The sequence below is a fragment of the Photinus pyralis genome, unplaced genomic scaffold (genome assembly GCF_008802855.1).
Source record: "Photinus pyralis isolate 1611_PpyrPB1 unplaced genomic scaffold, Ppyr1.3 Ppyr1.4_LG3a, whole genome shotgun sequence".
Taxonomy (NCBI): Eukaryota; Metazoa; Arthropoda; class Insecta; order Coleoptera; family Lampyridae; genus Photinus; species Photinus pyralis.
In genome coordinates, this window is record NW_022170509.1 from 2876154 (window position 1) to 2948242 (window position 72089).

The window sequence follows — 72089 nt, forward strand, 5'->3', positions numbered from 1 at the left end:
CTACATAACCGTTTATTTCATCTAAAACTAAAAACTGTCCCTATTTTATATTTTAGAATCCATTGTCCAGGAAATATCTTCATAAACAAGGAAGTTGACTACGCATGCGCACATATTATCTTTACAATATGAGATATGTTTGTCTTTAACAGAAGCATTTGTGATTAAAATTTTAAAAAGATATCTCGATAAATAAGAAATGTCTATAAATAAGAAAGTTGATATTGCGCTAATTAATCGTCAAGATCAGGTGCCGGAGTTATAAGCTATCGAATTAAAAAAGAACGAACTAAATATATTGAAAACTGGACCTCAGAGAGACAGACGGACAGAGAAAGTGGCTGCCCACCCAACAACTTCGTGCGCGCTAAAAATAACTCGAACACCCAGAAAACACCCACCAATTTGACTTTAGGGAAGGCCATTCAACAGTTCAACAGACACATAGCCATGAAATAAATAAAGCGATAGAAGCGAAGAAGTACTGCACAACCGCCTTTCTAGATCCCAAGCTTTCAATAAAGTCTGACATTCAGGATTTCTCTTAAAAATCTTCCTATAACATACCTGAGACTACTAAAGTCAGATCAACAGAGGATTTAGAGTCAGATTTAATAATTTAAACAGTATTCCGCAGGGCAGCGTGCTGGGCTCACTACTATATGTCCTCTAGACTAGGGCTGGGCGATTACGGGTTTGAATAATCGATAATCGATTATGAAAAATAATCGATTACACTGATTAATCGATTAATCAAATAATCGTTTAATCAAATAATCGATTAGTCAAATAATCGATTAATCAAATCATCGATTAATCAAATAATCGATTAATCACCTAATCGTTTAATCCAAAGTCGATTGTCACATACAAGGAGTGATAAATATCTGTTTGTATGCATTAATACGTTAATTATTTAATAATAAAAATAAAAAATAATTCCATTACTCTTTTCATCAAATCGTTCATTACTAGGCAGATCGATTAATCAATAATCAACAAAGTGTCCCTGGTTCGAATCCGGGTTCGGGGCATGGATATTTGCAAATGCATAGTGGGTTGGTTGGTAGAACAGCCTTGGCTGAAACCCTGCCCATTTGAAAATGAAGGTCAAAAATAAAAATAAATGATTAGGCAGCTTACTCTCCGATGAGGTGTGCTTTAGTTTTGATGATACAATCTTAATTCATTTTAGCTGCTTAAAGTGACGTTTTAACATCCGCTATAAAATAAAATAATACTTGTGAGCTGTGAGTGCTCCTTTTTGCGTAAACTGATGATCCAGCTAATAATAATTAATTAAAATTTACTTAATAATTGATTAATCAAATAACCGATTAATCAAATAATCGATTAATCAAATAATCGATTAATCAAACAACCGATTCATCAAATAACCGATTAATCAAATAATCGATTAATCAAATAACCGATTAATCAAATAATCGATTCATTTAATAGAATAATCAAACCCGATTATCGATTGATTATAATCGATTAATCGATTTTTTTGCCCAACGCTACTCTAGACAACAGATATGCTGAAAAAAGAATTCACTGTGATAGGTACGTTTGCTGACGACACAGTGATCATGACAGTACATAGCAAACAAACATCATGAACCGTCCTTCAAAAGCACCTTAATCAAATTAAAGTCTGGACAATGAAATGGAAAATCAAAATTAGTGAAACAAAGTCGATCTGTACAAGTAAACTTCACCCTATGTAAGTGGCAGTGTCCAAATCAACAGCTTTTAATAGGCTGGATGACAGAAATGACTTGCAAAGTACATGTAAGCAAAAAACGAAAACAGAAGATCTAAGAGTCAAAGAAAATCTATAAGTTATCATTGGAAAATATACAAATCTATCATAAATCAATTTGGGCTGAATTACGATAGGAGTGTCCTTCCAGACGAGAGTTGCTCAACGTCATTCAAGCTATCCCATACGTGAGATGAACCCAAGAATGCTGTAGGAGGGTCCAGAGCCAGGATACCCCCAGCATGGATCGTCTCTGGTGGATGAGAGTGGGACATTCACAGAGTATGTGGTGTCTATATCATACAAAAAAGCATTAACCTTCACAATTAACTGACTAACCACACCAATAATCTGCTTCACATAGTTCATCCTCAGAAAGAAGATGTGATCAGCTGACCTTAACAGGGACTAGGCGTACCTTTTCAGTGGAGAAATTTCCATCATGTCATATAGAGTTGTATTAACCCATAAGTTTTCAAATTAGCCCATAGAATGTTATTCTGATTGCTAATTAAATAAATTGTTTAAAAAAAGGTTGTTTTTTTCTGTAATTTTAGTTTGAGGTAAACTAGCTTAAGTATCTCAAACAGGTACCTAAAGAAGATTTTCATTATAGAAATTGCGAACCCTTTCTGAATTTTATCAAAAAAGTGTTTTATTATGCCATAGCTCAAAAATACAATAGTTAATAAATGTACACGAAACATCAAAGAAAGAAATTCGGAGGGACGTTTCGTGCGTATCCAATTTTTTGGAGGCCTTCCACAATGTCTTTGAAGGCGAGAGGATTTTCCACACTTGGAGATATCTACAAAAACATCAGTTAGATGGGAATCGGAATGGTAAGTGTTACCTTTAATAGTTTGTCATTTGCTAAATCGGAAATTTGTTTCCTACATGTTTTCCCGGATCTTGTGCGAGGTAACTGTTCAACAGCAACGCTTAAATGAAAAGCGGCAATTGGCCCTATTGTATCGCGAACCATAGTCACTAGCTCATTGTGAATACAATTTGGAGTTTTCAAAGTGTCTAAAAATGTGCATTTAGCAAGATGTGGTGGTGGTTAATCTTCGCTACCTTTTCTTAAAATGAATAGGCAAAGTGGTATTTCGCCTTTAGTTGATTCGTGCACTCCGACTACTGCAGTATCGGTTACATCTGGATGGGCCATGATCACATCTTCAATAGCTGCTGTTGAAATTCTATGTCCTGCCACATTAATAATGTCGTCATCACGCGCTGTTACGTAAACGTATCCAAAATCGTCAATATACCCGGCATCCATTGTGTCATAGTAGCCCTGTAAATCTATATTGTTACGGAAAGACCACATTTTGTCAATTTCTTACAGGATATTCGGTGAAGTAGATCTTGCAAAACTGTTCGGGTGCCTGATACAAGGTGCTCATGGTACCAGGTGGCAATGGTAATTTGATAACTAGTCTTCCGAGTTCGTTCGGTTTTGCTTCTTTACCTCTGCTTGTTAAAACACGGACTGCAACTTAGGAGTTAGCTTCATTTACATTTTTATTTATCAAACCAACCGTCATATCCTGGAAACGGCATACCGGTAGAAAACTTAGGGGGATCTAGGTGCTGGTCTAATCCCACACAAGTAGCAGTAATAGCGTGCCCAGTTTCAGTTTGCCACCAATGGTTTAGAACAGGCACTTCAAATGTATGTTGCGCCCACCTCTTGGTTTCATAATCTAAATGCTCTCCCGCAACAAATATCGATCTAAGGGTTTTAGTGTCGTAATTACGTCCAAAACGAATGGTGGGGTCCTCTCTTTTTATAACTCGAAAGGAGGTCGGCACCGTAAACAAAGCATTTACTCCATGCTGCTCTATAATACTATTATAACGTTATTTTTGCAAATTGGATAAGACACATGGAGTTACCGGAAGTATTGACCAGGGTCGGGAGTTCTATCAGGTTTCCCCTCGTACATCACGCTCGTTATACCATAGAGAAGCGGACCATAACAAATGTACGAATGTCCAACAACCCATCCTAAATCACTGGCCGCCCACCAAACATCTTCAGGACCCATTCCGTACACATTCCACATAGTCCAAGCTAGCGTAGCTAAGTGCCCACCAACTGGCCGTTGTACTCCCTTCGGCTTATCTAATGTTACGTTTATATTTAAGAGCTACATACAAACTGTTTACGTACTGGTAGTTCCCGAAGTGTATAAAATATACAGTGGATCATTTGCTTCGACTGGAACACAAGGATGTGGACCGGCCAAACTTAAAGCATCTTCCCACAAAATGTCCATATCTTTATCCAAAGCAGCTGTCTCTATATTCCGCCTTTGAAAAATGACGCATTTTGCTGGTTTGAACGAACACCATGCAATCGCTTTATTCAGAATATCCTTATATCTGCAAGTGCGCCGTCATAAACAAAATACCTATCTTGCATTAAAGTCATACTTGATGATTTTATTTGGTTCAAGTCCACAGTTAGCGGCAATGATGACTTTCGGTCGTGCGTGTTCAATACGATGAGCAAGTTCAGGGGCGGCAAATCCTATTCATGGAAAATCATGTAGGTAAATATCCATATAGCAAACCACTATTCCTTACCTCCAAAAACAACAGAATGAACAGCACCAAGGCGAACTACAGCCAACATGGCCATGACAGTTTCCGGTATCAACGGCATGTAGATGATGACTCGGTCGCCTTTGGTTACTCCAAATTTCGCGAGAGCGCCCGCTAAGTGAGAAACCTAAATAATGGCGTTAGGTGATTTATTTGCTTAGATTCCTTTACCTTGTTTAGAAGTTCGCCATATGTAACTTTGCGCACGGCATTCGTCATGGGACTATCATGAATGAGGGCGATTTTATGTCCCTTTCCCGATTCGACATGACGATCGATGGCATTATAGCAAGCATTTAGCTCTCCCCCAACAAACCTGTAGGCAATGATAATTTACCCTAGGCGTTTAGAGCCTCCACTTTACCATTTTGTAAACGGTTGGTTAGAATTATCCAAAACTTTTTTCCACGGTTTAGACCAAGTTAACTGTTGTCCTACTTGCGCCCAGAATTCTTCGGGATGCTCCATGGATTTTTTGTAAATTTCGTTATATTTATAACTGTAGTAAGGATTTCTGACGAATCCATTATCTATAGGTACATGCGGAAAAATGGTTAATACGCAATTTAGTTAGGTTGCCGCATATATAATCTGCTAGATGTAATGACAAAACAAAAGGTTAATATTCATAAATTGGTACTTGCCATTTCTGTGCAGATCTTTTATGTCAAAATTAATGTTAGTCTTCGGTATCATCTCTCCGGTATCTTCTAGATCTGTTCCATTAAAAGACGTGATCATTTTAGCACACGTAGGTATACCTAGTTCTCGAATTGGACTTTAAATTACCTGCGAGTACTACTTTGAACGATATGATGATGATTGTTTAAAATTTTCATTGTCTTCAATATACCGACAGATTACATTTAAATAAATTAATGGCTTCCTTTTCCATAAGCTAGATACTACGTACACTTATGAAATGTATCAGAGAAAAATTATCGTTGGATACTCTTTCCTGATTTCCGAATTATAACTGCAAATTGCATTTTGGACAGTTGTTTTTTTTTATTAGCGGGCTATTGTTTATTTTGATAGGTACTATGACAAATAATGTAAATTATTATTTAGAAAAGTGGTTTGGCATTCTAATATCTACGTTTTGTATGTAGGTACATTTCCATAAAGTGACTTAGCAAGCCCATATGTATACTGATGTGATTTTAGGATAATTAACATTATTTTATACGTTTTACGGGAATAAAAACCAATTTAATATACGCAGTACATTTAGTCACGACTATAATTAACTTCATAGAAATTGAATTTACTGATTAGGTACATACATCTATGAGAAATTCTTATTAAAATAATTAGTAGATTATTTCTTATTGTAATTTAATTTTATTCTCGTCCAATATCCCTTTCTTTTTTGCTATCTTTAGGTCCTTGTTGCTTACTTTCTGACACCGATTGATTCTGATTCCACTTCTGGATCTTTTATTATGACCAATATTCGAGAGGGTATGTGTCGACACTCGACAAAGAAGGCATAATGGGTTGGGTTTAAGAACTTGTTGAACTTTGTGTTCGGTAGTATTTGCTTTATTGGTGTTTCTACAGGTTCAGACGTAGTGCCTGATGCCTGGGTGTTTTATATTGATTTCAGCAAGTCTGCAATGGATCTTGTTTTGGGGAGTGTTAGGTTTTTGTGGATAGTTGTGATTCCATCATTTCTTGGGGAAGGGGTTGCACCTCCATGGTCTTCCCCAATATGTGGAATCCCGTAAGTCTGTACTGCGACTTCTACTTTCTATAGTAGTCCTATACCTACACATTTTTTTTATTTCTACTTGGTCACCCATGTATCTATTCAATTATTAAATCTCTTCAATAACCTTTCTGGTGTTCGGAATTGAAATTAACCCTTATCCCCCCCCTCAATCTATGGAACAGCTGCCTGCAGGGATTGCATGCTCATAACCGTCCTTCGATCTATCCATTTTTGCAATTTAAAGCTATCGTCCACAAAAAAGAACGCCCGCCTCTAACCTGCAGACGCTACTGGTAGAAGTCACGGGGTCGTTAACTCGTCATTCCAAACGGGAATGTTCTTCTAGGCATTCTCAATGTATAGTTGTATAGCAAGTTGATATTTTCCAGTGGCATGACTACTGACATTGCGTCCCAGTATCTGCTACGCCACTGGTTTTGCTAGGCGATAAATACCTACTACATTTTTAAAGATAGATCAAATTACTCGTAATCTACAAATATCGAAATCAGAGTATGTCTTCAATGTCAGCTTGCACAATGTCCTTTCGTTTCAGTACAAAAGCAAAATGTCCATTGTTAGGTACGTAATACAAACAGTTGGCAGCACTGAGTGACCACTCTTGTTTTGCTTGTCACAACAAAAGTTGTTACTGTAATGTCTTGTTGAAAAATAAAAATTGCTTATATTTGTGTAGATTTTTTTTCCATATTTTCTTTCAATGCACTAAATTTATATTGGTACGTATGGCTATCGTAAATATTAATTTGTTCCTACATTAATCGTCTTATTTTTAGAATTCACTGTTACACAATATTGACACACTTGTCTACTTTTGCAGTACAGTGCTTATGATAAAATGACTGTAACTAAAGGAAGACGCCCGAGTTACATTTTTCCCAAGTCCAATCAAACTTCTGGCTCAGAATCCTTACAGTGAGTAGTATATTTTACGTAGCTCTAAGTCAATTACCCTTTTACAGTATAGCAACTCCTTCTACGACTGACGTAGATTCCGATACAGAAGCAGCCCCTCGTCGGTTTCCGTTGAAGAATGGTGCATGCACAATATTCGAAACCATATACGTTGATCGAAAAAATGTCGGTCGCAGGAAACAAAGAATGTTGTTCAATCGTAGGTATGCTTATGAAATGCAGTTGTGAACATTTCTGTTCGTTATCAGATCTACGAATTGTTGACGAAGAAGTCGAGGACAGTGATTACTTCCAATTGATGGAAGATTATAAAACTCCGTTCGCTAGAGTTTTAGGAGATGCAGATGCATTGAGGCAGTGGAACGAGTTTATTGAACTGCCTGAAGAAGAGCAGCGACAGTTGACAGAGCTTGTGCCTAACATTCAACCTATACAATCAGGCAAACGAGACAATCTTCGACCAAAATTATCATCGAGAATTAAACGTGCCATAAAGATTAAGAAAGACCTTTCGTTGGACATGGTGCAAACTATAGAAAATGGGTTAGTTGATTATTTTTTATGCTCCCCAGAAGGGATTTTCGTCTCTACCCCACCGACAAGTTTTGAACGTTTATTGCTGCACGCCATTGCAAACTATCATCATTTGAAGTCGATAAGTAAAGTTTTTGTGTCATTTTATATGGTTCTATGCGGAAGTGTTTTGTAGGTATTATTGAGATTGAAATTCGTACTGTTCAAGTGACGTGTAATGAGGAGGTATGGAAACCGATGGATGTCTCATTTTGTAACTTTGCAAAACAACTGAGTCAGTAATGTGTGTAAGTGCCCGAGCACCTGCCAAGTTCAAATCATTGTTAATCGTAACCTAGATTTAAGATCATTGCTTGTTCATTATTAATGTAAGCTTTGAAACATTTGAGCAATTAAAGTTTTCAACATTTGTGTAAATTTTGTTATTGTTATTGTGTCTTGAAGTTCTTGTCGAGAATTCAAGCTGGACAAACGCTCAGTGGTCCATAAAAAACTCTGCGAGTGATTTCCAAAAACAATATTAATCCTATGACCAACTTGACTAGGGCACAGAGCGTCCTCCCTCATCATGATTGAAACGGCAACCCTCCCTCATTCCAAATGTAAAAGGCGACCGCTACGAAATGGAATTTTCAGTGTCCAGGTAAGATAATGTGAGGTGATCTACTATGAAAATAGTGCTATGTTAATAACGGTGCCCCCCCCCCCCCAATCGCTGAGGGATTAAAAGGTACTGTGAGCCCAAATAATGGGTTTGCTTTCCCTTCGACCGTTGTGTTCCGCCACTGACCGTACTGTTCAGGACGCAAACCTGGTGATCCTATCTTTATTAGAGCGGGCACTTGCTGCAGTAACATAATTAATTATTGGTTTCAGCTTATAAATTCGTAATTAATTTAATGCCTAATTATCTATTTTTTCTCCCGAAATTCGATACATTATTTCTCACCGTTAGTATATGTCGCCATCTAACGGCGCAATTTCGTACGAAACCGCGATTCCAGCTCCTATCATAATACAATACCGTTAACTGAAGTTCACCCAATATATCGTCCTTTGTAAGGCCCAATCTCTGTCCAAAAATGAAAAAATCGCGAAATTTGTGAAAGAAGATACAGTTGAAAAGTTACGAAGGATACGTGCACGTTAAATTGTGATACGGTAATATACAAAGAATAAGCTATTCGGGCATTAATAGACGGTTTCAAAATGGAGTAGTTCAATCATCGGATTTGTTGTTATTCGGCAATAATAAAAGAAGTTAACAATTTTTTCTCGATAAACCGATACGGTGACGTTAATCTGCATGAATTCGTGGTTATTGTCGGTATTATTGTGGTTTACTAATGTTTGTGTATTGTATAAACTTCGTCCTGCAAAATCGTTGAATGTATGACCTCTATGCTCATATTTTACGATTTTAAACCTATTTTGGATTAATGTAAGGTGAGTGCTATTTCAAATTGATATTTTACGGTTTGCAGCGACCAAACCCCTTTTCTATCCGTGTACTTATCGCAAAAGCTTTCCGTATATTTATAAATATTGCTTAAAACAATATTCCCCGAAGTGTTTTTTTATGTATCATTGCGGTATTGTTTTGATAGCGTTGCATTTCTGATATTCCCGAATGAAAATAATTATCTTTTGTTTGCTATAAGGAAGTATCATCTGTTTCATAAGGGGTTTGCATTTTGTTTGTATTAATCTTCTCTATCAGTCGCTGTATAGGGGTGATTGAGGATAGTTTCAACATCGTTTATGTTTGTTGATACATAATAGTCTTTTTACTAATTATTTATAAACAAACTTTATCGTGTAGATAACTAATACAAAAACCTGAAAGGCACTATTGTTGTCTAGATGAGTTTCAAGTCCACTTTCATCTCAATGAGATTTCTAAGAACAGCATTCAGAAGGTTAAGTTTTTTTCAGACTTTTTCTACCTGCAAAAAAGAAATGTATTTGATGACTTATTACTTGGTAATATATTTGTAGGAATAGCAATTTGGTAATTACATCTACAGTAGATCCAGGAAAAGTCTTTGATTAGGGTCATCATGATCTTATTACCTCGCTTATTACGGCCTGTAATGATCAACCTTTGTGGTTACAAGACCATTACCAGGATGGGAGCCTAGTTCTCCTTATCACAGAACAGTGTAACACATGATACTAGTTAAGTTGTAGTATCATGAGTTAAATATATACAGTAAGTATGATACATTGTATGTGTCTGCGTATTTGATCATTAACTTCATCCAGTTTTTCTTGGTTGGTAGGGTTTAACCTCGGTTTTAACAAATGCAACTGAAGGAAAAGAACGAACATTTTCGAAAAAGTCTCTGTCTTCTGAGGAGTTTCTCACTCGGTTCAAGTAATGCATTTTTTCAAGGACTGATTGAGTTATGGACTTCTGGAGAATGTGAAGGAATTCTATGGATTGCGTAAGAATTTTATGAGTGTCTTAAACCACTTACCGTATAGTACACACCACAGTTTTATTTTTTAGGTATTTTCAAAACGTAATTTTGAACGTACTGGAAAGCCGAGTGGAAAGCTCTCCTAACTACAATTTGTCGAAATATCAATTTGACAAATGGAAAATTCATCGAGCTTAAATCGACCAATTGGTAAATTCACCAAAATTTATGGTAAAAATCTTATTAAAAGGAGTAATGGCAGGAAGATTGTCCAACTTTCTCTCTTCACTGTGCTCAAAATGTCTTGAATTATTTATTATTTATCCATAAATAATGTTGGTAATTAGGTATTGGCCCCCTCACTAATATACTCTAGGAAGGAGATGATGCACAATGTGTAGAAGCGTCCAATATAATAGAGAATATTCGTCAATTCACAGTAAATACTCAAGATGCCGCCCCATGCTATTATATTAAACGTGGCTGCTAGAGCACATGAAGCTGTATGACCATTAGAAGTGTAAGGATTAGACAAGAGGCAGCTCCAGCTTTACTACAACGACGGCTTGACATCGTATTGTACGAACAATCAGGAAACAATCCTTTATGTATGCAGTGCAGGGGTTGGTTCCTTACTGGCATGGATCGCCTTATTTACCATGGATGCAATTAACAAAACAAAATCTTCATGAATCCATTGCCTACTATTTAAAAACACTAAAATCTGATACATCAATGTAATCAGGAAAAAGAATGAAAAAAATTGACGTTGAGATATACAGGGTGTTGCATTTAAAAAATATCAACCTGGGGTCAAATCGCAGAATCAGTGGTCCAAAGTCCAAAGTAAGATAGAATTGAGGATATAATAACATCCCAAAATGTCAAACTTTTCGTTTTCGCCCTGTATCTCAGACACAAACGTAGCAAGATTGATTTTGTTTGTGGTACCAACCAAAATAGGAGACACTGTCCAGGTATTGACAGCAGTGGATGGCCCATCGTCGAAACTTGATAACTGGAAATCTTCAGTATCTCGAATTATTTTCAACCCCATTAGAAAAATATAAAATAATTTTACGGCTTATAAGTCGAAGAGACAAAAATTACTTCTATACCTAACTTGAATTTATAGGTGGAAATCAATTTGCACTTCACCTCTCTAAGTGCTATCCAAGAAAACATTGACTGATAGGTGGTATGAAGGTCGCTGGGCGCGCGAAGTGAGGCGGCGCAGTCACAGTCCAAGAAAATGTTTGTGGTCGCACTCCTCCAAAACGTCTCGACTGATTTTTATGAATGTATATTTAGTAGGTATGAGGTCGTAACGTATATTTCATACCACTAGGTGATTATATAGTTTACCGGGTGTGCGAGGTGAGGCAGTGCAGTTGCCGAAACCGAGGTTGTGTCCCATTCAAGGAAATGAGATTTCCCAAAAGTGGGTACGAAGTTGGCGGGGTTTGTTAGTATAAGTCGAGGGTATATAATCAATGGTTTCGATGACGAAGAACTGATCAGTATATTGTGAGCTTTAATTTAGATGCCTGAGAGCGCTAGGGCATCAATTTCCTTGAAAAAACGTGGAACGCATGTTCACGCTAACTGGCCACGTTTATCCAATTTCCGATGTTATTCCGTACACCAATAGTCTAGGCGATAGAGACTGTAAAATTGGCAAACTGGACATTTTGAGGTGGAAAAGAAAAAAATGGTGGAATATGTTCAGTTAGGTGTCAAAAACAACATATTAAAAATCCCACCCTCCAGACCCTGTGCTAAAGGCTCCAGCCACCCCACCATCCCCCAAAAACCGCGTTTTCGCTCTTTTTGGCTGATATCTCGCGATCTATGAGGTCTATATGAAATATTTTTACCTGAAAATATTTCTCGGGGAAATTTCATACAAGGTAGATACTCAGAAGTTAGCCTAGGCTGAAAATGCTCCTCGTGAAATTTTTTACAAGGTAGATACTCAGAAGTTAGCCTAGGTGTGCCTCTTAGCCTAGAAAATTCATAAAAGGAGGCGAAAATCATTATTTTTTTACGGTTTTTTTGCAAAAATATCGCGACCGTCAGGGCTAGATGAAATATGTTTAGCTGAAAATGCTCTTCGTGCAATTTCATACGAGATAGGTAGGTAACTGAAGAGTTGGCGTAAAGTCACCTTTCACCTTCAACTTTCATGTGTGAGGAAATATTCATTGTAAAACAAAGTATTTCTATGTACCATTTATTCACGTAAAAACAGTATTTTCATATTAAAATATTCACACATTCATTTATACCTCAACGTAATCATTACCCTTATACTTATCCAAATCAATTCGTACTTTTTCGATCAGACTTCTCAATCAAAAGTTATAGACTAGAAACCAATTTGAAAAAAATTCAAAGGGCTGTAACTTTTGAACTAGTAGCCCAATCTTGGAACTGTTTGAAATTATGGATTCTACAGGCCACATTCTATAAGAAAAATTTTTTCCCGGGTCGATCTGACACAATTTTTTTTTCGGGGCTCAAAAAAAGGCAATGTATAACCTTCCTTTTTTTTCCAAAAATCGACTACACCAAAATTTCTCGGGAAAACACTTTCTTATTAATTTGGGTGCGTAGAATCCAAAACAATTCGTACTTTTTCGATTAGACTTCTCAATCAAAAGTTATAGACTAGAAACCAATTTCGAAAGAAAATTCAAAGGGCTGTAACTTTTGAACTAGTAGCCCAATCTTGGAACTGTTTGAAATTAAGGATTCTACAGGCCACATTCTATAAGAAAATTTTTTTCCGGGTCGATCTGAGACAATTTTTTTTTCGGGGCTCAAAAAAAGGCACCAAAATTTCTCGGAAAACACTTTTTCTTATTAATTTGGGTGCGTAGAATCCAAATCAATTCGTACTTTTTCGATCAGACTTCTCAATCAAAAGTTATTAGACTAGAAACCAATTTGAAAAAAAATTCAAAGGGCTGTAACTTCTGAGTATCTACCTTGTAAGAAATTGCACGAGGAGCATTTTCAGCTAAAAATATTTCATCTAGCCCTAAAGGTCGCGATATATTTGCAAAAAGTCACGAAAATTGATGATTTTCGCCTCTTTTATGAATTTCCTAGGCTAAGAGGTACACCTAGGCTAACTTCTGAGTATCTACTTTGTATAAAATTTCCCGAGAAATATTTTCAGCTAAAAATATTTCATATAGACCTCATAGATCGCGAGATATCAGCCAAAAAGAGCGAAAACACGGTTTTTGGGGGATGGTGGGGTGGCTGGAGCCTTTAGCACAGGGTCTGGGGGGTGGGATTTTTAATATGTTGTTTCTGACACCTAACTGAACATATTCCACTATTTTTTTCTTTTCCACCTCAAAATGTCCAGTTAGATGTCTTTATCGCCTAGACTACAATGGCTAAATGACTAAAATATATTTTTTATGAGATTTCTGTATTTATTCTATGGGGAAATAATTACACTTACCACAAAATGATTAATAAGTCATATTTTCTTTATTAGGAGCGGAAGTATTTCCAACGTGAATCAGTTTCCCGCACCCGCAGTTATTTAATATGCGATACGTACACGTGCGACAGATAGTTTTGTCCTTGTTGATAAAATAAGTATACCAGACTACGATTAAAATAGTTGAAGTGCGAATTAAAAGCTTCAAGTGAAGTTCTTAGTAAAACGACGGCGCTTAAGTGTTTTTCTTGTGTCTAAAAAGATCGTTTTGTTTCAGTTATGCAGGAGAAGACAAAGATAGCGCGGGCCTGGGGCATGCTCTGGGTTAATTCTTCATGGTGGTAAGGGCCGCTCGCACTGGAGCGGTGGCTGGAGGCAGAGCCCTGGCGGGCCTGTGGATATTGCTGCTGGCGGGTCTGTGGAGCCGCGCCTTTGGAGGGCTACTCCTGGCGCAGTTTCCAGGTCCCGTCGATCCGCCGTTGCGGTTTTCGCATATGGCAGTGGATCGTCAAACCGGTTATCTTTTCGCTGCTGCTACAAATCATCTCATACAGCTGGATCCAGATCTACGCCTTAAACATATTGTTACCACTGGACCGCATAATGACAGCCCACTTTGTCATGCAGCCGGGTGCCAGGGTACCGATATTCCGACGTTACTTACAAATAATTACAACAAGATTTTGGTGATTGAACCGGAGAAGCGCATGCTAATCTCGTGCGGATCGTTGTCGCAAGGCGCTTGTTATAAATATCGGTTAAGTAACATCAGTGCACCAGGTGAATTCATTCCTATCAGCATAGCTGCGAATGATGAGCTTGCGACCACGTACGCGTATATCGGACCAAGAAATTATAACCCATGGGGAAGACCGCACGTTCTTTATGTTGGCACTACTTTTACAAACAACGGAGAGTATAGGCACGATGTTCCAGCAATTGCGAGTAGAGATCTGGACACGTTAGACATTGCCGAATTTTCATTCTCGAAACAGTCGTTAATAAATATCGACGTAAAATACAGAGATCATTTTTTGGTGCAATACATTTATGGGTTTAATGCTAGCGATTTTTCGTATTTTGTAATTGTGCAAAAACAGTCGCACTTACCAGGACAGGAAGAGCAAGGATACGTGTCGCGCTTATCTAGAACTTGTATCAATGATGCCAATTACGATAGTTACACAGAAGTTACTTTACAATGCGTCGATGGTGATCGTAGATATAATCTTGTTCAAGATGCTAAAATCGCAATTGCGGGGGTGGAACTCGCCGCTTCCTTGGGAGTTTCGCCGGGCACCGCCGTTTTGGTTACTGTATTTCAACCGGCCCGAGGAATTACTAACGAACCGCAGCCCCACTCCGCATTGTGTCTGTACCCTTTGCGAGATATCGAGGCGAAATTTAACGAAAATATTCATATGTGTTTTAATGGTAGCGTTAAATATCGTAACATGGGATACATATCTGGACTCATACAAGACGGCAAATGTCCTGGAGCTGGTAACGCGGGAAATATTTTAAATTTTTGCGAAGTGGGTTTAAAGATTAGTGGCATTAGCCCTATAACGGCGAGTGCGTCTTTGACGTTTCCGAACACTTCTTTATCGGCCGTAGCTACAGCTTTAACCGGACGTCATGTTCTCGCTTTTCTGGGTACTAACAATGGCCGTATCAAAAAGGTGCTACTTTCGGGTGGTGATCCCACCGAGTACGAGGAAGTGGTTGTTGATGATGGAAATGCTATTCTACCTGATACAACTCTTTCTCCATCGGGGGATTATCTGTATGTTTTATCTACCTCTAAGGTATGTATCATTTGAGTGAAGTTCAATTTTAATTATACGAAGCTCCCATATAATTAGGATTGAACTTCACTCAGGTAAGTTTGTGTATTCACTAATTATATTCGGCTTTCTTTTTCATAAACAAGCTTATAGGTTACATAGGCTCTCAACATAATTTTAATTTCGCAGTAGGTCCACGTTAAACACCACAAACTATTCCTAATCCTAATACTATATTTCAATAGTGGGGATGATACAGCTTTTAGAAAAATTCGTAAAAAGATTGCAGGGTATTAATCGAGGGCCATTTTCCACATTTGCTCAACATTTGCTACATTTGCCAGACATTTGCTATAAATTTAACAGAAATTTGCTACATTTGCTCATCATTGAGGTACTACATACATTTAAATTCATGTACAAGCATTTGCGCGGATCATTTGGTAATTGAAATATTATATCACTTAAGACACTTAAGTGATAAACAACAATTGAATATTTTCTAGAAGACTCATAGAGGTTAAAATGTGGTCAAGAAAGTGGAAATATGATGCTGATTCAGCATTAGCAGTCCATCTTAATTTATAAGTTCGTGTCTATTTTTAATTTATTAAAGTATGAAAGACAAAATTTTTTTAAATGCCTGTAAAAAGCCTTATGAAGCCTACGAAACCTATTTTAACTACCCCATTCGGAATCTAGACCCTCCTGGGCTTCACATGTTGCTTGTAGTAACTACAAAAGACCTTTAGAAGGTAAACGATTTTCTGCAAAAAAAAAAAAATGATTATTTTTATTATTATTTATTATTTGAGGGCGTACTTACTCAGAAAAATGAGTAGAACGTGTTATCAAGATATGAACTTTGAACAACATTATCATGATAAATACAACGAAAGTGTGATGGGGGACTATATTTTGTTTTTGGGCTTAGTGAGAGCAAGTACTTATGAACACGGAAAAAAGAGTAATAGGATTCACTACTAAATTTTTTTTACTATTTTAAATTTGATATGATAGTAAAAGTTTCATACAATTACATTTGTTTCGATTTACCGATAAATAAAAATTTCAATTCTGGATTTTCTAAAATACTGGTCAACGGCTCTCCTGAATACAAAAGCAAACTTTTTCAGGCCCTATATATTTTTTTGTCTAACTATCAATAAATGTATCAAAATTTCATATTCTCTTATCAAAGTCAAAAGTCGTATTGGCCTGTGTAACCAATGGGTAGGTACATCAACACATTGTATGAGTTACAACTTCAGAATCATCTTATGAATGATCATATAAACAGAAAAACGATGTATCTGCCATATGACTCCATAGTAAAACCAGCCTACGACTGGAAGGTAGGCAATATACGAGGGCAGATTTGGTACACGCGTTTCCTATACAGGGTCATTCTTGATGACTGTCAGTTAGAAAGATATGGAGAACCTTTGAAAACGATACTATACTGATAAGTCCTTTTAAGGGTTTTGGCACATGATGAATTGAATCTTAGATCATATAAACATGGATAGAGCTATCACATAAGCTCTACTAAAAGACAACCGTCGCCAACATTCCAACGTGCATTTTTCTGCCTATCATCTTTTACTATTAGTAAGTTGTAATGTATTTATCCTTTGCCGGGTTGATTGTAAAAGTGCGCAAGCTTGGCGATTGTAAGGACGTTTGTCCGTTTGACATCGTATATTCGCAAACAGTTGTTTTTGTTGTTTAACCTTGCTTGACTTTACATGGTTATATATGAAACTAAACTTTTAGTACAGTTCTGTACCACTAAATTGTCCTATAAAGATATGTATTTATTCATGTATTGAGAACCTTTTTTACCCTAAATAATAAATATTGCATTGTTTATTAACATTGTGAGGTTAAAGATTTGAATTTTCTGATTGGTTACTATCACTGAAACTGTACATGGAATAACAACATATAAATTGTATGTCGACAAGAGAGATACAGCACAAAAGTATGTAGAGTCTTGAATCAGAACATGTTGGCGACATAGTGTAATTGCATCGCTCCATCCATGTTTATATGATCTAAGAATTGAACTAAAATATTTTTAAGATGGCGCCACTTCCGCAAATACCGGAAGTGGCCATAAACTTTGTTATTTTAAATAAGGACCCCCTATTTTTTCTACATTTTTGGATTCTACGTCGAATTTGGAGTACAACGAGTTGGTCCTTTGCTCCAAGGGCTTCGTCGATAAATCGATTATCGATTAATTAAGATATGTTGTGATTAGTTACCTTAAGATTAACGCTTTTTACACATTTGAAGAGTTTCTAGTTACTGATTGGTGTTCTTAATATTCTGTGATATTTTGTCTATTCTACTTAAGTGTTTTACTGTATTTTAACTTGACCTCTTACTATTTTATTTATATGTGTAGATTGCTCTGTTAGTAGATGCACTAGTTTATATATGTTTGACGACACAGATACACACAGACACGATACAGTCGAGGATATAGTTTATACTATGATAGCTGGAACATTTAAAGAATAAAGAAATTCAAGTTTTTATGTCAAAAATGGAATTTGCAGGGGTAATTAAAAAAATTTATTAATTTTTTTTAATCAATTTGCTACAAGAAGTGACTAAAACATGGAATATCGCGGAAACCGTTTGAAGCAGCCTCTGACATTTTGTATCAAATTAAAAGTCCCGGAAAAAGGAGAACAATTCAATAAATGAATGAATGAATGAATGAAAGAAAAAATGTGCGGGGGGGGGGGGGCATTTTAAAGAATGGTGTTACGAATATTTAAAAATTTAAAAGTTGAGAGCTTTGAAAGAGTGACGTAGTCTCACTTTTTAGACGGTTACCCATACCATAAGAAAATTCGATATCTCTCACCTTTTTCGAATAATAAATTTTTAAAATTACCCCTGCAAATTCCATTTTTGACATAAAAACTTGATTATCGACGAAGTCCTTGGAGCAAAGGGTCAACTATAGGGTATCGTTGTACTCCAAATTCGACGTAGAATCCGAAAATGTAGAAAAAATAGAGGGTCCCTATTTAAAATAACAAAATTGATGGCTAGTTCCGGTATTTGTGGAAGTGGCGCCATCTTGAAAATATTTTAGTTCAATTCATCATGTGCTAAAACCCTTAGAGGATTTCAGTTTAGTGTCATTTTCAAAGGTTCTCTATATCTTTGTGACTGACGCTCGTCAAGAATGACCCTGTATAAAACAGTCGGAGTGCCGCCACCGTTATGCATCCTCCTTGCTCATGGTGTATAATAGACCATCATGACCTTGCTCGAGCACATTATTTACGACTGCACGACATGAACGAATTTTAAAACACTTTCTTTGCATAATTTTCACGTAATGAAAGCGCCTGGTATACATTTATCGTTATATTTACAAATCATTGATACTCGCATTGATATGTCATATTTAATAAACATTTACTACATTTCTTAAACATATGCTACACTATTTACTACATTTCCTCAACATTTACCACATTCCCTGAACATTCGCTACATTTCTTCAACATTTGCTACATTTGCCCTACATTTGCTCATCATTTCCTCGGGACTGTACACCACATTTGCCCAGCGGTCAACCCCTCGGTTTAATGGTGACTCTGGCATAGGAAACATTGGTAAATATCTGTAAATATTACGGATGCGCCACGCACTGAAGTTGAAACTCGACTGCGGTACTAGGGTCTCGGGTTCGATGGATGTTTGTAAATGTATAGTGGGTTGGGTTGGTATGAAACTCCACCCACTTAAAAGTAAAGGCCAAAAATAAAAAAAAATTAATAAAAATCAACCTGAAAGGTATAGCCACGGCGCTTTTGATTTGGCGGTCGAGAACCAAGCGAGATGGAATGATGCCGGCTTTCTTCCGCTTTGAGATTAAACTGATTTATCATTGAAGTAGTGTCATCTGACAGTACGTAGTAGTACAGTATTAATGGCCTTATCCCTGCTGCAGTGTAAAGCCAATATACCAGTCGTGGGTTTAAAAGCCCCATGTACATTCAACAGCCCCTCTACAGGGTGTTTTTTTGGGAGCTTTAGTTAAAAGTTTCTGGGAAAGTAAAATAGGTAGGATTTTGAAAATTTGTACTTAGGAGTTACTCTGAAAGCCGAATCGATGTAAAATATTTTCAAAATGGCCGCACTTCCGGAAACACCGGAAGTAGATAGTAACTTCGTTATTTTAAATGGCACCCCCTATTTTTTATTGCATTTTTGGATTCTACGTGAAATTTCAGTTCTTTTGATACCCATATGTCGATATCTGTTTTTAAGTTATTTTGATTTTATTGTCTTACTTAATAAAATATTGTCTTACTTAATTAAAACTCAATAAATGTGATTATTATTATTATTATTATTATTATTATTATTATTATTATTTTTAAGAAAAAAAATGGCGGATGCAGATGGTACCTTGATAATTGATTACTTGAAAACGGTTGTAGTCATGGCAACCCTTTTTTATCAGTGCATAGAGAATGAATAGGGCTTTCTTTTAGTGCACTTAAAAAAAAGTTAAGTTGTGTACGACCGCCCCTATGGAGATCCAAATTTATGAAACTTCAAAGACTAAAAACTCAGTTTTTTTAAATGGAACGACCATGTTCTTACTATTCCATGAGATAGAGAATCGAAATGGGCATATTTTGACAATACATGTTCCTATAGCTATCTTTAACAGTTTCTGACTTATTCCCATTTTATTGATTGACACTATTTTTTTAGGATTTTCTTTTTAGTAGTCGGCCATGATTCTATAACAATTGAATTTTAAACAAATCTAGTGACACTAATCCATCACCCACTGTTATAGGTTAACATAAGTTTTCCAAAAATCGAAAAATGACTCGCAGTGGTTTCACCTATTTTGGAATTTAATTGTTATTTATGGTGAAATGGGCAGAATCGCGGCGCGTGCTTTCGGTACATTCAATTGTATGAATTTTGGAAATTTTGTACCCCTAATGCACTACAAACCGTTGAAGCACAAGTGATACAAAGCTCTACAAGAGAATATTTAAGAAAATGAATTGAATTGCAAATGCAAGATTAACAAATTAAATTCAATGCAAAATATAAAAAACTTCGTTGAAACATTTTTGGTATGGAATTGTTGCTAGAACAGATATCGCATTACCTCTCTTAATTTCCAGACTTATAAGTTGTTTAAGAAATTCAGTTGAACGACTCTGTTTAGATTTTTCAAAAATTTTCCGTCCTATATCCTTAATTATTTAGTTATTTATTAATGAATTATTTAGACTAGAACTAGAATCAATGGTATTAAAGAATCCATTCCTTGATTTGTTTAAAATTCGATTGTTATGGCCAACTACTAAAAAGAAAATGCGAAAAAAATGGCATCAATTCCGAGATCAATTCAATGAAATGGGAATAAATCAGAAACTGTTAAAGATAGCTATAGGAACATGTATAGTCAAAATATGCCAATTTCGATTCTCTATCTCATGCAATATTAAGAACATGGTCATTCCATTTTAAAAAAACTGAGTTTATAGACTTTGAAGTTTCTTAAATTTGGATCTCCATAGGTGCGGTTGTACGCAACTTAACTTTGTTTTAAGTACAGTAAAAGAAAGCCCTATTCATTCTCTATGCACTGATAAAAATGGGTTGCCATGACTATAACCTTTTTCAAGTAATCAATTATCAAGGTACCATCTGCGTCCGCCATTTTTTTCTTAAAGTCAAAATAACTTAAAAACCATAAATGGCAGATATGACATATGGGTATCAAAAGAACTGAAATTTCACGTAGAATCCAAAAATGCAATAAAAAATAGGGGTTGCCATTTAAAATAAAGTTACTATCTACTTCCGGTGTTTCCGGAAGTGCGGCAATTTTGAAAATATTTTACATCGATTCGGCCTTCAGAGTAACTCCTAAGTACAAATTTTCAAAAACCTACCTATTTTACTTTCCCAGAAACTTTTAACTAAAGTTCCCAAAAAAACACCCTGTATATGCCCACAGACATGCAGTGACCTTTTTACCTATTCGCTCAATGTGCCCTTTCCAGGTCAGGCGGGAGTCTATGAGCGGGTAAAAGTTAGAGTTCATAGCATTTACGCATAAAGTTTGGGGCGGAGCTACCCGATTCCGGCCCAGAGCCGGTAGAAAGGATGCCGCCTCACTCAATGCTTCATGGAGTATTTGCGAAAGTATGCTAGCCGGGAACTCATCTCAGGATGCAGAGGGAACTTTGCTACTATGAGTAGTTCGCCGCCCAGCCAAACGAAACATAGGGAAAAGCGTCATACTTCACGGCGTAAGTGAGCTCATCAAGTCCGCTTTCCTTCTATTCGAGCAACCTCAGTCTTTTCCGGGTTCCGGGTTATGACAATCAAGATATTGTCCGAGTATCATTGTGTATACGCTCCCTCCTCGTTCAGACTGCGGAGAAGCCAGCCACCACAGCAGTCGAGACAACACCCCATGCTGCGGACATCTCTAGTATCTGCTAGGCTCATTTTCGTCATCCCGATTGAGGATATATAGACTCTGCTTCCAAACACGGAGGATCCATCTTACGATTGATCCATCAATGCCAAAGCTTTCAGCGGCGTCACTAATTAAATTGAACGTGGTATTGTTAAACACACTCTCGATATCTAAAAACGCTCCCAGAGCTACCCCCGGCAGACATTCCCTTTTCCAGCCTGCGCACTAGGTTGTGTAGAGCCGTCTCCCTGCAAGCGGATGTAGTGGTCTAAGGACCAGTACCCCATTCCTTATGTATGTAAGCGATGATAGGCTGATGGGCCCGTAATCCTTGGCCATGTTATATTTAGCAGGACCCTGCTTAGGTAGGTACTTATGAGCAACCCTGCATAATTAAAATTATTACTGCGTAGTAGACATTGAAGAACCCCAAAACTTTTGTATAATTTTTATTTTGATATCGTGTATATTGTCCCCGATAATCGACCGTTTCCCAATCTATCAACATCTATTTTCCAAACTCGAAATCCCGAAAACGATTAAATTTGTGTACATTAGGCTTCTAACAAATGTTGCTTAAAATTAAGAGAAAAATTGAAATATCGAATAATATACAGGGTGTTTCACTAAAAAACTTGATGACCCTGTATAATTAAAATTATTACTGTCTAGAACCCCAACACTCTTTTGATATCTTGTATATTTCCCCTGATAATTGACCAGATTAGGGACCCTGTATTTATTTTTTGACTTTATTTTTAAGTGGGCGGGTTTCAGCCAAGGCTGCGCTACCAATCCAACCCACTATACATTTACAAATATCCTTGTCCGAACTCGGATTCGAACTAGGGACCCTTAGTTCTGCAGACGCGCTTCCACGCCACTGCGCCACACAGGCAGGTGTGTCACCATTTCTCGCAACTTTTAAAAAAATCCCCCATACGCCGATATTTAATCGAAGTCGGCCTTCAAGCATAGCAATATCGGTTTTGACCAAAAATGCCTTATCAGTCCTAGTTGTTAGAACTACTTACTTTCCTTCAAACAGGAATGGCTTTGAAATCTTGTGCTTTTGGTATCAGAGGAATGTTGTTTATGAAAGATGAAGTTGAGTATAATTCAGGAAAAAACCGCCAATTTAACTGTCAAAAACAAGACCATTAGATGGCGACAGTAATTTAGTAATTGAAAATGTTTCACCGGCACTAAAAAATTATGTTGTTTTAGATCTCAAAAATAAATGTAGAACACTGTAGTAGTTACAATAACTGTTCGGCGTGTTTGGAATCGAAGGATCCATATTGTGGTTGGTGTTCATTAGAAAAAAAGTGAGTTCGTTTATTTTAGTATGGGTGACTGCTAAATTACCGTATCTTGCAGGTGTACAGTGCGTAGTGCGTGTCAAAAGGCTTCTCACAGTTCTCCTCGTTGGTTGTCTTTGGGCACAGGTCAACAATGTATCGATTTTGAGCAAGTGCTTCCTGATCGCATTCCTATTAATCAGATGACTACCGTCCGTCTTACAATACGTACTTTACCTGAACTTCCTTACGGTGCTAAATATAAATGTGTGTTCGGTTCGGCCGAGCCCATCGATGCTGTAGTGACAGACTTTGGTTTATCATGTGTGACGCCAGATATTTTAAGTAGGCCACAAATTTTAGGGAAGCAAGATCACGTGTTAGTACCTCTTAGTGTTCGTTCTTCGGAAACCAATAAGGACTTTGTCTCGCGAAATTTTGCCTATTATGACTGTTCACAACATTCCACTTGCATGGATTGCGTAAAATCGCAATGGGCGTGTAATTGGTGTATATACGAGAACAGGTGTACACATAATACGTCGACGTGCCAACGGACTATTATCAGTGGAGAAAATGTAAGTACTCGTACTCGTGATAATGTGTAATTACTGTATTTGTTTAGAATCCCATGCATTTATCAAATCACGGAGTCGACTCGTGTCCAAGATTTCGAAAGAGAGATATTATTTTTATTCCTAATAACGTTCCGAAAGAAATGGTATTCGAAGTGGAAAATTTACCACATCCGCAACCGGGACATACAGGGTTTCAGTGCATTGTCAATTTCGAAGATGCCAATATGCTTGTGCCGGCACGAGTAGATTCCAATAATAAATATATCGTCTGCGATCGAACTACGGTAATTAAATTTGTACATGTTAAATTTGTTTAATTTCTCTCGTTGCAGTACACCTACAAAATGAAGACTGGGGAATATAAAGCGAATGTACGTGTAATATGGAATCGTAATCATCACGTTGATTCGATGAGTGTTATATTGTATAGATGTGATATTCTTGGTTCACATCGTGAACATCCAGATTGTTCACTTTGTGTTACCCGAAATTCTAAGTATCAATGTACTTGGTGTGGAAATACGTGTAATTATAATGAGACCTGCCAGCATGTTTCACATACCGAGTGTCCAAAGCCTCGAATAGATGTGGTAAGTTTTTGTGTCACCCTGTTCCGATAATCTTTTCTATAAAAAGAGAAACTTCTTTGTGTCGGTCGCTTGGATTCTGGAATGGAAGCTAAGAACTGACATACAGGGTGTACAACAAGCTGATCTGATTATTACAAATAAATTTCTGAAAATTTGTACAAGTGTTATGTCATATGTAACAATTGGTGTTCAGGAATTCATCTCAAATTTGGCAGTTTTGAAAATGTGAAAACTTAATTCTTTTAAATGGATATGGATATAGCTGTTCTTCAACTCCACCAGTGGTGGAGTATTGTACTCATGTTTGAATTTTGTATTCACGTAATGCGAAGCATATCACAATTGCAATTATTTACAAATAGATTATATAAAAACATAACATACTGTAAACAAAGGCGCCCCTTTTTCAAATTACATCCCTATATATTTTCAATGAAGAGTTTTTGTGGAAAGTGGAACGAAACGAAAATTCTGCAACCATTGCCACATTTGACACTTCAGCCTGCGTTTGTTTTTTGATGGTTCTATTTATGCCTCTTCCACTTTTAAAAAGCCGATACACTTAAATACCGAATGTTAAAGAACCAAGACCAAAATAAAGAAACGATACAACAAAATGCAGAGTGTCATACAGCTTTAAGGACATCAGGGCAGCACATTATGTAATGTAGCCAGTTTGTTTTTAAAATGCTCAAATGCCTAGGACCATTGAGTAATAAATATGGGAAGAGGCGCAACTATATGACGCTTTATCTCGCCACCGCATCCTGTTGTGATCTAGGCGGCATAACTGGTAAAATCCCGACGAGATTTTCAGTACAGCGGCTGCAACTGCAACGGTGAGGTTGTTTGCAATTCGTAATATGAGGCGACGGCTCGCGTGAGTCGTGCGCTTCTTTATCAATTGCAATTCAAGCTGGAAAAGGAAACCAATACAAACATTGTTTCTGTTTCGTGCTGATACAGTAAAGAATTGCGGAAATATTAATTTGGCTTTTAACTTTTAAATGACATGAATATAAAATTTTATTTTTTCTCTCGTTTTTTCTCCGATGTTTGTTCCCTTCAATTATGTAGAATTTAGCTTCTGATAAGTAACAATTTACCTATAAGTCACAAAATTGTGACACATATTCGTGTATCAGCGCGAATACTATCTAAAATCGTTGCTAAAATATTTTCAAGTTTAAGGAAAGCGTAAGGATAAATCAAATATTCATGCTGCACAATTAGTAAATTTGCTATGAAATAGTCCAGTCAAATTAGTTTCATAAGTAGCCTAAACTGGATGTCATTTCACTCAACGAAAAACCAAGTGTATTCTATGTAAAAAAAATCCGAAAATCATAGAGCCCCTGGGCGGAAACTCCCGGAACATACCTATTGCTATAATAGCCGGCACTTTTACACAAAAAAATGCCCTAAATTAGAATTAGTAACTAGCTGATTTTTGGTGAGGTGAGAATATGATAAGGTAAATATTTTCTGAAAGTTCCCCTTACTTCTCCCGCTTGCTTCACCCGGTAAAGCGATAGAAAGAGCATAAAAGTGACGAGAAAGTAATGAAATCGCTATTGTGCTCCATTTTACTATATCTTTAACTTCAATCAGATTTTTGTCTTTTTGTGGACTTTTTGGCATATTCTGTAAAGGTAGGTTGGATGTTTTTCTAGTAAAGCCTTATAGGTTTCAAATGCTTCTGGTGCTAAAGCGTCACTTGAAGATAGTATTTTAACAGCTCCTCGAACGTCGCCATCTGAAACCTTTGATTCAACTCGACGAGATAGGGACGAATTGTTCTTGGTTGTTTTCGATTGATAAGGTAAATTTCCATTAATGTTTGCCTTGACCAACCTCGAAAGGGAACGGTTTTTTGACTTGATTGGAATACAGAGACAGGAATATGTAAAATTAAGGGGACCAAGAGGATATATCATTTTTTGATACACAATTGTCAATTGATCGAGAAAATTTGGAGACTGCTGACAATCTCGCTGTTTTTGGAATCCACTTATTTATTTTCTGGCAAGTGATCCTCCATCCTCGGTCTCATTCGTTTTTGACGTCGCGTCGCTTTACCGATATCTTTATGGCATTTTGCGATATGAATATTCAGTTCTCTTGTTGTAGAAAAGGGTTGATCAAAACTAAAAGAACTTTTGTAACTCTGAGAATGATCGCTGTGTTCGTGTGGCACTTTCTTGGTGGCATGAAATCCAGAAGGGTCTTTGGATGGGTATTTTCTAATTTCCTTGTCTGTTAAACCTACACACGACGATCAAGATCATTTATTTGAAAGAGCTGTTTGTTGTTTTGCTTCTTGAAAGGACAGGAGTAATTTTCTTCCATAATATTTTTACCAGAGTGGTTTCGAATCCTGCAAGATACAATAGATTACGACAATGTTATTGGGCGGTCTACTTTATTTGTTTGTGTATTTGTTCTTCTTCACTTGGAGAATAAGGAGGATTGTTTAGAGCGAAAGAGGGCCTTCGACTTCTGAAGGTTCGTATCCGCTTTGGGGTAGTTAATTTCTGCTTCCAAAAAACCTCTTTATTTTTTATTTCATTACATAGAAGTGTATGAAAATAATCGACAAAGAAAAAACATTTACTGTCTGAAAGGTTTTCAATGGACAATAAAAGCCATTCTGCTACCGTGGAATAAATTGAAAAAGGAGGAAGTGAAGTATTTACTAACCAACTTCACTAATCAAGACCCTCTTGAAAATTTTTTTTTCGTCGTGAGGAATCACTGGCTACAATCCAAATCCCACAATCTGTCAATTTAGAATAAGTATGGAAAGGAATATTTCAATAAGATTGCAATCAAATTTAGGTAATTCCAATTGTGAAATTGATGATTCGGAACACTTGGACTTAGATGTAAATATACCAGGGGCAAATAACGAATCAAATAGTGAGATGTCTGGAAATATCAGCTTTTTAAGGCAAGTTTCGGAGTTGAATAAAAATTCAAACATTGAAAATAGCGAGAAAGTAATACAAAACAAGGAAAATATTGATCCCATTCCCGAAAAACCAACCCTTGAATTGTCCTCTAACATTTATGTAGCGGGATATTTAGCCCATACGCTTTTAAAACATCATGATTGTGAAATTTGTAAACCAATTATTTTAAAATCAGACAGTGCTATTATTAATAAAAGTGAAATATTTTTGCTTCATAAGGACTACGGTGGTGACAAATCTATTAATTTCTTGAAAAGACCTACAGACGAATTTACGAAGCTAATTCAAGATATTTTTGCATTATTTTCCACAGCCTTTGAAAAACAAAAACATTTATTTGGTGTGCGATATACTCGTATAAAAACTTATTGTGAGGAAGGTTTAAGACACAAATTGGGCATGAGCGCGAATCATTTTGAGTACGTGTTGAATAATGCCATCAAAATGCTTATTCACCACAATATCCGTAAAGAAACGGCTAGTTACAAATCTTCCCACCAAAAAAGAAGAAAAGTATCAATTTTAACGAACAAATGAATTTACCTTATTTAGTGATTTAAATTAGCTAATTGTTACATGGTGTGAATTTAAATTTTATTTTTTGTCTGTTTGTTTCCTTAAAATTAAATTTAGCTTCTGGTCAGTCAACAATTTATAATTTTGACTTATTCCTATCAGCGCGAATACTATCTAAAATCGTTGCTAAAATTAAATCCGCACCCCCAAATATTAATTATTTGATGTCTCAGCAGCCTGCACAGTTATAATGGACAAAGACATTTAAAAGCATCAAATATCAGTCAACTCATCTATTGCTCTGCCCCCAGCCCCATTATATCTGCCTTTGATTTGGATTTAAAGATTTAAACGTTAATTGAGGATCAAGAAGTTCCCAAAATGGACAAAAGAAATTGTTTTTCAATAATCTAGTCCTAGGTAAATACCCATTCCCTTATGGTGTCACATAAATACAATATTATTACGGTAAGTTAAGTAGGTTGATATAATAAATAGGAATTAAATGAATGAAGTCTCTAAAATGCTAAGGAAGTGCACAATGAACACACAATATCTATTTTTAATTTTATCAGATACAAAATAATGTGTAGTTACGGATGACGTATTGCGTGGCAGCACTCACTCATTCCGTAGTTTGTGGACGGAGGGGTGTATAAAAACGTTTAGAGCGAGAATGAAGTGAGATATCGCTATGGAACGACAATTTACATTGCGGTTGCGCCTCTTCCCTAATCCTTCACTCAACGCTAGGACAAATTCTCGTTCATTTTAATAATCATACAATTTCAAAGAAGATTTTGAAACTGAAATTTTGGTCGATAAATAATTTAACGACGCAAGATTTTCAGTGATGTGTTGTCTATCTTTTCTTATATATTTTATTTATGTTTGCAGATTAAGCCTTTGAGTGGGCCAATTGAGGGAGGTACCCTTGTAACAATAGAAGGAAGTAATTTAGGTTTAAAGAAGGAAGACGTAATGGGTAAAATCCAAATAGGAGATGTTCCATGTGAACTTGTCAATTATGAAGTGTCTGTAAAAATTCAATGTATATCTGGATCGTCTCCCATGGAAACTATTGCGCCCGTTATTGTCGGAAACGAAGCTGGATTCACGAAGTCGTCGGTTGAATTTAGTTACAAGAATATACGACTTACGGGAGTTTACCCACCAATTGGTCCCCAATCTGGAGGCACACAGTTAGCGATAAGTGGACAGTATCTTAATATAGGGTCTGAGATTACAGCGTATTTGGACAGTTACGTTTGCCAAGTGAATTTAACACAAGCATCAAGTAGTCGACTAACATGCATCACTTCTAAAGCCTCAAAACCCATAAACATTGAAAAATTAACACTTTCTATCGACGGAGCTAACCGCACTTTAGAAGGCAATCCGTTTAATTACACCCAAGATCCGACAATAATGGAAGTAAAACCTTTGAAAAGTTTTGTATCTGGTGGTCGTATGATATTTGTGCACGGGTCTAATTTGGATAGCATACAAAAACCGGAAATGGAGGTCTATTATTACAATGAACCGGTACCCGTAAATAAAACAGTCTGCACAGTATTAAGTTCCACACAAATGGAGTGTCCAAGTCCTGCAGTGAATCGTCAATTTCTCATAGCGAGTACTCGCGTTAGTAGATCTGTTACTGGCCGAAAGCATTCACTCGTCAAGATATCAGAAGCGCAGCTCAGTCTCAAATTCGGTTTCATTATGGACAACGTGGTCGCTGTGAGAGATCTGGAAAAGCACTTTTCCAATTTGCGTTCCCAATTATTATATGTCGAAGACCCCAAGTTTTTCGAATTTCCAAATTTGATTAAGTCCTATAAAGGTGACACGCTGGTAATCGAGGGAGAAAATTTAAATGTAGCAAGTGACGAGGCAGATGTGATAGTTACAATTGGTACCAAGCCGTGCAACGTCACCAGTTTAGCGCTTATTCAATTGGTTTGCTCTCCCCCGGAGCAGCAACCAGCTGATACTGATGAAAATGGGGTTAAGGTAGGTGCAATTCAACTGAATTTGTGAAGCCAAGTTCTGTACATTAAGTCGTCAGAAATGAAGCAATAGAAAGCATACACTTTTCTTTATTTCTTTGCCATCAAAATCAAATTTTATGAAGATTAACAAACTATAATTCCCCAATTTAATAGTTTATTAAATTGGGAATTGTAGTTTTTAACCTTTTTGATCAGGCGTCACTACTATTTTCCTAAATATACTTTTTTGAATTTTACAATAAAGGGTTGTAAAGGGGAGATCCAGATTATAGCGGAAAATGTTTTCATATGAAATGGTCACACAGACACCTCACGACAGTTGCCTAAATCTTGGGGGAGGCGGCGACGCCAGGCATATGTCCAAGTTTCAAGTATTGTATCAGGTATTGAATAGTAAACACCTCAGTTCGTCCGTTTTCGTAGAACATTAAGAAAACCAAAATGCGGGAGATGAAGATCATTCCTTGACTTGTTTCCGTATCGACATTGAAGTACATATATTTAAAGCTACATGCATGCAACATTTCATCCTTTCTTTGAGGTCGTATTTTAAGTTAAGTTCCCGTACTATATGGACTCTCAAAAAAATGGGCGGAGCAACAAATTCCACAATGTAATAAAATTTGGTAGTGGGGGCAAAGAGTAACCATAATAAGAGATTCAATGGCATAGAGAATAGTGTTGCATATGTATTGTGTGTTGCCTAACAAATTTTACTGTTCTTTCTCAATTTTATTGGCGTACGCTACGCCTAAGGGGCTATTTCAAGGCAACTACTTGTTTAGAAGTTTATAAATATCATTGCAGAAATCCCAGAGTTGCCAAATGTTTAGTGTTTGCTTGTACTTATTTAGGTATCTATTATTCCTTGAAATGTATGATGTTTAGAGATATGTTATTCCATTCTACGCTTATGGCACAATTTATAAGGAAGGAACGCTTGTGGGTTTGATTCATAGGTATGTTCTTCGTGTAACAATAAGCCGTTTTTTGAGCGGTAAATAATAGATTTTTTAGTGTGTATTGTGTATTCCCAGTAAGCGCGAGTAATAAGCTCGCTTTGATTACGTCTCTGCCCTTTGTACACACACGGACGTATGGAAAAGTCGACCGAACTAGATCGTTTAGATAGAGGAAGTAGATATTTACTTCCGACTTGCGCGGAAATAAACGAACATTTTTTAAAAAAAAAAGGCCAATAGACGTTTTATAGCATTTATTGTACAAATAATAAGATAATGAAAGATTCCCGGAAAAAATGTTGCAATCACTTTTTAATTTTTGCCGCCCAAACTATAAACAATATAATAAATCCAAAATAAACTGCCTCAATTGGATTATAGTTGTGATCGAATGGTTCAAATCAGTTAAAAATGTGAACTGTGGACCAACGCAACCCCACCTCTTTAAAAATGGCTTCTTTGCGATAACTGAAAAACTACTTGACCGATTTGGACCATATTTTTTACCAGTCGATGCGACTAATATCCCCTTTAATCCCCATTACATTTCAGTCCGATCGACCCACGCATTCCGGAGATATTTAAACGCTCCAGAAACCCTATATTTGGATTGAAAGCCAATGTTGTTTTCAAAAATGAGAACATACACTGCATTATCAATCGTTTAGATGGATGAATCACTAGCAGAGTGCGCGGTGGCTCAAGTTGAGCGGCAAATTTAAGTACATATACTTATGTGTTTTTTCCGCTACTAGCCAATGGTGATTGAAAAACATGTGTACAACGCTTAGTTGCTAGGGGACCGATGCGCGCTAGTGCTGCAGCTTAAAATGCGGATCGAGAGTATTTTTTTAATTGAATCGTTTAAATGAGAATAACGTGTAAATATTTAATTAAATTTATTCGACGGGTGCAGATTTATTAATTTATTATTTAACTGCACTATATATTTTGACTGATTATTGGATTAGACTGATGTTTTTTTCTGAGGACATAAGGATTGTTGCATTGTAATGATTGATTGTTAATGATTAAACAACTCAGCGTATGTAGGCATCTATACAAAATTAAAGCAAACAAAATTTCCTGTAAAATAATCGCTATGCTCATCATAAAATCCACTTTTATTAAATATGTTGTCTACTTTAATTTGATTGTAGTAGACGATCTAAAAAGGATGGATAATAACAAATTTAATTTACATTTTTACAATTGTACCTGTTATTGGTTATTAAATTAAATAGTAATTAGACGCCAACTAAACAGGAAAATACCAATGTAATTAACAATAGGTACTGAATCGTTGCTGATTTCTTTTATACTTAAGTAATGTTTTCTAATTATATCATGTCCACATTTTATACAGCCAATTATAAAGAAAATTAAATGTGACAACCGCGCAAATATTTTAAACCGAAATTCTATAAAGAATTCTGTAAATTTTCAATACGCGCCAATATTTAAAGAGGCGGTTAGTTCTGGCCACCTCTACGCGAGGGCCCGCTTTTGGAATCCTAGCGGGCGAGTTCTTATAGCCAACACGCGTTTATACCATTGCGCTGTATCTCTTATTATGGGTACTCTTTGGTGGGGGTTTTAAATTAACGAACTGGGTTTAGTGGGGAATTTACTGCGGCAAAAGAACTCATTACTGAAGACTTGATGGGTATTTATGCTAACATTTTTAATTATTTCGCTCTATTTGCAGACTGAGGTGAATCTTCCATTGGTTGTCGTACGCGTAGGTAAAAATATTCGATTTACGATAGGATACTTACATTACGACGTGTACAAATCATTTATTTTTCCTCCAACCGCTATAGCTATGATAATAGCGGGAATACTGCTATTTATAATATTTTTTATTGGCGTTTTAATTATATACAGACGAAAGTCGACACAAGCCGAACGAGAGTATAAACGAATACAGATTCAAATGGATACTTTAGAGAGCAATGTTAGATCTGAATGTAAGCTGGGTAAGTATTATTTGGTCGCTACATTTTGAATATTAGTGTAATATCTATGTAGCCTTTGCGGAACTACAAACAGACATGACTGATTTAACTGCAGATTTAGAGAGCTCTGGAATTCCTGCTCTCGATCACATGAGTTACATAATGAAGGTGTTTTTTCCTGGCGTAAGCGATCATCCTATATTGAATGCACCTAAGGTAATGCTTTCATTGTGCCCGATTTGTTTGTTACTCTTTATTTGTTACAGATTCGTATTAATGGTCCTAGAACTAATTATGATACGGCGATGTTGCAGTTTGAACAGTTAATTAATAGCAAACATTTTATTCTGGTTTTCATAGAGACTTTGGAGACTCAAAAGTCTTTTAATATTCGTAATAAGTAAGTGCGCCGGAAATGCAAATAACCGACAAGTTACAACAAATTTTAGGGTTAACGTTGCATCCTTATTAATGGTTGTGTTAATGGGTAAAATGGAATATGCGACAGATATTCTAAAATGTTTAATGTTACGACTTATTGATAAATCGGTTAACACTAAGCATCCTCAACTAATGTTAAGAAGGACAGAAAGTGTTGTCGAGAAAATGCTCACAAACTGGATGGCAGTATGCATGTACTCGTATCTCAAAGAATACGCGGGCTCGTCATTATTTTTATTATTCAAAGCCATTAAACATCAAATTGAGAAGGGTTTAGTTGATGCTATTACGCACGATGCGAGGTATTCTTTATCGGAAGAACGTTTACTTCGTGAACAAATTGAACATAATGTAGTTGTACGTTTCTTTTCTTTTAAATTAGTTACATTACTGATTTGCGTTGCTTTTAGACGCTCCATATCGTTCAAGAAGATCTCGACGAGAAGATCCAGTGCAAGGTTTTAGATTGTGATACGATAAGTCAGGTTAAATCAAAAATCTTAGATGCGTTGTTTAAAAATACTCCATTTTCACTTCGACCTTCGATTTATGAAGTTGATTTAGGTATTTCGAAAAATTTTTTTTGAATTGTTATTCATCGACTGTGTTACATTTTAGAATGGAGACATGGAAGGGGTGGGCATTTAACTTTGCAAGATGAAGATTTAACTACAAAAACTCTCGGAGGTTGGAAAAAGTTGAACACTTTAGCACATTATGGTGTTAAAGAAAGTGCTGTGATGTCATTAATTTCAAGGCAAAATGATAGCTTTAATAATTGCAAACAACCGTGCCATAACTGTAAGTTCATGGGTATATCTAATTCTGTTCTAAATTTAGAAACACTAACTAAACAGTTGAAAATTAATTTTATAAAAGTTTTGTAGTTTTTCAAACAGTCAAAATCGGCCGCTTATAGGTGCATCACACCCAACGACTTTAGGATTACTCCTATTTGCTAAAGTTGATTGTGAGGTATAGGGTCTATGTCTGTGAAACTCGAAAGCAAGCTTGAGTGCTGTATGTAAAGGATGTAACAGATTTTTCTTTTCTCATACTTCTGGCTAATTACATTAGGTGTGGTTCTTGTTGTGTAATTAGATTAATATGTCACGGTTGCTCGTCGGGTAATGACCCTCTTTTGGCCTCAAGGATTAGGAGTAGAGGAGAAATAATGTCTAAATTTTGAATTGGTTCTTATTTTTGCTGAAACAGAACACATTTTTTTAAATAAATGACGTTGAGGATGGAACAATCCTGTAAGGTAAATACCACATTCATTCGTAACAATCATACTTGACAAGGGCTCTGACGCTATTTTAAAATCTACAACAGGGCAAGCTATGATAAAAGCAGTTCGACAATGAGGCACAACTGCGACGCAAGTCATTGTGTATAAATACCTTGACTGTTTATGCACTAGGAGTCTTCGCTGCGCTTTTGTGGGTGTAGGGTGTAGTTGGACGCACATGGACCGACCAAAATTTAGGCGTGGCTTCTTTTTGATTTGATGTGGGAATGAAATTGACTTTCCAGGTGGGCTTTGCACATACCGGTCACGGAATAGACGCGTTGTTTTCTGCTATGGAAATTACTAAGTATCGCGTTCTTCCAGGTGTTTGCCTCGAAGGTGATTTGCTTGGGCTGTTCACGACAACTGGCGCAAGTTCGACGCCTGAGATTACCCTTGGAATCACTCACACGAACTCGATTATATTTATATCCCTTCTCTCAGTACCTACTGTAATTAAGTTCCGCTTATCTCGCTACAACAAAGCGTTTATAAGGTTGGCGAAAATCTTTTACCTGCATTTTGTCAATATGACCACGGTACCGAACAGACGTATTCAACGACTCTCCTTGCATTTATTTAATGACAATTTCAATTATCTTTTTGCGATTGTACATACGTAAAGCGTAAATAAATCGCGATTATTAATTTATATTGCTAATTCCAGTTTATTAAATCACATTACATGTACATACACAAAGCAAACATTGCAGCTTGTATCTTAAGAAATAGAATGCCAAGATTGAATATACTGGGTGTAAAAATTAAGTACGAGCTCTGGCTATTAAATAACGAGGAGTTTTAGAGAGGTAGTGGGGGAAACGAATGCAGCGTTGGCTAGCTGGAAGTGCAAAAACTCGTTTTGATTGTCGCTCCCGTTGCGTAGTTATCTCACACGACCACTTCGTTTTTCATTACGCTAACACCACTCGTGATGAAACCTGGATATTCCAATACAATGTTGAAACTAAGCGACAATCCATGCACTGGAAAACTCCTGCATCGCATAGAATGAAAAAAGCAAGGATGTCGATGTCAAAATTTAAAGCCTGTTTGAAAGTTTAGGCAACACTGCAAGAACAAGTTCGTAAAAACTGGCCGGAGTGTTGGAAAAACAAGTTGTGGATGTTGCACCAGGACAACAATGCGCTGTCTGGCCCGCTACAGGCATTGTAGTGCTCAAACCCATGCCATACTCGCCTGATCTAGCATCCTGCGACTTTTTCCTGTTTCCAAAGTCTTAAAAGGAACCTGGTTCGAGCAATCTTCGTGGCAATTTTCCCAGAAAGTATTGTGAATGCTGATGGCTAAATGTTTTATGGGAGAAAGCATAGTTCTGGGAGTATGGGATACCCTCCAGTGTATATGGTGGTTCCAATCCCATTTTTTTAAAAAACGTAGCGGTGTACCCCCAGCAAATTCTCTTTCGTCTCTCATGGTAATCTTTAGGAAAAGGTAATCGAACCTTGGGGTATCCAAACCCCAGTTACTGCCTTTTCCGTCATACTTCTTGGTAGAGGGGATGATTTTCCCAAAAACTAATGATTTGTGATGGCTAAACGTTTTATGGGTGAGAGCAAAGCTCCAGGACGTAAACGTTCCATTGCCATTTAAAAAAATAACCTAGCAGTGTACCCTCAGCAAATTATCTTTGCTCTACCACTCTCATGCGGTAATCTTTGGGAAATGGTAATTGAACCTTCATTTACTGGGGGTAGTCCATACCTCTTAGACCCCCCGGTACGGCCTTTGCCGTCATATTCCTTGGTAAAGGGGATGTGGTAATCTTCCCAAGAAGGAATGAGTTTTGATGGCTAAACGTTTTATGGATGAGAGTAGCTCTGGGGGGTATGGATACCCCCCAGTATATGCGATGGTTTCATTGTCATTTTCAAAAAAAAAAACGTAGCAGGGTACTCCCAGCAAATTTTCTGTTCCTCTAGCATTCTCATGGTAATCATTGAGAAAAGGTAATCGAGCCTTCGTTTACTGAGACCCAGACTCCCAGTACTGCCTTTTGTGCCTTATTTCTTGGTAGGAGGAGATGTGGCAATCTTTCCAAAAACGAATGAGTTCTGATGGCTACTAAACGTTTTATGGTGGACATCGTAGCACTGGGGGGTCCGTGGGGATATTCCAATACCTAATTTTTTTATGCTGTTTCTAAAATGTTCTTTGCTGTAAATATGCAGGATTTAACGTTTTGCAAAACGTCTGGAGGTTTCTTTTCAAACACACCAGTTACACTTCGCAGACATAGACTATACCTCCCAATATTTGGGAGCAGCTAGAGCTCGTTTTGGCTCACACTCATTCGGATAATTGCTTTTATACCATTATTAATCTTAACTATTAATCTTGCAGGCACAACCGGAATGTATTTTAGCAACTCTCAGTCACCGATAATAGCAACAAATGGTGATATAGAAACAGGAACAAACATGAAAATTTACCACTTAATTAAGCCAGTTGACGATCATCAATTTCCTAACAGTAAATCGACAGAGCGTACCCACAAAGCGATACCTGAAATATTTTTAACTCGACTGCTCTCTACAAAAGGAACGGTTCAGAAATTTGTAGATGATTTCTTTTTAACTATTTTAACTGTGAACGATGTCCTACCTCCGGCCGTTAAGTGGCTGTTCGATTTGTTGGATGACGCCGCTAAAAAGCACGGCATTCAAGATCCCGAGGTGGTACACGCGTGGAAATCAAACAGTCTTCCTCTTAGATTTTGGGTGAATTTTATCAAGAACCCGGATTTTATATTTGATATTAATAAAACTATGACGCTCGATTCGTGCTTATCGGTTATAGCGCAGACATTTATGGACGCCTGTTCAACAACCGAACATAGACTGGGAAAGGATTCGCCGTCGAATAAACTGTTATTTGCTAAAGTAAGGTTCGATGCAGTATCTTCAAATAATCGTATTTATTCGCAGGATATTCCCCATTATCGAGATATGGTGGTACAGTTTTATTATGATGTAGCAACTCTACCTGTGATTACCGATCAAGAAATGGGATCAGCAATGCAGCAGTTATCGGCCCAACAGGCCGATGAATTCGATACGGTGGCAGCTCTAAAGGAACTCTATATTTATGTTACTAAATATAGAGAACAGGTAATTTTTTCTTTTTGGTTGACATACCACTAGAATGCAACAACAAAGTAGCATTTATTATCTGGATATTTGCCAGGCCACACTATGAAATTTCAATGTCTAAATCACTTTTCCCTTTTTCTCCATAGTTTTTGTCTTTACGCTACGCTACAGGTTGTCTAAAATTGACCAAAGGAATTTGGTGGTTGATGATGATGTATTGGAATCATAGAGACGATAAGTCATGGGATATGTTACATTAATTTTATCTCTACTGTTGCAGCTATTGGAAGCTTTAAATAGTGATGGTAATTGTCGTCGTCTTCACTTGGCGCAAAGATTAGAAAACGTCGCGTGTACTTTGGAAGGAGAAGAAACTTCGGCTTGCTGACCAAGTTTGTCACCTGATCTCCTGCTGCCCCAACCCTTCGCGCCCAATTCCATGCGCATTGTGCACTCGCATGCATGTGCTTTATACAATAAACATTCTCCGTCGGAGTAACAACGTTTATGTCGAATGATGCCTATAAAATAAGGTTTTCTTATTAATGGAGAAGCATGTGGGTGTGCGCGTGCGTGTTATACTGTGATATGGCGCAAGATCGGGTGACTGATTGGACGCGTACTTACCCTCCAGCAGCTGCTAGTTTCCTTTTTGAGTGCCTCGCTATGCTGATGGAACGGAACTTGGACCGTGTATACGCGCAAATGGCGCACTTATATAGCACATTTTGATTTTATTCGGCTAGTTTAGTTTTTAAGTAGACACAACAAATCTTTACTCCGGTTGTATTTGGCTGACATTTGTGCGTGTCATGTGAGTTATCTTTCGCAATTAAGTATTTATTATTTTAGGCGTTTTAAGAATATGATTACCTCGCTATTTCTTATTTAATTCAAGTGTCAGTCTACTACATCTAGTTTATTGGTCTGTGCCAGAACTGTATTTATATGGAATCGTCTTCACGTTCAGTGATTTGTTCGTTACTATTTTTTATTACGTTTGACATAGGATAATGTATACTTGTATTTCAAATATTTTTTTGTACATATATAAATTGTGCATATAGATAATTATATCGGATTTATAAAAGTGTTTATATTTAAACGTACATTAATTTTTATAAACATTACGTTACACTTTTAATTTTAAGACAGCTCTTCGTAATTATGTAAATGTAAATTGCGTAACTTTATAAATTGTGACCTCTTTTATATTTTTATTTCTCGAATGTATTCAGTATGACTTACTGAATTTAATTCACAGAAAGCCTAATGGTCATAATTTAAAAGGATAACTAGGTTTTTATATTCCAAATGTCGGTGTTGCAATTTTTAAATTTTATATAGTCAAGTTTTAGGAATATTATTTTTATCGTAATTTCTTTTACTTATAATGTAACCGTTTATCGAATTTTTTACGACTACTTTGCGACAGTTTTTTGATATTTTATTTTAGTAATGTGATCGTGATTTATAGCTTTTTGTATAGTATATTGTTTATTGATATTTTTTTACTTTTTATTAAACTTATCCGCCAAATTCTTATGACTTAACTATGCTTGATTCTCTCAGTAATTACATTAATGTACTGGTCAAATGAAACTGCATTTGCAATAATTTTCAATTATACAAAATTCGTTTTGTCCTAAATTGTAATTTTGAATAAAAAATTTTAAGAAATGTGTTGATCAATTGGAAAACTCACAGAAATGAGAAATTTTTATCAAAATAAATGTGGAGAACAGGTTTTCTTTGTTACTCAATAGAAACGTTTTTTTTTATTTTCACGATGTGCTATTGATAAATGAGTAACAAATAAAATATTGTACATTATACGCCAGGTAATAGCCACTCAACTTCTATCGCCAATAAAAACTCACTTATCCAGCTAATAATGTAAAATACTAGTCACATGCTAGAAGATAAATACTATTTATTAAATCGATTTAGCCTGTTGGGCAAGACGAATGAAAGTGATCAAAATCAAACAGGAGAAACAAATCAATCGGTAAGATCACCAAAACCACCCCCTATTTTCATATATACGGAGTTAAACACTTCAAAGCTTAGTAGTAGCATTGTATAAGATGTATATACAATGGTAGTAGTAACAGAAGAGGAAACACACAAAAGCGTTATCGAATGAAACTGTTAAATTCTCTGCGAACACAATTGAAACCAGAGCTGGGCAGAATACTTTCAAAAAGTATTTGAATAGTAAATACTTTACACAAATCAAAGGTATTTGAATACTATAAAAAGTATTCGAATACTTTCAAAAGTATTTCATTATCTTACTTTGAAAAGGATTCGAATACAGTAAAAAGTATTCAAATACTTGTCACTCAAATACATTAAAAATTTAAAATAGTATTCTAGATAAATACTACTTAAAATGTGGCCTGTAGAATCCATAATTTCAAACAGTTCCAAGATTGGGCTACTAGTTCAAAAGTTACAGCCCTTTGAATTTTCTTTCGAAATTGGTTTCTTTTCTAGTCTATAACTTTTGATTGAGAAGTCTGATCGAAAAAGTACGAATTGTTTTGGATTCTACGCACCAAAATTAATAAGAAAAAGTGTTTTCCCGAGAAATTTTGGTGCATTCGATTTTTGGTAAAAAAGGAAGGTTATACACTGCCTTTTTTTGAGCCCCGAAAAAAAAATTGTCTCAGATCGACCCGGAAAAAAAATTTTTCTTATAGAATGTGGCCTGTAGAATCCATAATTTCAAACAGTTCCAAGATTGGGCTACTAGTTCAAAAGTTACAGCCCTTTGAATTTTCTTTCGAAATTGGTTTCTAGTCTATAACTTTTGATTGAGAAGTCTGATCGAAAAAGTACGAATTGTTTTGGATTCTACGCACCAAAATTAATAAGAAAATGTGTTTTCCCGAGAAATTTTGGTGCAGTCGATTTTTGTAAAAAAGGAAGGTTATACACTGCCTTTTTTTGAGGCTCGAAAAAAAATTCTCAGATCGACCCGGAAAAAAATTTTCTTATAGAATGTGGCCTGTAGAATCCATAATTTCAAACAGTTCCAAGATTGGGCTACTAGTTCAAAAGTTACAGCCCTTTGAATTTTTCTTCGAAATTGGTTTCTAGTCTATAACTTTTGATTGAGAAGTCTGATCGAAAAAGTACGAATTGTTTTGGATTCTACGCACCAAAATTAATCAGAAAAAGTGTTTTCCCGAGAAATTTTGGTGCAGTCGATTTTTGGTAAAAAAGGAAGGTTATACACTGCCTTTTTTGAGGCCCTCAAAAAAAATTGTCTCAGATCGACCCGGAAAAAAAATTTTCTTATAGAATGTGGCCTGTAGAATCCATAATTTCAAACAGTTTCAAGATTGGGCTACTAGTTCAAAAGTTACAGCCCTTTGAATTTTCTTTCGAAATTGGTTTCTAGTCTATAACTTTTGATTGAGAAGTCTGATCGAAAAAGTACGAATTGTTTTGGATTCTACGCACCAAAATTAATAAGAAAAAGTGTTTTCCCGAGAAATTTTGGTGCAGTCGATTTTTGGTAAAAAAGGAAGGTTTACACTGCCTTTTTTTGAGGCCCTCAAAAAAATTGTCTCAGATCGACCCGGAAAAAAATTTTCTTATAGAATGTGGCCTGTAGAATCCATAATTTCAAACAGTTCCAAGATTGGGCTACTAGTTCAAAAGTTACAGCCCTTTGAATTTTCTTTCGAAATTGGTTTCTTTTATAGTCTATAACTTTTGATTGAGAAGTCTGATCGAAAAAGTACGAATTGTTTTGGATTCTATGCACCAAAATTAATAAGAAAAAGTATTTTCCCCAGAAATTTTGGTGCAGTCAATTTTTGGTAAAAAAGGAAGGTTATTCAATTTTACAAGATTCTTGAATTAATTCCCATACACGCCTATCATTCGTCACATAAATTATACAGAATTGCTAACTAAAATATGGTTCAGATTTCAAAATAATTTTCAAAATAATATTCAGATAAAACATTCTTCACTACATTTTCCATGATTCGTTAGCCATCCCGACGTATCGCCTGATGATGGACGAGAAAAAAATCCGAAATCGATAGCGACTAACATTTTTCAATAAACAAAATTAGTGTAATATTATCGACAACCATTAAACTGGGTGGCATCTAGAAACAACACTGCATGGGGATACAGACAGCAAAATCCTAGCACTAGGGATCAGCGGCTCAAATTGGCGCCTATAGAGCCGGAGACGTTTTGTGGGCTGTTAAAAAAGTGTTATAGGCCAATGTTGGGTAAGATCCTTTAATTATGGATCTAGATACAGATCCAGATACATTAAAAAAATTCTGATCTAGGTCCAGATCAAAGATCCGTCAAAAGGATTTAGATCTTTTATAAATCCTGCATTATTTTTACATTACCTACTTTTAAAATGTGATTAATAATAAGATTTAGATATCTGCACCGTTAAGTGGCACAACAAATCCAAACAAATGTGCATTTAAATGTACTACAGAAAATTCGCAGTTGACGTATTAATTTGATAAGGGCAGTGTTGACACTGGATCACTCCTCTATTCTCACTTTTTGAAAGGATCTTGTAAAATTTACAATTTAAAATAAACTGAGCTTCAATTAATTCCTTTTTTTCACCACTATAGCGTCTGGATGACATGATTATTAACCTTTTTTCACTTGTAAAGTAGGCTTTCTCGGCAGTTGTTCAAAGTGGTTAATAATGTGGTCATTATTAACTATAGTAGGCAATAATGGGAACTGTCACGCTGTCACTTTTAGAAATCAGAACCCGAAATTTGGCTCAATAAAGGTGTAGACAAGTTCTCTAAAATGAATAATTGCCACCAGTCATTTCGAGAGAAACTACATTGTTAAAATTATCGCATTTAAAAAAAAATTCGAACGAAATTACTCTCTATGAAAATATCTCAATGACAGAACGCACTTAATTAGCATGTTAAATTAATAAACAAAAAATTCTATCCAACCGTTCACTTTCTTAACAATATAGAGCTGTTAATTTAGAGGACTTCAAGTACTATCTAGTACAGTGAAAAAAATAGTATACCTACATACCACGGTAGAGAATTCTATTATTGTTTTCGCCCCTTAATCTTGGTGCTCAGGCAATAATATTAGACTTCTCTACCTTGGTATATAATGTACTATTCTTCATCTATCATCTAATCCTGTCAGAATTTACACTCAAATTAGGAAAATGCTTACCTATTTCTTATTTTATTCTGTGTAACCTGTGTAACCCCTTCCCAGGTTTCACTTTTACCTATTTAGAATTCAAAGTTTGCTTAGGGAATTCCTACTTAACTAACTAGTCGTGTATATCTACATAACAATAACGTGTTTTTCGGATAATTCAGGTAGGTCGGCTGCGGCATGCCCATATACACGTGAGTTGTCTTATAAACAATTACCTCACATCCGTCATACCTCCTAAGCCTAAGCTTAGCTACCCGTAGGTAATGATGTCCTGCGTAATGAACGCAACATATTTATTCTTTAAATAAAAACGATTTACTTCGCCAATGTTAAATATTGCAAAAAAATCGTTTTGTATAACAAAATATTAAAATTGACTGCCAGATCTTGGATATCCCGATATCCAGATAAAGGATCTTCGTCTAAAAAATCAGAACCAGATCCATTGGACCTAGATACCTACCACTTAACACTGATGGTATCACTACCTATGTGATTTCCAAGTTGTAAATTGTAATCACCACAGAAAACCCTTCAACAATTTAGCTTCAAATTTGGAATGATTAAGTGAAAATTACAAACCGCGTCTGTAAAATAATAAATCATTTATAGTAAGATGTAATAGCTACAGAAGAACAAGCAATAGTTTGTGAAAGGTCTTTTTTTTTTTTTTTTTTTTTAGGTTTATGGCTACGACTGCTGAGGTCTTGCGCCATTTTACATGAAAACGGTAACTGGTTAAATCTCTCTAAACATGTTAATAACTTTTAAAAACTGTATTAAACGTGCAATACTTCTACGATCATTACTTAAAATCTTACTCAGTTCTTTATCCATCAGGTTCGAATTCTCTCTTTCATTTGTGAATACAGGACAATCTATTAAGAGATGTTGCAATGTATAAGGTACCCCGCATATTCTACAGATATTATGCCCACATCTACCTAGGAGGTGTAAGTGTGTCAAACGAGTGTGCCCTATTCGCATTCTTGTGTACACTACTTCTTCCCTTTTTGATAGGTTATAATCATTTTTCCATGGCCGTACATTTCTTTTGAAATTACTTAAGAATGTTTCAGATTCAGCCCAGATTGTTTCCCATTTACGCATAATCCTTTTTTTTATATAAGCTTTCCAGTCCGTACATTGAGTAGTAACTTCATCAATGCTCCCATAGTTTGAAGAAATTTTCGCCGCTTCATCTGCTTTAACATTTCCATATATGCCAACATGTGCTGGTACCCACATTAGAAAGATTTTAAATTTAATTGATCTAAGGTAGTATAAACGCTCTTTTATTGAGGTAGCTATAGTGGATCTAGCGGTATGTGTCTCCTTATAAGGGCATTAATAGTACTAAGTGAATCTGTGCATATGACAACTTCCGTTTTAGTAATATATTCGCACATTAGGAGCGCTTGCCACACCGCATACAACTCAGCCGAATATACGCTTGAAATGATACTGTGACGCCATGTAAAGGACTTATTGTTGAAATACACACCACTACCAACACCATCATTCGTTTTTGATCCATCTGTATAGATAATATCATAGTTTTTGTAATGAGACAACATTTCCCTAAAGAACATTCGGTAAAGAGACGTAGATGTTTCATCTGGTCTTAAGACAAAAATGACCCAGAGAAGTTAAAATTGAGAGGAAAGTTACACGCACTCTTGGTAAAAAGCAAGGGATTCCCTGGATAAACAAAACTGCTAGTTATCATTCCTAAACAAATCAAAAATAAGTAGATACTATTATTGAGATTTATATCAATATTAATACGCCTACTTCTGTGGCAATGGAAACTATCTGTTTTCACAGGAAACGTGCTATCGCATACCTAGTTCTAAAATGCATTAATAATTATTTATGTATAACAATGTCACGCTCTGTAACTACCATTATGTTGTTATCTGTATGTGTTTCTCTAGTACAGCTGGCATTATTAAACCATGAAATTTCATCTCAACACGATCCTAGGTTCAGGCCTCTCACTAGAAGTAAAAGATACTTAGGACTCCAAAAGCATTATAAGGTTAGTTGGAACAGACAATTAGATTATTTTAACGTTTAATGCGCAGATTAATCGACGGTACCAAGAATGCATTGCTCCTGGCGATGTCCCAGGACACTGTAAGCATGCCGCGTTTTGCGAGATGAACGTCCTAGGATACTCCAAAGGATCCTTGGACTACTTATGTGTTATTACAGAAATGTAAGCTGAGCTGATCTGATCTGTTTATGGCTAGTTAATTTTTAGGCATGTTGGGGTTTGTTGTCCTGATGATGTCTTGATTAGTAAACTTACCGGTTCACGTATTGTTATGGATCTACCTGCCGGAGTGAGAGATTATGATGATGATGAAGAACTTTCAACGTCAGGTACCTACTATCACCGCTTTGGTAAAGTTTTGATTGCTCTTAGTACAGGGTGCGGAATAACGAGTAGTAGTAGTAGAAGAACGTCAGAAAAACAATCAAGGCAGTGGCCTTGGTTAGCAGCGCTATATAGGCCCGGTGACACCCAATTTTCCTTCTGCGGGGGAGCTGTAATTACTGATCGGCACATATTAACCGCTGCCCATTGTATACATAGGTAGGGATTTATGCTCTAAGCTAACATATCGTTTTTTTTTTGATTTTCAGTGCATCCAAGGATAATATACGAGTCCGACTAGGCGAATACAACTTTATGCAAGTCGGCGAAACACGTGCCAGAGATTTTGGAGTGAAAGATATTACAGAACACAAAGAATATGACCCGGCAACATATTTGCATGACATTGCAATTGTAACTTTGGATAAGCCCACCGTTTTTGATACGTATATATGGCCAATATGTTTGCCTCCCATGAATGGAAGTTATGTAAACGAGACGGTCATTATTGCTGGATGGGGGCAAGAAAGCTATTCTGGTCCAACGAGCGCGATTTTACGTGAGGTTGCCGTACCCGTTTGGGAGCAAGAAAAATGTGTAGAGTCCTTCACTCAAAGAATTACTGAAAATAATTTGTGTGCTGCCGCCTACGAAGGAGGAAAAGATTCTTGTTTGGTAAGGAGCTTTTACTATTTTTCTTTTACTTTAATTTATATTTCGAAAGATTAGATCGCGTAATTTAGATGTTAGCGGTCTTGTTGATCAATGCAGAGAGGAAAGGGAGTTTTCCGATCTTGTTCTTCGTTACCATATTACAAAAAGGATCAAAATGTAAAGTGGTTAATTAATTGGGGGCTTTTTATTGGTTAGAGCTAAATTATTAAGATGCGATAAGGAAAGAGCCACAGTCTTTTGTTTTCTCGAATCGAAGATATTGGGCCTTCTCCTAACATGAAGACATACTCACCATAGGGTTTTCTATCAAACGTGCAATTTCCCCAGTCCGCGTCAACAAATTCGGTTAAAGGTTTTGAGCTTTTCCTAGTTCCAACGTACCTTTAAGATATCGTAAGAAGCTGTAACAACAGTTGAATTGTTCCAAATAACTTACGGCATAACTTATATCGGGTCTGGTTTGACAAATAAGTTAAACCAGCAGTTCTCGATAGGGAATACTTGTAACATGAGAGTTGTTCTTCAATTTCGACGAGGTATTCGTTGGAGTAGAAACAGGTTTAGCATCAGTCATCTCAAAACGGTTTAAAAGTTCATTTATGTATCCGGTTTGAGTTTCCATCTTCAACTTTCCGTTGAGATAGGCACACGTGACATCTAGCTATCGAATCTTCATGACGTATTGAACGGCGATAGCGTTCCGATTCTGGTCACCTGCGCGAAGGTTTCACGGGAATCCACACTAGGTCGCTGGCTGAACCTTGTGCTACCAGTTGAGCTTATTATACTTTTGGGGATATATTTATTGGGTTATTCCTCAAAACGAATGTATGATTCTTTAGGATTACTTCGGGAAAGAAACCCTTATCATCTTCCCCTCCAATTCTCTCGAACGTTTGACACCCTTCACATATTCAATACCGCCAATCGAATTTTTATCAATCGCATCCAATAAATCGCGAAAGTAAAATTACTTTTCCATATGGAGCTAAAATCTCAGCACTGTCCTGTTTGAACACAATTTCGAACCCTTTGTCTGCGATTTTGCTAACCGGTATCAAGTTCGAACGTAAGTCTGGTTCATGCAGAGCATCGATCAAATGTATGGTTTTAGACTCACCTTGAATTTCAGTCGTAAAAACGGCATTATCTTGAGCTCTAATTTCGGTCGAAGCATGATTCGCAAGATTCAGATGTGCACTTCCTCTATGGAGTTCCGAAAAATCGCTTACCTTTTACCATTCTGCCACAAATAATATGATTCACTGGCAAACGACTTGTGTCGTCAGCACTTTTCGCAGATTCGGGGCAAGTGCTTTTGCCCTTCTTATGACCAAATTCCTTACATCGATGGCAATGGAATTTAAACACCTCCTTATCCTTGACCCTAGGTAGCAAACCTATAAACGCATCGTCAGGTCTTTGTCTCTCATTGCTTTCAATCTAGATCACCCCTAAGTGCTCGTGCTAGCAAAGAGGTTTTAACTTTTTCATATGGGGCCGAAACAGTTATCTACCTATTTGAGTCCGGATCGCACCATAGGTTCATTATACTTTTCCACAGTCTAGTTTTACGTATAACAATAGCCGAATAGCAATATAACAGCATATGGCCACCTCGATGAGCAGTCAAGTACCTTGAGAAAACTCCACCAAACTCCAAACTGATTAATCTACCAATACCATGAGCGCGTAGGCAACCGAAAAATGTTAAATTTCTCAAGATGCATTTACCATCCGGCCAAAGTATAAGATGCTATTCACCGTGTTTCGCTGTGAACTCGACTATGTATATTATTTGCTTATATAGCTATAATCCTCATTATAATGTATTGTTTTAGGGAGACTCTGGTTGTCCTCTGTTATACAAATTAGATAATGGACGTTGGGCGACCATTGGGATTGTGTCCTGGGGAATAGGATGTGGAAATAAAGATCAACCGGGTATTTACACAAGGGTCGATAAGTATATACCATGGATTGTTACACACACGATAGGGGAGCAAATAATTTCACTGCCGTAGTAATATGACACTTTTATTTATATATGTAAGTATATAAGAAAAATGTATAATTTACAACTGTATAGCAATAACAAATAATTATATATCTGATTTTCTTATACAAAATAAAATAGGTTAATTAATTTAGTTAAATAATGTACACAAATTAAAGTTTTTAAGAACCTGTTGTAAAATTAACTATTTATCACATAAATTCGTATCTATTGCATTGCATTGCAGACTTGTACGAAAGTATTACTAGTACACCATACAAATTAAATAAGCAATTTAAATTAAAAAAAGGAAAACGGATGCTATGGGTATATTGTGCATACTCGTCTTGTAATGAACATAGGGACAGACAGTAGGTACGTAAGTAAACATTTCTTTATTTGTGCCAACAGTCAAGTCTACAGGGTTTTGTTATGATAGCCATAACTTATATTAGACAAATAAGCTTCTAAATGTAACTATCACATCCTGCAATTAAGTATTTATGAGAACCCTGTGTATGTTACTATAAACTATACAATATACTTTAACAATAATGGTATAAAGCTCACAATGGTAAACAGGTACAGAAAAAATACCTTTCAGTAAATAGAGTATAAAGGGTGCAAAAGTTTATTTCTAAATTTAAGAAGGGTAGATCTAAATTATATTACGGGGTGGTCCACAATAACTCTGGTCATGCCACGTGCTTGTGGTTGATTGATTTATCAAAACAAAATAAATATAGGTATTATAAGACAGGAAGAAACTTGCACATTGATGGTTTTGGTGGTCCTATTATTCTTACGCTTGTGTATAGTGCTCTGATGGTGTTATCGATAGGAGAGGTACAGCAGCATCTTCTTGTTGATCACATATACCGCTCGCATTTAAACTTTTTCCATTAAGATTTGAATATGACCCTTTTTTCACATTTGAATTCATACTTGCGGTTAATTTTTCACAATTTGGTATTTTAACTACCCTGTCCATATGTTTGCTTTGGATTTTTCGCTCACCTAATAGCCAATACGTTGTCATTTTCCCTTTACCCTGGAATGAAAGGTAAATTACTACCAAAAAACCTCTCATTTCCCTTATACCAAGTTACTCTTTGCTTATACTTATTTATTTAAATGCGGACAATTATTTGTCGAAACGTTACTGGCGTGTCTTTAGTTCTGTGAACGATTCTACAAATTAACACCAGGAACATTACATGTAAAAGATCATATAACAAATATAATAATATAAAGATCGCTTACAATGTTAAGAGTTATTTGAAGAAAAAATGTAAGGCCATGTTCTTGCCTTTTCTTCAATAAAAAAAGATCTGATTCAGATATAAAGAAATTGATAATGCAGCATTAAAAAAGCTGAAGATTTTGGAAGTAAAGAATCGGAAGATTATGCGAAAAGCTCTAATAGAGAGGGCTCTGAACAAATCCGAGTGCAGAGAAACGCCAAAGTTGAAAGAATCTAAATAAAGGGAACAATCCAAAAGCATCCTCACTGAAGCATCTAAAGGAACTAAACATTCTGATGGATTTAATGAATTTGAATCCGAAATTGTGAATTAAAAAATCGCGAATGTGAAAGTAAATAATTGCTAAATCCGAAGAATCTGAAGGGTTTAACAAAAAAAAAACAAAGAATGCAAGAAACGAAAGGATGAATGTTGGAAAAACGGAGCTCACCTTCATTTCGACTTCGCCTCGGCATTCCAAGTTGAAAGTTCCAAATGTATCAAGTACATTCTTCGTTACGGGACTAACATGTATTCGAAGTGGTTGCCCATTAGACTCCATCCTTGACGCCGTATTTACTGTATCACCGAAAAGGCAATACCTTGGCATTTTTAAACCGACAACTCCGGCAACACAAGGACCGGTATGCATTCCTATTCGCAGTTTTAATGGGTCGGCGGGCCTATGGCGAATTTTGAAGTGTTTTACTTCGTCAAGTAACGCCAAAGACATTCGTGCTATTTCTCTTGCGTGTTTGTTTCCATTTCGTTCAGGTAAACCTGAAACTACCATGTACGCATCTCCTATTGTTTCTACCTAAAACATAATTGATGATGTTATTATCACTAGAGGTAACACGATGTGGAATTCCTTTCAAAATAATCTGTTAGAATAAGTCGATGGCACGTGATTGTTAACGCTTATTTGACACAAGTGACGGTGATGCTAAAATAAGACAAGTCGCGGTAGTTTTCCAAAGTAACTAAACAGTAGTCAACAGGACAAGTTATTCCTTTTTATTTTAATGTATTGGAAGGTACCCTATAGCAACACAGTTCCGTATAAAAAGCGCTTATTGTAGACTAAAACCCTACATAATACGCATAAATGTCCGGCGGATGCTGTGTATTCTTGTAGGAATTTATTATTAATTATTTCCCATTGGTATACGGTTTATATGCGTATATTAAAGTGGTGCTATGTACGTTTATAAAACGAATGCCAAAAAACGGTTATTTATATACGTATTATGAACGTAAAAAGTGAACTCTATGGTTTATATTGTTTATATGAATAAAAATCGTATTTGAAACGTATAGGTATAAAATCGGTCTACACAAAAACGTATACCATGCTATCAAATAGCGAATTTACTCTGCCATTGGTTAGTGTGGTTTCTTTTTTGCGCAATCAGTATGTTTTGGATGGTGATTTTTCTTACGGTGTTGTGGGGATGGAGTACTGCAGTTTTTGCTTGTTGATCAGCCGTCTCGTTTCCAGCCATTTCACAATGCGATGGGACCCATAGTAGTGTAGTGGTCCATTTAATGGTGTGCCTTTTGGAGATGGTCGCTTGGATGTCTTAGACTTAGACTATTGGGTGTTCTACGTACGGTATTTTTACGGATTGGATGGACGATAGCCGATAATGAGTCGGTAATGATGTTAATATTATGAGCTTCCTGATTTTTTAATAGTTCAGGGTGCGTTTGATGGAAATGAGCTCCCCAGTGTAGACTGAATCATCTTTAGTTTGGTATAGGATGTGCTCGTTTGGTACTATTACTATCACTGCCACTTCCACTTTTATTTTTGAAGTTTCGGTATTTATGTTTGTGCCTGAGTATTTTGAGAGGACCTCTCTGCATTTGATTTTTATTATTTGGTAATTATATTCATGTTTGGGCAGCTTTAGGGGAGACAGGTTAGCTTGTGGAAGGTAGAATGTCCAGCGTGCGATAATAGATTCTTCATTTGAAAGGATTTCCGTTGGTTTGTAGGTTGGTGACTTTACGCGTATGTGAAATGGCTTTTTGGTTTTGGTTATGTGGACAAGGAATTATCATATTTTGTTGTTAGAAAATATGCAGTGAACGAAATTATATAGAAACACGAAAATTATATTGTTGTTGTATACGCGTCGAACTAATTTTCAACTTTACGATATTTTAGTAGAAATTTTTAGTTTTAAATTCTTTCAGATTCTCCGTTTGTCGTGGGGTATCAATTTTGGAATTTTTTTTGAGTTTTAAAAGTGGCATCCCCAAAAGTGCAGCCGTTAATCGATGAGAAATTAAACGTTTTGTACCCTTAATTTATTTGGAAAAACGTTTCCTTTGGTCCAGTCTACTATTTAGGTTTTTTCCATCCTACAAATGTATGTAATTTGTTTTCAGACTTGCATAGAGAGTGAAGCTGAAGGACATTTTTCAAAAGAACTTGATAATGTGATGAACATGACCGGTGAGTATTCTTTCCATAGTTCCATAGCTCATGGTGTAAGCGTCTAGTAGGTAGATATTTAAGATCTGTTGTTATTTTTAGTCCTGGTACGTAGTTTTTAATCTTTTGTAAGACTATCGCATTTTCTTTGCTTGGGAAAGCAGGATTAGTGGTTCTTAATCATTTTAGGTGTTACAAGGTGAGCAGACTCGGTTGATGTTTATTTCAATATCACAGTATTTCTGTTAGTAGTTATCAGTCAGTGTATAGGTATTTATCAGTGGCATTGAAATAATCGAAAATAATAGGAGCACTGACGATGCGTTTATTAGGTATTAGTAAATCCTCCTCCTCAGATCTCCATTATAGTTTTTTTTCATTTTCCGACGTAAGTACACTTCCCCATTTTCTCTTAAAATTCATACTTTTTTCACGTTTCCTTCACAAGCGCGAATAAATAGATATCATGGCGAAAAAGTATTATTTATTGCCGCGAGCAACGAAATTTGGATATGTGATGTATGAGAACGTTACACCAACACGTCGCTTGATTCCACAATGAAATACGCACCGAGCAAACCCTTCGAGATTATGAACATTTGGAAAATAGGGTGCAATGTGTGCTATGTTGCTAGAAAATTAGATTATCAATGGGAAGTCACTGCCATTGGTGAAAGTGAGTGTATCCCTTGTTAAATGCGTTCTGCAACATGTACTTCAGCGCAAAGGACCCTTATGGGAAAATTATAAATCAATTTCAAGTATCCGCGCTACTTAAAACTCACCAGTAATTGAAAGAGAAAAACCTAACTGTTTCTGCTTCATAAATGCATATAGGCACTATCAATTTAGGAGTTGAGTAAATCGTTTGAAAACCAAAGTAAATCAATTATTTTGCGTATAAAGTGACTGCTTTGTTTGCTAAGTGAGATTGGCTGTCACATTCAAAACCTATGGAATTATTAAGTCAATACGTTCGTATTCGAAACGTAGAAATACAAGGCTTCGAACTTATTCTCTTTTAGTCCTAATGCAAATTTCTTCACGATAGATAAATTAAAGTGATTTAATCAGAGGTGAAACGGGGAAGGACGCTCACTAATTTTTTGGTAATGCAATCTTAAAACAGATTTGAATTCCAATCGAGTGGCTCAATTTGATATTCAATATAAATGGATTTTTATTTGACGAAGGCTGCATCAAGCAAAACGAAATCAGTCACGGTTGATGATACTAATTTAATTCCTCCTCGTAAGCAATCACACGTTTCCTTGATGATATGATAATTTAGAGCCGTAGCTCGAGCGTGGCAAAGTGGCTTACGCCACAGGCACTCTGAATCAAGGGAAGCAAAATTCTACAAGCACAACGGTTTTCTCGCCAGAAACAAAGACGTGTGAAGTGCAAACGAATTTCGTCGAGATACCGGCACACTGAACATTATTTGTACCTAAATACTTTCACGTTCCAAAGATATTGACTGTTATCTAGTGCATTTCCCAAAGGAAACCTTTTGTATATATTTGTGGTTCTGTTGCAGTACCTACTCACTTCTGAAATTATTTAAACATAATCTATCAAAGAAATAAAAATGTTCGGTGTACTACGGAAAGTTACAACCCTCGCAATATAAGGGTGCTTTACATGCTGGTATGAATGACAAAAACCTTCGCAAATTTAAAGTAGACGGAAATTTATTAATAATGCGTTGTTTAAGGGTAGGAAACGTAATCTATCAACAAAAATGTTCGGTGTAGTACATAAAGTAACAACCCCCGCAATATAAGAGAGTGCTTTACATGCAGGTATGAATGACCTAATAAATTTCGCAAACTTGAAGCAGACGGAAATGTATTATTAAAGGGTTGTTTAAGGGTTGGTTGCAGATTATTTAAACATAATCTATCAAAGAACAATTATGTTCGGTTTACTACGTAAAGTTACAACCCTCGCAATATAAGATTGCTTTACATGCTGCTATGAATGACTTAAAAAATTTCGCAAACTTAAAGTAGACGGAAATTTATTATTAAAGGGTTGTTTAAGGGTTGGTTACAGATTATGTAAACATAATCTATTAAATAAATAAAAAATTTCGGTGTACTACGTAAAGTTATAACCCCGCAATATAAGAGTGCTGGTATGAATGACAAAAAACTTCGCAAACTTAAAGCAGACGGAAATTTATTATTAAAGGGTTGTTTAAGGGTTGGTTACAGATTATTTGAACGTAATCTATCAAAGAAACAAAAATGTTCGGTGTACTACATAAAGTAACAACCCTCTCAATATAAGAGTGCTTTATATGCAGATATGTATGACCTAATAAATTTCGCAAACTTGAAGCAGACGGAAATGTATTATTAAAAGGTTGTTTAAGGGTTGGTTACAGATTATTTAAACATAATCTATCAAAGAAACAAAAATGTACGGTGTACTACATAAAGTAACAACCCTCTCAATATAAGAGTGCTTTATATGCAGGTATGAATGACCTAATAAATTTCGCAAACTTGAAGCAGACGGAAATGTATTATTAAAGGGTTGTTTAAGGGTTGGTTACAGATTATTTAAACATAATCTATCAAAGAACAATAATGTTCGGTGTACTACGTAAAGTTACAACCTCCGCAATATAAGATTGCTTTACATGCTGCTATGAATGACTTAAAAAACTTCGCAAACTTAAAGCAGACGGAAATTTATTATTAAAGGGTGGTTTAAGGGTTGGTTACAGATTATTTAAACGTAATCTATCAAAGAAACAAAAATGTTCGGTGTTATACATAAAGTAACAACCCCCGCAATATAAGAGTGCTTTTTTTTCTTTTTTTCTCTTTCCCAGAGTATAATAGTTAAATTCGAGGTTAAATTGCTTGAGTGATTTTTTTTTGGTATAATAGAAAAAAAAACTGTTTCTTAATGGTAATATTAAGTCCGGAATCAAATTTTTTGGAATAATATTTAATTTATGAAATCATCCATGACTGTACCCATCCCAATCCTACACTAAAGAGAGCCTAAACAAGGAAGGGTAGTACAGCGCGCACGCTGGAAAAGTTGGTGTGTACCCGTATAAATAATGATTAATGGGAGAAGTGCAGATCCTTGTGGCCTACGCAAACATACATAATTTAAAACGAGGAGAACATTTATTTTTAGATTTTTTTGTAGGGTTACTTGTGGATTATTTAAACATAATCTCTAAAGAAACAAAAATATTATATGTATGTACTACAAATTCCAACCCCCGCAATCGAGCATTGCTATACATGCAAGTGTGACTTTGAAACGAGAAGAATGCTTATTTTTGGAGGGCAATTGCAGGGATGTTTATAGATTACTTATACATCCAGTTTACATACAAACGCCGCGCCGCAACCCTTGCAATCCGATACATGCCGGTGTACATTTTTTAAAGAAATTACTGAACTAAAGGAAAAATCATTAAGCTACGTGACGTGTTCGATTTCAAACATTTCTTACAGTATCAAAAGTACGACAGAAAATATGTTTAGCTGGAGATCATATACACCTATATGCCGGATATACGTTATCGAAGGTAAAGCCATTATAAACACGGCGACTGGGGGAACTATTCGATAGCTTTGAGTTTTCTAGAAAATAAGGTATCTAACCAATGAAAAAATAAAAGTTACTTTGTGTACAATTAAACTTTTCAGTACAGTTTGTGGTTCTGAGACGAGGAAAGCACCGCACGACATTTCTCTTCCAAAATACTATGAATAAACCCAAATAAAAAGTAATAAATTGTATTTCGCTCCGCATAATGCGTTCAGCTTAGGCATTCAAAACTAAAGGATTTTGAAAATGTTGTATAGCCTGCCCATAAATACAGAATTTAAATTATTAATCAGACACCCTTAGGCGCTTGTTTCAACAATAGGCTGTTATAAAAGGTTTTCCATCGCGCTAATTACAGACCGATCCATTTGAATGCAAAGCATAGTAAGATTTGTCAGGAGCGTTTTCATACTGAAAGTAATTACAATTTCTGCTAATTTAGTTACGGATTTTAATTAACGGTTAGGTAACCGTTTGCAAAAAGTAATTTACTGTTTCCCTTTTGCAATTTGCATTGAAATGCCATTACGTTTACGTTTAAAATAAATATTAACTTCTCTAGATGGCTATATTAAGAGTGTACGGGGGCTTATGATTTTACGCAAGGATTTTACCCCGGAAGGCGCCCTTGTTACTTCTGAGTTAATTAATTCTACACAGCTTCAGACGTTTTCATAATCAAATGTTAATTAATAATTATGAATCATTTCCCTCTTGTATCTCTCAAAATCTATTGATTGTGTATGAAGTTTAATGTTGTACACATATTCCTTTAATTGTATATCATTCGTAGGTAAAATGTCTGTCACAGAAATTATTCTGCAGCCATCATTCTACTCCCGCAAGATTTAGGTACTAAAAGGCATGCAGCTACTTTCTGATGATGAAATTTATCACAATTATTTACAATCATATCTAAATTGAACTCAATTTAACTCCACTTCTTCTATTACAATTTGGAGATTGCACTTATTTCTCTCGATGTACTCAGTAAGTCTCTTATTTGCCATTTGTACAGTATTTATTTTTCCCGCATGCAACCCGTCAGTGAAATGGGTCGGTGGTTTTCCAATGGTTAAGCTGCTGCAATCGTCCATGCGTTTGGGGAGTTTCCAGTTACCAAATAGTTAATTTAGCTGATTCAATCATTTTGAAAGGAATTTTTCTTATTCGTGATGTGGTAATGCACGGAAATTTAGTAATGATTCTTTTGAGTTTTCGTAATAATAAGAGACACTTATATGTATTAGAGATTTCTGTGTAGGACTGTAGGGAATAATTTAAGGATAGTGTGATGCTAATCCCTGATAATTTACTTGGATTATTGTCCACCATTTGTAGAATATAGTATTATCATTATTTATTCATAATAAACAATGGAGCATAGTAACTGTTAAGTTAAAGTACTACAGATAAACGACGAAGATAAAATATATAACACAATAATATTTGTAAAAAAATCACCTTGTCCTAGCTTCACTTGTTTTCTAGAACTTCTGACCCTTTTTCCTTTTCATAAGACTCTGGACCTTTGTTTGATAGGACTTTAACTTGATTTCGCTATTTTTGTCTCACAAACCGTATCTGCATCCTAGATAGAGGCAATATTCTCTTTCGAAAAGCGGTTTGGCTCCTCGATATTCGTGATCCGTCGCTTCCACTGTGGGAAGAGCGAGGATGACATCTTTTATCCTTTGGAACTGGTAAGTTTTTCAATCTGCTATTATCATTTGAGATACTCGCTGTAGAATGTTTATCAGGTGGTAGGAACTGTGACGTTCTTCCCTTATTAAGCGGCAGAGAAAAGCGATGCAAGCTTTATAGGGGAGTCGATGGTGTCCGTCTGTCCGTCCGTCCGTGAAAACGATAACGTTTGGAACGATTTGGTTCACAGTTGACCCATATGCCACATGTAGTAAGCCTATTGAAAATGGGTCAAATCCGATGACCCCTTGGGGCCACGCTTCTCTATCCCTGCCGAACGCTTGAACCTATTCGCTTGAAACTTTGCACAGTAGAGTTATATGCCACATGTAACAAGCCAATTGAAAATGGGTCAAATCCAACGACTCCGTAGGGTCACACCGAAGTACTCTGCCGCTTTTTTAGATGCTTTTTAGGGGTATATTATTTGCTTTATTTGAGATACGAGTGCCTGAGTTGTATTATTGCTGTTACAATCGCATATTGAAGCTTAAGTTAGTAGGCGACTTTTGTTTTTCAAATGTAATGCGTATGTTTTTTTAAATTCTTTGACAAGGGCAATCCATTTTCTATGCGACAACATAAAATATGCATATTGCTGATATACAAAACATGGAAAAATTCGTGATCCAATATTTAGAAAACTTATGAAATTTAATATGATGCGCGGTGTCTGTTGTGTTACACAGAAAAGACCTACATCAACTTGTTCAATGTTCGGTTATGAAGATTTACTTTTGCGCGATACGATCTCCACGTGTAACATAACCGCGCATCCTGACAGCACATGCTAGATTTCATAATGTAACGTAAATTTAATTACGTCGTTTATTTATTTATAACAGTCTTAAAATGGTTTAATTTATAACAGTGATTATTATTTATCACTCACTAAATAACATAACTCAAGCGCGTCGACGTTGCAAACGCCCCCCCCCCCCTTTCTCGAAAGCTCTCGACCGCTTCCAAAGGAATCGGGACTATTCTAGAAGTTTCTAGAACAAATACGTCACATTTCTCGGAAAGATTACGTCACATCCGCCTTCGTTCTTTATCGCCGATGACTAATCTTTCATGGCGCCTCGATGGCTATGGAAATTTCTGGAATAAAGTTTTCTAAATATTGAATCACGAATTTCTTCATTCATAGGCATTGCATTTGAAAAACATAAGTCACATCAATAACCGGTTTAATCGGAAATGACACCAGAAATTTTAATATACCATCGATAGATCGTGATGTAGCGTACAAAATTATATTTGACCATTTTTTCGAACCTCGCCAAATAAAAGAGATACCCTATTATCTCGAACAAACTGTATAATGTATGGATACACACAGCAATCGTCAATTCACCCGGTAGTAACTTGGGAAAAATAAATTCCGCAACTCCTTTTGGAGAAGTGATCCGACTTGTACAAATATTAACATCAACATAGCGTCAGCTGTGTTAATCAATAGATTGGCGACGATCGACTTATGTACATTTAATTTGCTTGCCAATAAAGCTTACCTTGTATACATCGAAGTTTTCTATAATTGAATCAAAGCATGTGTACAGGTCATTGAGCAAATCGACTACTTCAAGAGGAGTACTTTCGGCGGATAGTGAAGTAAATCCTACAATATCGCTGAAATAGATCGTCACTTGGTCGAATGTTTCAGCGATCACCGCTTCGCCACCAATTAATTGAGTCGCTACAGTTTTCGGTAAAAGTTGGTACAAAAGTTCTTCGCACTTGCGTTTCTCTTCTAAATAATCAGCAGTTCTCTCCTCCACAAGCGTTTCTAAGTTATTGGCGTACTGCTCCATACGCGATAGTAAATTATCCAGTATGTTACTGCTGTCATACTCCCTTTAATATTAATTCAATATGTCATCAATCAAATTCGTAAAAATACCGTGGTCAATGCTAACAATGAATTTTTATGGCATGCCAATCTACCATAATTTTAAACAGAGACGTTGATGGTACGGAAGTAGGTACTACTTACTTGTTCAGTTTACGAATGGTGTTCTTAACTACTGAAAAATCGGGCCTATCTGCGGCATCCTCTGCCCAGCATCGTTTCATTAACTGAGCGACGTCTTCATCACATGTACTATCATCTATTAGGGGTCGAAGAGGCGGAACGTGGGAGCTTTCCGGTCCATTTCGTACAGAATCTACAATTTCTGCAAAGAAAATGCGATTAGTAATACACAACAAGCAACATTTTGCTACTTCTAGATTTATTTATATCATATGCAAAATTCAAGGATCGCCATCTTTGAGATGTTTAAACCATTTATATCCTATTCCAAAAGTTACGATGATGTTCCCAGTTTAACACGTGCGTTACTTAAGTTACTCAGTGTGGTTCCGTTTTTGAGCTTTAATTAAAATATCTTTTATATAGTAGTATTGTAAGGCAAACAAAAGGGAGTAAATTTCTGACTCAATAAATGTCTTAACTAAGTTCCAAACATTTCAAGCACAAATTACACTGCAATAGAACAACGCCATTCTGCAAACTAAACGATTTACTTACCTAAGCTTAGCCAGAGTTTAATTAGATACGATTAAATCATATGTACCAGCAAGAAAAATTAGACGAACACCTTTAAAGCTTAAAGCGCATCATCAATTTTGTCTTGGACTTCTCATACTGCAACCTCAGCCAGAAATTGAATTGTGTATATTTAATCTACTATGGTACCGATGTAATTAAATAAAATCGGTTACATGTCATTGGTGTGTACTTGCCTGAAATTATAGTGTAACGCATTTCAGAATTTTCAGCAATTAGAGGATTGCGCTTGTTAAACTAATTTTTCTCTTTGCGGTCAGAACTGTCGGACAAAGTACGGAAGCTTTTGATGAAACATAACATCATAATCGCCTCTTCGAAGGTGAAGAGGTCATGGTTTTAGATCTGTTAAGGGTAAAATCGCTGCTATGAAGACAATGCAGGCATAATTGATTCAAGGAAGTGATGATATTAATCTATTTAATATATTTACTATTTATATACCTATCTTTATTTGTAACATAATAACGGTTATGTTGTTATTCTAAAAAATATTAACCTTCAGTTGACTCAGTTTCTACATTAAGTCTGAAACTGCCAATAAGATTCTGCCGAGTACTTTTATTTAGAAATCAATAACAATGTTAATGAGCTTATTCCTAGTGAAAATGATCCGGTTGCAATAATGATAATATAAATCTCGGGTTGTGTCTTATTCTCCATCCAATACTTTCCGTAATAAACCGATACAACGAAATATCGAAGGATCCTCAGTATTACAATCACTTTTAACGACAATTTATTTTAATCTTACAAAATACGTTTTATAGTTAACAAAAATGCATCAAATTCATGTCTTGGTCATTGAGATAATGCTTTTAATCTTGTTCCCTACGATATCAGTGCAAGAAAAACGATTTTGACATGTTTTGATCAAAATCCATGTGGTTGCCAAAAATAGATCAAAATTCATGTTTTGGTCAATGAGATAATGCTCTTGGTCTTTTTCCCAACGATCTTGGTGCATAAATAACGATTTTGGCGTATTTTGATCAAAATCCACGTGGACTCCGAAAGATCATTTAACATCTTTGAATCTCACATATGCGGTTATCAAATGTGCACGACGTGATGCACTCTTTCAGCATCAAGATAATGCGTTAGAAAGCTTTTAAAATTCCCAATTCATGTGTAAAAAATAATAATTTTGGGTACATTTTGCCCTAAGACTTTCGACCTGTACCACAGAGATGAGTTATATTGAATTATTACACATCTAAAAGCCATAGGGAATAATCTAGCGAAAGTCCGAACTCGATACATGACCTAGGGAATGAAATATGTTAATTTCTATTATATTGACCCCGCAGTTTTTCCTGTTCCCGATTCACTGGAAGCCCTATAACTTTTGTTCCTGTTGAACCAGCGTACTGAAAATCAATAGCGTCCGTCCTTAAAATCCAAAGTACCCATACACCAAATTTCAACACAGTCGGCCACTTTTAAAAAGAGTTAGAGCGCACACGGACGGACGGACGGACGGACGGACGACAATACAAAACTATAAAGGATCTGAGGATCCTTAATAATGCGAAGTTAATATTCAGAATTGGAGATGCATGGAGTATAGCGTTGCGAGACCATAAAATACTCAATATTTCATTTATAAATATAAAATATAAATGTGTGTGTACGCAACATTGTAAATATGAACATGTATTGCTATATTATCATTAGTTAATTCAATAAGCGAGATGTGCTTTGAATACAAATATCCAGATGTAGACCAAGTAGCTTAAAATTCGTCACCTGCTTTATGGATTAGTGAACAATACGAATATTTTGACTAGATACGAGTTTTTTGGCAAAGAATTGAATTATTATGTAGGTTTTTGATATTGACCTGAAGTGAAAACCTAGTACTGTAATGATAGAGCTGAGATCATTTACATACAACAAAAATAGTAAAAGCCTTCTCTCGGTTGTTGTTTTGAAACTGGATATTATTACTACAGAACAGGTCCATAAATCCATTTCCAGCAATGTGACGTCATCACTGGTATGCGTATAAGCAAAACGGGCCCCCTTAAAAAATTGTAGCAACAGTTATTCATTTTTAGCTTCCTAGCATGTGCTAGGTAGCTATTGCGATAGCAGTTTTTTGAACATTTCAAAATTTCATCAAATGTCGACGTTTTAGACCATTTTAAGCAACTTTTAAAGAATACAATTTTTTTCCGTCTGTATGTACGTTGGCGCATGTTGGCAATTTTCTGAGAAAACGGCTCCAAGGGTTTTGTTGAAATTTTGTATATATGTTTTAGGCATACCGAACAGAAAAATAACGGGCCGGATTTTTGAAAAGAAATTTTGGAGCGCCGTAACGGCATCGAACTTTTTTTTTCAAATAGCAACCTAAAATTTTTATTCTATTATTTGGAAGACCTTATTTTCCTGTGTACAATCTACAAAAAATTGGGCCGGGTTATATTATCAAAAAACGTTTTAGATCATTTTAAGCAACTTTTAAAGAATAAATTTTTCCGTCTGTAAGTGCGTACATATGTTGGCAATTTTTGGTTTCAGTTAGGAAGCTATTCTGTCAAGAATTTGACACCTGATTTTCCGTCTGTATGTACGTACGTTTGTTGGCAATTTTCTGAGAAAACGGTTCGACGGATTTTGTTGAAATTTTGTATATATATACATACCGAACAGAAAAATAACGGGCCGGATTTTTGAAAAGAAATTTTGGAGCGCCGTAACTGCATCGAACTTTTTTTTTTCAAATAGCAACCTAAAATTTTTATTCTATTATTTGGAAGACCTTATTTTCCTGTGTACAACCTACAAAAAATTGGGCCGGGTTATATTAACAAAAAACGGAGAAAAAAATTGTCAAAGTCAAAAAATTGTGTTGCATATGTGCAAAACGCAACGATCTTGTTTCTGAAGAAATTTAAACGAAATTTCTATGGTAAGTCCCTTTAATAAAAGCAAACAAAATTCATGCGCAAAAATCGTGTTGCATCGCGAATTTGTTTGAAATAATCTATGCTATAAAAATGGTCGCTTAATGTCAAATTTAAGTTGCCCATTAGTGTGTATTTTTTATTAGTGTCGAATTGCGATTTTTCACAACGAATAAATTGGAATGGTATGTTCGATAACAGTTCAAGAAATGTTTGACGTATCCCGAAATCGTGTAATATTGGTTGCATACAATTCCACGAATTGACGGTTTTCTCTTCATAGCATGAGCTAGGTACAATGCGAAATTTCATCAAATGTTGACGTTTTAGATCATTTTAAGCAACTTTTAAAGAATAAATTTTTCCCGTCTGTAAGTGCGTACATATACTAATAATAATAATATATATTTATTCCAATAATAACATGGAATCCCATGGTACAAATTCAGCAAAAGCTGCTCTTCCATATGCACCATGCACATAAATAAGTGGAGTGACGTATAAAATAAAAGTAACACTTTTTCAACTAAAAATAAAACCTGTAGGTACATACACCATAGTGACATTAAAAACAAATATTAAATAAGTAGACGTAAAATCACATGAGAAAAATAAAAATAAAAGGTATAAGGAAACAAAATCTTAACTTTGTGATGTAAATAGAATATTAAACATTTCAAACTTAAATTTTTTACTGGTCAAACCCTTGAGAGACGAAGGTACAGTGTTGTATACCGAAGCCATATTGTAACTAAATGAACGGCGGAATATGTTGACAATTTTTGGTTTCAGCTAGGAAGCTATTCTGACAAGAATTTGACACCTGGTTTTCTTAAAGGCGTGCATTATCATAAGGAAATGATCTTACACTTGCTACAAAAAGCTAGTGTCGACACAAGGTACTAAAACATCGTTTAGGATAGCCCATTTCGCCTTTATATTGGATTAAATTAGCATATCAATATCGATCAATAAACAAAAAAGTTATCACTTTCCTTTGAGACGAGAATTTTCATAGGGAAATGGTTTTCCACTTGCTATGGAAAAACTGGTCTGGACACTGCTACATTGGATTAAATTTGCATCGATATCGATCAAGAAATAAGATCTTAACATGCTCATTCAAATAGGCAAATTGGATAACTTGCTCATTTGTTGATCGAGATTGATGCAAATTTAATCCAATATAGCAGCCGAAATAGGATATCGGAAATAGTCCATGTTATTATTTTTAGTCGAGAATATAATTAGTATGCAGATCAATTAGATTTGAAAGTTAATAGATGTCAAAATAAAAAACGAAGGAATGTAAAATTTCTCTCAATATACGTAACTCTTATTGCATAAGTAATAAACAACATTGTCCGTTGCTAACTTTTTAGGGGGCTTGGTTTGGTGGTCCGCATACCTGTGATAACGCCAAGTTGCTGGGAATGTTTGTTGCTAACTTTATGGACTTCCACAGGAAGGTACCTCACACCACCTACATCAACAGCTTTCATTTTCTTTGGAAACTCGAATTGTTTTGCACTTCTAAGAATTATGCGGTTTAATATTAAAAAAATTTGATACGATTTTTTCAAATATTTGTATCAAATAAATTACTAATTTTCAAATTCAAATGAAATATTGCGGTTAGAGGTTTCATGTCTCCAACGATTTTTCGTTTCGCGAGAAACCTGCTATTAAATTTAGTTTTAAGAAAATCCGACAAAATCAACTTAACGTAAATGTCTGTCGGCTGCGATTTAAAATTTTAACTTTACTTAATGTGTTAGCATTTTTGCCATATAGCCAATGTTTGCAGCTTGCATAATTGGCAGTCTCTCCAAACACATTTTCCAGGGGACTGAATCTGAATTTAATATCATTTACAAGTGTTACATTCCATAGTCCTAGGTGGGATTGCCACCGCTCTTAAAAATTTCAGGAGCGTATAGAATCGCGTAACACATTATCTGAAATGCTCCGCCAAATCCTAAGTTTGAGTATTAGTTGGTCCCTTAAAGATTAACTGTTGAGTATTGAAACCGTCAGGGCGATAATTCGTGGAATCGCAAATTCAAATTATGTTTCATTGAATACAAAGCTAAAGGGCACGTTTCTCAAAATATACACCACCATAATTGGCGTATTTTAGACAGTAATGGAAATCAAAATTAATATATGATCGAGTAGGACCCCATGCGCTATTTAAAATTTCAAGGGGATGGCCAGCCCACCTAAAGGGGTGTAAAGTAACACTAAAGGGAGAGGTTACCTACTTTGGTCCCCCTTCGATACAAGTTTTACACGTTCGGTAAATGATTTATTGGAGATGCAAATTTGGGTACCTGATATAAAATTAACTATTTGTTTCTTATATAAGCAAGAAATTTCTCCCTTTGTCTTTCATGAGGAAGAAATTGACAGCTCTACAAATGCAATACGTTAAAAGATCCAAAGCGACGTTTGTTTCTTTATTCTCCCTACTTAGATCAATGTTGGGGCAACTGTTTTCAATACACAAACTCATTTCGAGTGTTTTTTCTTAAATAACCACTGGTTTACTTTTTATACCCAATTTCAACCCCCATCGTGTATATAAGTACGTTACGAAAAGACGCGCAGGAATTTAATTATTCAGTTTACGCTAACGAGCAGAAATTTTTCTTCGAACGTTTTAGAATGAGGAAGCCATTACGAATTTCAGAGACTCGCCAACTTACAAGGAAATAGTTTCTAAATCTTCGAAAGTTTGGACTTCAAACAAGAAATATAGACTAACGGAGTTTTCCCGATGGATATCGGAATTTTGCTTCCAAGATTAATTTTTTTATCCATAAATCATAGTGTCAAACTTATATTGTATCACTTTTATCTAAAATGAATGTTTCTACAATTCGCGATTGCATTGGTAATATGCATATGACCTCCGTCAATTTATTATTTCGTGAGAGAGTAACTAATGGAATTTTAGTTCTAAGACCAGTAGGTACATTTTGTAGATAATTGTTGTGTTGGTGGGTTGGGGTGAATTGGATCTGACCGCACAGGGGTGAGTCGATTAAAATATTTCGATTCCTTTCATCTCTGACTGACTACGATACTAGCGATGAAACGTAAGCTGCATCTCTGCACTTTACAGCCCAATAATCTAAAAACGGTCTCGCCAATGTTGTTAACGTTGTTATTGCAAAAAATTACGTTCCTTCCTGGAAAATGACGCATCTTACACATCAGTGCCGAGGAAAATTATTGTAACACGTTTGAAATAAATCTAGTCGCTTGTACCTACTAAATTTATGTTAAAAACAAGGCACACTGGGAATAAGATACGATATAACACCTTTATTTCAAGTCTGAAGCCATTTGATCTTGTGCAATTGAGTGCTCGCATGCTTACTCGAATAGAGAAAGGTTGAAAGCTTTAACTTCATAATCGACAGGGGTTGGTTTCAAATATCAAAACAAGGGTTTTCTCACTTCAAGCGCGGACACACATTGAGGTGGAATTAATGTATACGCTGAATATACATTTATGTTTATTGTACACATCATACAATTGGCAAATGCAAATTGTTCAGTCACAAATCTATATTCCAACAGAATATGTAATGCATATTTTAAGTGAAACATCGAATTACTGTCACCTACAAAGTTATCATCTGATGTCTATCATAAAATCTACTGTCAAAATTCAAGAAAGAACAATCGAACATGAAATAGACTCAGTTTTGTCACAAAGAATAACAAGGCATCGGGACCAGAAATGGTAAAAAAGGGAAAATCAGAAATCTTTCGATTCTTGAACGTTTCCTTCACGTCTCCTTCCTTATGCTCGTATTAAAGGCATTTTTCCAGCCTCCATTGCAGCTCTTTGGTGCATCTTTCCTCTACATCTATTCATGCGCCTTCTTCACACCCCTAATCTGCTGGTCTATTTCCTGCACGATACCTTTTTGATGTGATCTTCATATCTCCTCCGCGTCTTCGCCACATGGCGTTCTAGTAACAATTACATGTAAATGTAGGTAATATATATACAACTTGTCTTTAAGAATTAAGTGAAAACGTAGAGGCAATATTTATTCCTAATATTGGGAAGGGATGCGCCGAACGAAAGCACTTTATATGGGTGATAAAATTTTAATCAATATTTCGTAAACGCTGACCTCCAAATATTTGTTTTTGTGTAGTAAAGTAAGTTGGTACAGCAACATGAAATAGAAAATACTTAGACATGAATTTTTAACGGTATGTAATATTCATGAGGACTTCGTGAACGATATGATATGGCCATTTTACGAGACGAGCAACAGGAACACATAATTTCTATATAATTTATAAAAGGCGAGTTTCATACTAGTAACTTTTTCCATAGAGGGATTTTTGTCAAGGATATCAGATAAAAAGAGGACGATAGTTCAATCGATGAATGTTCCCATTCCTCTACTATAAGTTTACGCTAACGCCTTGAAAACATTCTAGAAGCATAATTAATTGTATTGCCTACATTGTACAATATTTGTGAATTGCGATTGGGGTGGTTTTCTGTAGTTACATTTACTTACTGAGCGATACTTATTTCATCTGAATGCTCAAAGGGAAGTTGGGGTAATAGGGCGTAAACCCGACATTTCATGATAATAATAACGTGAGGAGATTTTAGATATTCCAACACAATTCAATATTGATGATACGGTATTGCATTTAAGGTCAATTTACGTTTATCTCCTCTGGCCTGTGGGAAATGGGTTCTGTCGTAAAATCGCGAATTTGAATAACGAAACAGATGCTAGCGCCCAGTTCTCGTGAGAAATTAATGGAGACGTTTAGGACGTTTACTCATTTTCCAATGCCAAGTTTTGCAACGGGGGCAAGTACTCTTTTCACTTTTGACACTTTTTTGAAGGGTGTTTGTTAATTTTGTTTCTAATTAAGTTATGTATGTGTAATATAACCGGATTTCCGTATGCACGGAAATTTGTATAGGAATTTTTGTTACATTTAAAATTAAAGCCCTTCAACTACTTTGGCACCAGGTATGTAGGTTGGGTATTAAGCTATTGATTCCGAGTTGAGGGCTCGAATTAGCACACTGTAAACCAGAATCTCATGCTCAACAAATTTCAAGAAATATTTTATCAAATTAAGGTTCGGTTTTAAGAAAGCGACTCGAAAAAAATCCAGAGGGACACAAGCTAGTGAAGATATAGTTTTCAGTCAAGAAAGCCAAGAATTTATGTAAGTTCCAGTAGCTCAGGCACAAAATATGGACGTATCTATCTTAATAAAACGCAAGAAAAAATGGAAGCAGGCCAAGAAGAAGTCAAAATGAGCCAAGAAGTGCTAGAAAAGACAGTCAAGAAGAGTCAGTAAAGAAAATAGAAAAAAGATTCAAGAGGCTATGACAAGATGTAACGAAGAGTTTAGAAGTTAAGAGAGAAAACAAAGAGAACGCAGAGAAATACATACATGTACAGGAGACAAGGATTCGAACATTAGGAGACAAGAATTAAGTATTTCGACGTCAAGCTAAACATGTGATCAATGACATCGATGGAAAATTGAATCAAAATGAAGAAACTATCATATGATCAGGACCAGTCCAGGGACGAGGAGTTCCACTAGTCCCTCGGAAGATTTAATTTCTTGATTTGAGGAAACTTGGGAATTTCAAAGAAGACATGATCGGAGAAGAACAATTTGAAGTAATGACAAGAAAATGGAAGAAAAGGAAGAAAAAGGCAGCAAACAAACTGAATAACCTGGCCATCCTTTGCAATCCATCCTTATAGGAACTTTCCCACGAGAAAACGAGTAACTGTTTTACATTTGCCAAGCGAATAATTCCACCCTTTGAGGTGCGACAGACAAACCGTCGTAAGCGACTAAATAACTGATGGGTTCCCGTTGGCAAGATTCTCCAACACCGAGTCGTTTCACACCATCCGTAGGTAGTAGCCAACAAAGGCGATTATTCAAACTTTTTTCAGTGTCTTGTTTGTCCCTTTAACTGCCCGAAGAATAAATTTTGCCAATCCGTTCTCATGGTAGTGGTGCTTTTGAGGTGATTGTAAGTTAAAACCCAACGTTGCGGTTACAAGGCAGCAGGTCGTTGCAATAATGATAATAATAATAATTTGGTTTACTCCCACTTATTTTAAATGGAGCAACGCATTTATGACTGACTTGCGTTATGAGAAAATAGACACATTGTACGTATAAGGATTTTGGTGTGTATTTATAGAGGGCGTTTGCCACTAAAAGGGACTTCTTGAGTCCTAATAATAGAAAATCCATAGGTTCAACAAGGAAGCAACCGTTTTTGTACTTCATTTTAGTTTTAAAGAACGAATGACGATCCGTAATTTAAAATTAATGATGCGCACAGGTGGAGATAATTTTCCATTACAGGAACGATTGTCCTTTCTAGAGTTTATTTTCGTGGAGACGTTGAGATGTATGACAGAGGTTTCTGCTTTTCTGTTGCAAACTTAATTAGCATTTGTCTACACTCTTAAAGTTTACACACCAAAGCAAGGGAGTATGATTACCAAAAATGCGACCTTTAATATTTATGCACGCCATGAATGTATAAATAATTTTCAGGGACGGGATTTTAAAATTTAATTTGTTCGGTGACACGTTTCTGTTTGAAGAGCTGTGAAAAACTTAATATCAATAAAACACAGTCTGAGTCTTTTATCGCTTCAGTAAAGGGGAAATTATTCGTTTGAGTGTTAAATTTAGGTTCAGAATTTACACATTATATCTGCTTTGCTATTCACAAATTCAAAGCGTTCAAGACTTAAACGTTAGGTAATTCAAGAGTGAACAGCTCGGAATGGAGTTACATAAAATAGGTCTAAAATACAAAATTAAAATATGGTTATATAATTCTAAAACAACCATTTTACGGAATTTGAAATGTATTTTTATGAAATTAGACACCTAAGGCCTTACGCTCAGGCAGTTTCATATCAAAGCCGTTTTTTATTCATATTTCCTCTTCGACGACTAGACCGTTTCACATAACTAAATCGGCCCATATTTACTCAGTGTACTGCGTATGTTTCTTATTCTTTACATTCATTTTGTCATTATTGTAGAAGATGATTCGTGTAGATTAAAAATAAATATATTGCTCCACAACCCCTAAATTGAACATGGTTACATTTCGTTTGCTACTACATTAAAAAAATATTTTTACAAAATTTCAGGATCCTTATATAAATTTTATTGATGTTATTTAGGAGATGACAGAAGTAGATTATTTGTAAATCAAATGCGCAAATAATTATTGGCCGACAACCCCTAAATTGGATACGCTTTTCGTCATTACTATTGGAAGGAAAGATACTATGCTAAAAAAAATTCACAAAATTTGAGGCCGCTTATGCAAGTTTTATTAAGGTTATTTGAGGAATAATACGCGAAAGTAACTTTGCAGAAAATTTTAAAAGTTATGCAAACTTTATATATCACTCGTTACACTTGAATTTACACACCAATTTGTATACATTTTAGAAGAATCAAGTAGTGCGAATCGTTAAAACAAATCCGCTATGGTCTATTTACACATACGGAAATACATTTATTTATAATGGCATGGGGTCGAAGAAATCATTAAGTTTTAGAATAGGGGTGCAAATGCTTGGATATTTACAATTTTACAAAAGGGTTCCGAATTTCAAATTAAATTACTACTTTCAGTTTGCACCCTGTACGGAGTTCGAAAAGTAATATTTTCGATCTTTATTCGTTATTCGTGCATAACTTTTGTAAGAATAGTTATTACGTCTTATTGTTTTTAGCGCATTTATTTATAAAAGGGAACTTATCATCTCATTTTGACCGGCTAGTTGGCCGACTGTCTGGCTGGCTGGCAGCGAATGATGACTCGTAGAAGATCGTTTGTACAAAGACAATGAGTGTATGTGTGCCCCGTAGTGGCGTAAAGGAGTGGAGGTCAGTTCTGGGGGCGCTTTTCGAAACTTAAGTTCGTAAAAGCTTATTTGCGCTCTGCGATGACCAAAAGCAGATTAAACAGTCTCATAATGTTATCCATAGTTAGAGTAGACGTCGTCATGTGTACAGTGTTCCAAATTGCTTGTTTTCGATGGGTTTAGGGGATATTTTGAAAACTAAAAAAAATATGAGTGTACACCTGTCATAGTTTCAAAACTGCATAGATCGACGATGCCAATTTTGATGTGAACGTGGCAACAGCGTCCAAAACTGCAATAAAGAGTTTTTGATTTATAACCCACATATTTGTGCGAATAAGTATCAAGTATAAACGTTATGGCAAAGAAATCTCTTAGGCAGGTAGCATTTTTTAATTTTCCAGATACAGCACCAAAGTTTGTTTTTTCAAATGAAATGTATAATATTTTTTTTGCAACAATAAACCAATAAAATGTTACACATTCTATTTGAAAAAACTTAGTGCTGTATCGTAATCACTAAGCAGGCTATGGAAAAGATAAAAATACCCCCTTACTAAGAGACTATTTTTACACAACGTTTATCCTTTATACTTTTTTGATATTCACACAAATAACTGGGTTATAAATCAAAAACCTTTTTATTCCATTTTTGGACTTTTGGTGCTGTGGCCACGTTCGCGCAAGTTATACGCCAAAATTGACATCGTTGATCTGTGCTGGTTTGAAAAGTTCTCAAGATATAGCGGAAAAACGAAAACAAGGAATTTGGAACACCATGTACATATCTGTTTTCATTGTATCTAACAAGCTGTTAATTTAGTGGCGAATGGGTAAAGAGGGGGGGAATGTATGAGGGCGCAATTTTAGTGGGCCACTCCAGGCATAAGCGGTAGCTACTCCGCTACTGTGTGTACCTACTGGGTTATGTAAGTAGCAAGTTTAGGGACGGGCGACATCTGCTCGCCATTCTCGAGCGTGGTGACTTTTGTATTTTTTTCAGTTTTTTCCTATCTTGTTCTACAGTTTATGTCCCATTGTAGATCTGTGGGAGTAGTCGCCTTCGGGTACCCAAAAGTTACCAAAAATTGAATACCTATATTATTTTCTGCATCAGTGATTTTAGCGAAATCCACCACAATGGCTCATTTATATGACTGAGGGGGCGTCAGAGGTGGGTATCGAGCAGGGCGGATTTAGGCAGGGGCTTTAAGGGCTGGAGCAGCAGCTCTAGTGCTGACCACTACAATAGGGATTAGTATAAACCGACAAAGAGAATGATGGCGGAGTCAAAACTAGTTAAAATGATCACACAAAATTGCGCTGGAGTCCCTTTGATCTCACACGAGGACTTTAATGCTTTTTTTCAATTTTTAACACTGTTCCGTTCATCTTAAAGGGCCGTAAATTTAGTTTTAATTATTCAGTGTTTTCAACTTTGTAGTCGACTTTAGCAAACGATTAGAATTTAACTCCCATTCATGTCTTTAATTCCTCTCGCGCATCCTGGGCCCTCGCCCCTTTTGTAGTGCTGGCCCTCGAGCTTTCGGAGTGCGGTGCCGTGGTACCTTCGGCACCTATTTAGTTACGCCACTGTAGGAAAGCGATTACGTTAAAGAAATACTTTGAGGATGCTTAGATCAATTTTATTGCAGTTATTTAGGGGATGATAGTGTATATTACTTATTTGTATTTGGCCGTCACCAATATACAGAGTGGCCCAACGAGAAGTATACAGAGGGCTTTTAGGGTATTAAATTTAGAAATTTCGAAAAATCCTCGAACACGTCAATTTTGTATTCGAGGGGGACAACTTTTGGAATACAAATCACGAACCCAAGTCTTCATCCCTCTACGTAGGGAGCTTAACCCCTAAAATTTTAAATGGAATCCTATGGCAAATGGCACATTATTTGAAAGCCAATTTAATCGTGATTACTAATCTGCTTTGCTTTTTAAATTCTATTGATTCGCATTTGA

General features: G+C 36.0%; 5 protein-coding genes across 7 annotated transcripts in view; 3 read left to right on the forward strand and 2 right to left on the reverse strand.

Annotated features, from left to right (window-relative positions):
• Nucleotides 1–2402: 2402 nt before the first annotated feature.
• On the reverse strand, nt 2403–5240 carry LOC116165796 (acyl-CoA synthetase short-chain family member 3, mitochondrial). Its single transcript, XM_031480477.1, has 12 exons — nt 5023–5240; nt 4743–4908; nt 4550–4694; nt 4361–4505; nt 4208–4304; nt 3945–4156; nt 3668–3896; nt 3310–3620; nt 3115–3260; nt 2843–3065; nt 2619–2794; nt 2403–2573 (listed from the first exon to the last, which is right to left on the reverse strand). Exons 1-12 carry the CDS (start codon nt 5117–5119, stop codon nt 2472–2474), a joined length of 2049 nt encoding a protein of 682 aa, XP_031336337.1. The 5' UTR covers nt 5120–5240; the 3' UTR covers nt 2403–2471.
• Nucleotides 5241–6655: 1415 nt separating this feature from the next.
• LOC116165797 (R3H domain-containing protein 4-like) lies at nt 6656–7979 on the forward strand. 3 transcript variants are annotated; one of them, XM_031480480.1, is made up of 5 exons: nt 6656–6674; nt 6934–7028; nt 7076–7227; nt 7277–7687; nt 7738–7979. In XM_031480480.1, exons 2-5 carry the CDS (start codon nt 6952–6954, stop codon nt 7842–7844), a joined length of 747 nt encoding a protein of 248 aa, XP_031336340.1. In that variant the 5' UTR covers nt 6656–6674; nt 6934–6951; the 3' UTR covers nt 7845–7979. The 3 variants fall into 3 exon arrangements, with proteins under 3 accessions (XP_031336340.1, XP_031336338.1, XP_031336339.1); XM_031480478.1 differs by lacking the exon at nt 6656–6674 and adding an exon at nt 6683–6832 and having other exon boundaries at nt 6890–7028; XM_031480479.1 differs by lacking the exon at nt 6656–6674 and adding an exon at nt 6692–6832.
• A 581-nt stretch (nt 7980–8560) lies between these two features.
• LOC116165365 (plexin-B) lies at nt 8561–39060 on the forward strand. Its single transcript, XM_031479741.1, has 16 exons — nt 8561–9008; nt 13723–15253; nt 22953–23053; nt 23106–23604; nt 23652–23888; nt 23937–24194; nt 28580–29698; nt 32368–32638; nt 32691–32833; nt 32884–33017; nt 33067–33415; nt 33469–33622; nt 33677–33859; nt 36714–37252; nt 37298–37480; nt 37743–39060. The coding sequence occupies exons 2-16, from the start codon at nt 13781–13783 to the stop codon at nt 37848–37850; spliced, it is 5751 nt and encodes a 1916-aa protein (XP_031335601.1). The 5' UTR covers nt 8561–9008; nt 13723–13780; the 3' UTR covers nt 37851–39060.
• A 5490-nt stretch (nt 39061–44550) lies between these two features.
• Nucleotides 44551–47880, forward strand: LOC116165910 (proclotting enzyme-like). Its single transcript, XM_031480663.1, has 6 exons — nt 44551–44705; nt 44752–44885; nt 44931–45052; nt 45101–45266; nt 45317–45722; nt 47564–47880. The coding sequence occupies exons 1-6, from the start codon at nt 44574–44576 to the stop codon at nt 47744–47746; spliced, it is 1143 nt and encodes a 380-aa protein (XP_031336523.1). The 5' UTR covers nt 44551–44573; the 3' UTR covers nt 47747–47880.
• Nucleotides 47881–47897: 17 nt separating this feature from the next.
• Nucleotides 47898–72089, reverse strand: part of LOC116165909 (atrial natriuretic peptide receptor 2-like) — a 114273-nt gene continuing 90081 nt past the window's right edge. The window contains exons 12-15 of the mRNA XM_031480662.1: nt 58691–58871; nt 58209–58551; nt 49414–49779; nt 47898–48769 (exon numbers count right to left, since the gene is read on the reverse strand). Coding sequence (XP_031336522.1) covers nt 48521–48769; nt 49414–49779; nt 58209–58551; nt 58691–58871 — 1139 coding nt within the window. The 3' untranslated portion in view covers nt 47898–48520. The remainder of the gene's footprint in view (nt 48770–49413; nt 49780–58208; nt 58552–58690; nt 58872–72089) is intronic.

What these genes read in the sequence shown, in the direction of transcription:
- LOC116165797 (XM_031480480.1), top strand. Translation starts at nt 6,952, where the DNA reads ATGACTGTAACTAAAGGAAGACGCCCGAGTTACATTTTTCCCAAGTCC. An exon ending in ACAAAGAATGTTGTTCAATC is followed by an intron (nt 7,228 to 7,276) that starts GTAGGTATGCTT and finishes GTTCGTTATCAG; the next exon opens with ATCTACGAATTGTTGACGAA. An exon ending in TCATCATTTGAAGTCGATAA is followed by an intron (nt 7,688 to 7,737) that starts GTAAAGTTTTTG and finishes AGTGTTTTGTAG; the next exon opens with GTATTATTGAGATTGAAATT.
- LOC116165910 (XM_031480663.1), top strand. Translation starts at nt 44,574, where the DNA reads ATGTTGTTATCTGTATGTGTTTCTCTAGTACAGCTGGCATTATTAAAC. An exon ending in TTATGTGTTATTACAGAAAT is followed by an intron (nt 44,886 to 44,930) that starts GTAAGCTGAGCT and finishes GTTAATTTTTAG; the next exon opens with GCATGTTGGGGTTTGTTGTC. An exon ending in TGAAGAACTTTCAACGTCAG is followed by an intron (nt 45,053 to 45,100) that starts GTACCTACTATC and finishes CTCTTAGTACAG; the next exon opens with GGTGCGGAATAACGAGTAGT.
- LOC116165365 (XM_031479741.1), top strand. Translation starts at nt 13,781, where the DNA reads ATGGTGGTAAGGGCCGCTCGCACTGGAGCGGTGGCTGGAGGCAGAGCC. An exon ending in TGGTGTTCATTAGAAAAAAA is followed by an intron (nt 23,054 to 23,105) that starts GTGAGTTCGTTT and finishes CGTATCTTGCAG; the next exon opens with GTGTACAGTGCGTAGTGCGT. An exon ending in ATAAACTGTTATTTGCTAAA is followed by an intron (nt 37,253 to 37,297) that starts GTAAGGTTCGAT and finishes ATTTATTCGCAG; the next exon opens with GATATTCCCCATTATCGAGA.
- LOC116165796 (XM_031480477.1), bottom strand. Translation starts at nt 5,119, where the DNA reads ATGATCACGTCTTTTAATGGAACAGATCTAGAAGATACCGGAGAGATG. An exon ending in AACCAACCGTTTACAAAATG is followed by an intron (nt 4,695 to 4,742) that starts GTAAAGTGGAGG and finishes CATTGCCTACAG; the next exon opens with GTTTGTTGGGGGAGAGCTAA. An exon ending in GACCCTGGTCAATACTTCCG is followed by an intron (nt 3,621 to 3,667) that starts GTAACTCCATGT and finishes ACGTTATAATAG; the next exon opens with TATTATAGAGCAGCATGGAG.